The 60,948-nt window shown below is 42.1% G+C and overlaps 1 protein-coding gene and 1 non-coding gene across 2 annotated transcripts; both read right to left on the minus strand.

Annotated features, from left to right (window-relative positions):
* Nucleotides 1-8,355: 8,355 nt before the first annotated feature.
* On the minus strand, nucleotides 8,356-38,209 carry CLSPN (claspin). Its single transcript, XM_037499402.2, is given in 26 exon segments — nucleotides 8,356-11,514; nucleotides 12,055-12,216; nucleotides 12,464-12,546; nucleotides 13,363-13,468; nucleotides 13,790-13,917; nucleotides 14,170-14,291; nucleotides 14,396-14,560; nucleotides 16,117-16,217; nucleotides 16,429-16,504; nucleotides 17,693-17,804; nucleotides 18,351-18,577; nucleotides 19,149-19,303; nucleotides 19,632-19,696; nucleotides 19,699-19,830; nucleotides 20,411-20,475; nucleotides 20,579-20,754; nucleotides 21,653-21,888; nucleotides 25,438-25,629; nucleotides 31,201-31,784; nucleotides 31,974-32,082; nucleotides 32,806-32,878; nucleotides 33,201-33,278; nucleotides 33,947-34,105; nucleotides 34,680-35,125; nucleotides 35,592-35,700; nucleotides 38,083-38,209. Coding segments are annotated over 26 exon segments (3,996 nt in total). The 5' UTR covers nucleotides 38,107-38,209; the 3' UTR covers nucleotides 8,356-11,403.
* On the minus strand, nucleotides 29,935-30,081 carry LOC119237369 (small nucleolar RNA SNORA79). The gene has a single exon (XR_005123305.1). It is a non-coding gene; the product is annotated as a small nucleolar RNA SNORA79 (small nucleolar RNA).
* Nucleotides 38,210-60,948: the final 22,739 nt, after the last annotated feature.

Genomic DNA, 60,948 nt, shown 5'->3' on the forward strand with positions numbered 1-60,948 from the left:
GGAAACTGTCACCTTCAGCAAGAGCAAGACCCGTGTTCCCCACCCCCACATGGCGGTTTTCTCAATTGTAAAGTGAGGGGGAGGTACAGCAAATCTGCGGTTTTCAAGCTTTTTAAAAAAGATTTTTTTTAAAACAAAACCTTTGCAGTACACCCAGTTTGAGGTCTTCCCTCTCCTCCCCTGAACCTTCCACCCTAAAAAGTTCCTGAGGGGGCTCCCAAGATTTTAAAGTTCAGAGGGGCACAGTTCTAAACCCACTGTATCACTTGAATGTAGGAGATTCATTTCTCCACCCCCTCCCACTCCTGAAGGGAAAAAGGACAGAGGGGTGTTTAGGAGCCGCTGAGAGAATGAAAGGTAGTATAGACCCTTCAATGTGCCCAAGTGGTAAATGGCCTTTCCCAAGTCTCTTTCCACTAGACAAATCAAATTCAAAGTCTGGAGGCTGTTGAACACCCCAGAGCCCACACAGAGGTAGTGAGTTAGAGAAACTAATCTGTAGGAGGAATGAGAAGGGGTGCCTGCTCCACCCCCTTCCTAGCAGCTGCCTCTGTGGGCTCCATAATCCCCGTGCCCTCTCCCCCACCCCACCCTCTGGCCGCCCACCTCTCCTCCACCTACCCCATTCATCAGGAGGAGGGCACAGTATCAGCACAGCTTTGCAGACCTGACAGTTCCTTTCTGGGTGCCCCCCACATGTAACCACTTAACCCCAAGCACAAAGGGCCAGGCTGAATGGCTTGGAGCCAGTGGCTCGTGCAGACGGGAAGGCTTCAATAGGATTTGGGGAGCTGGGTGTATAAACTGCTCTGCTCCAGTGGCCTTCAATGGAAGAGAGGGAGTTGGGGCATGTGCCGAAGGGAGGAGCCCGGCAGCTGCCTCCCACCCCTGAACAATGACTTACTCATTTTCTCAGCACACACAGAGAAAACAGGCTGGGGCTCCACAAATTGTCCTTGGTCTCAGCTGATTTCCAGGGCAATCACTTGTGTTTTAGAGAATCCTGTCCCACTTGTAATTTTTTGTCTAAAGCTTCTTGTCCTTTCTCTTACCTAAGATAGAATATATTAAGGGAGGCCTATTGGAGCCCAAGGTTCAGGCAGTTCTTTGAATTAGATGTATCCAAACTGTGTCTCACTCTGAAACTGCTCCATCAGGTTTTCCTCATACCCATTTCACAGGCAGAGAAACTGGTGTGTGTGTGTGTGTGTGTGTGTGTGTGTGTGTGTTTGGGGCTTGGGTGTATGGGGTTACATAGCTTGGCCTGTCTCAGGACTGCTCCAGGGAAGGATTTCTAAGGAAGCAGGGATTTGGGGTGCTTAGCCTAGAAATAACTGATTCCCCATGGGACTCTAACAAAGGTGCCCTACTTGCTATGCCCACTTGTCTCCCCAGCCTCAGCCTCATCTTCTAGCCACATCTAGCTGGGATTCCTTGAAAAATATTTGGGAGAACTTTAGGATTAGGGGACAGAATGAAGACAGGTAAGCAAAGATGCTAAATCCAGTAGATTTTTTAAAATGTGAGGTGGGTAGGTGGTTTCAAGAAGCTAAATTGTGACAAGAATAAATTTGCTCTTTCCCTCTCGCCTCCATACCTCATGTCACCAGGGCCAGATCATTCACACACACACACACACACACACACACAAACAGACACACATACATGCACCATATAATAAATAAAACTGAAAATCAATAATGTTAACAGAATAGGGAGAACCAGATTGAAGTGACCATCCTCAGACTGGCCCCTGGGCCTCTTGGCCCCAAGCTTATAATTACCTTGTCACACACATAACAAATCTATTGTGGGTGGTTTAGTGTGGAGAAGTAGGAGATCCTGGGCAAGGAGGTTGCCCTGCTGAGGAGGTGGAGGGGCTTGCAATAAGAAGACTGATTAGCTTTCCTGGCTGTGGGTGGGTGGGAAGGAAGTGAGGGTTGAGACTGATAAAACTTAGGCCCAGATAGTTCAGAATGTTTTCTTCCCCTAGACAGTAGGATGGGCCAGCTAAGGGAGGGAATTCTGCCTAGTTCTGAATACTGCCTGTGGGAAGTAGGAGGGTCCAGGGGAAAAGGCCTCCAGCCCACACCCCTAAGCCTCAGGACAGGTTGCTATGATGCTGCTGCCCTCTGGTGGGCATGGAAAGATTGCATCAACACCTCCAATGCTGGAAACTGCTGTCCTTTCAGGTCCTCCTCCAGCATCCGCCACTAGGGCTAGCACACCCCAGTAAGCAGGTTCTGAGAGTTTAGCATGCAGTTTAGGAATAAGTGCCAGAGATCAACATTTGTGAAAGGATGAGGTGAGAAGCTTAACTATGATAAAGGTCTTTGCTAGCCTCAGCCAACCCTCAGGGCACTCTGAAGCTAGAAGTGCCCTTCAGACTGGTGAGGCCTTTGGATGACTGTAGTAGTACAGCATAGTTTGTACCAGAAACCTCTGTACCCTGTACCTCTGCTAACCCACTGGTTCTATGGAAGGAAGTGAGGGCCAAAGAGAGAGAGAAAGCTGTCAACTGCTTTTCCACTGTAGTCACTGGCTGTGCCGCAAAGGGCCATGACTTTGGATGCGGCTTTGTCTGCAGTGAGGCAATCCCTGAAGGGGTTGACCACCGAGGGCTGTCCTCCCAGCAGCTGGGCCAACAAGACTTCCATTGAAGGGGGATGAGGTCTCGCCCACACACCACATACTCTCTAAGCATATGTTAGATGAATGGCAGTTAGGTCATGCCTCAGGCTCCAGGCCCCAACCCCCCATCTCAGTTATTCAAGGTGTTACACACAGACCTTTGGAAATGGTCAAGGGAAACTTCACGCTCAGATCCATGGATTCAGTCACTCAACTTGCATTCATTGAGATTTATCATGTGCCAGGCCTGGAGGCAGACACTTTACAAGTTTTTTTTTTACTTAATCCTCATAACTGTGGAGCTGGTATTAACTCAGATTATTCAGACGAGATCATATTATTAAGTGCAGCCCAACAGCACTTTAAAAAATGACACTCACAATGGGGCAAGTGCTATTGCTGCTGTCAAAAGACTCTTCAGGGGCCTCCCTGGTGGCGCAGGGGATTGAGCACCGCACTATGAAGCAGTCTGCTGCCTCTGCAGCATGAGTTCGATTCCCAGCTGGCCAGGGAGCAGCCCGCAAGGCGCAGCAGACCTCTCCTGGCTCGCCCGCTGCTCCCCTCAGCAGTGTGCTTCGGTTGATCTGCCCATTTTGTTCCCCACTCTGTCTCTGGTGAATCCTCTCACCCCCTGCATCTCTGTATGCATAAATGGATGAATCTTAAAAAAAAAAAAAAAAAGACTCTTCAGGCTGCAGAGGATCTTGGTGGTAGTGGTGGTGTGTGTACAGGTGCTATGCAAAAAGCTTTCAGCCAGAACACTTCCTCTGTCACAACCAAGAGTCATGTCTCTGCAGCCTCCTGCTTCAATTCCTTCCTAATGTAGTTGCTGCCTAGAGGTGACAGAGTCACAGGCTTTAAAACTTCCTGGTTATCATCTTACACCAGTGAGAATGGCACATATTAAAAAAACTAGCAACAACAAATGTTGGCGAGGGTGTGGAGAAAAAGGAACTCTCCTGCACTGTTGGTGGGAGTGCAAACTGGTCCAACCACTATGGAGAGCTGTGTGGAGATTTCTGGACCTACTAAACATAGAGCTTCCATATGATCCAGCAATTCCACTCCTAGGTATTTACCCAAAGGACACAGAAACATCCATTCCAAAGAACACCTGCACCCCTATGTTTATTGCAGCACTGTTTACAATAGCTAAGCTTTGGAAACAGCCCAAATGCCCAAAAATAGATGACTGGATCAAGAAGATGTGGTACATATATACCATGGAATATTACTCAGCATTCAAAAAAGATAAACACATGCAATTTGCAGCAACATGGATGGCGCTGGAAGGGATCATGCTCAGCGAAATAAGCCAAAAAGAAAAAGAAAAATACCGGATGGTCTCACTCATAGCAGGAATCTAGAAAACTTAAATAAGGGACCAGGAAAATGAATAACTATAAGAAAGTGAAAATCAAAATTAACAAAAAACTATGAACCAGAGACACTTTTTGGGGAGCGGGAGTGGGAGGGGAGGGATTGGGGTCAGAATGGGGGGGCTGCAATTGTATGGGGAATATAAAAATAAAATTTATTATTTAAAAAAAAAAAAAACTTCCTGGTTATGTCTTCAGTGATAGCTCCTTCCATGGATATTTAAGGGATATGCAACTCTTTTTTTTTTTTTTAATCTTAAATTTTATTTTTATATTCCCCCATACAATTGCAAACGCCCCATTCTGACCCCAATCCTTCCCCTCCCGCCCCCCACCCCCCAAAAAGTGTCTCTGGTTCATAGTTTTTTGTTGATTTTGATTTTCACTTTCTTATATTCATTTTCCTGGTCCCTTATTTAAGTTTTCTAGATTCCTGCTATGAGTGAGACCATCCAGTATTTTTCTTTTTCTTTTTGGCTTATTTCGCTGAGCATGATCCCTTCCAGCGCCATCCATGTTGCTGCAAATTGCATGTGTTTATCTTTTTTGAATGCTGAGTAATATTCCATGGTGTATATGTACCACATCTTCTTGATCCAGTCATCTACTTTTGGGCATTTGGGTTGTTTCCAAAGCTTAGCTATTGTAAACAGTGCTGCTATAAACATAGGGGTGCAGGTGCTCTTTGGAATTGATGTTTCTGTGTCCTTTGGGTAAATACCTAGGAGTGGAATTGCTGGATCATATGGAAGCTCTATGTTTAGTAGGTCCAGAAATCTCCACACAGCTCTCCATAGTGGTTGGACCAGTTTGCACTCCCACCAACAGTGCAGAAGAGTTCCTTTTTCTCCACACCCTCGCCAACATTTGTTGTTGCTAGTTTTTTTAATATGTGCCATTCTCACTGGTGTGAGATGGTATCTCATGGTAGTTTTGATTTGCATTTCCCTGATTACAAGTGATGTTGAACATTTTTTCATATGTCTATTGGCCATTTGGGGATATGCAACTCTTAATCCTCAGAGTTCTTTGGCCATCTGAGCATCAGAAAGTTAAGAAACAATAAGTTCTTCCCTGGTGTCTAATTTCCCTGTCTGCTGCAGTCATGTTTAGGTAACATTGAAGGGACACAAGGTATTAGTTTTTGCTCCAAAAATCTCTCGGTAGCCAGTACCTCTGCAAATCTACTGGCTCTGTGGAAGGAGGTGAGGGCCTTAGAGACAGAGCTGTCAACTGCTGTTCTACTGCTGTCCTGACATGTCCTCATCCTTAGCCAATTACCCTTTCATCACACCCAGCCACCAGCACAAAATTCTAGTTTTCTCATTTAGATTCTGAGCATAAAGAACTTGAAGGGAAAAGCAGGGCCCAGGTGGGGAAGCTTGGATGTCATGGAGCAATTTGAGTCTGACTACAGAGACATAAAGTGCCCTCAATATTCCTCACCCCCTCTCAAAGACACACACACACACACACACACCCCTTTCCTCCTGGGCCCTCAGAACCTAATTTTTCACATTTGGAAAACCCAGATGATTTTTGCCTGGGTCCATCTGTTTTTCCAAATAACCTGTCTTTTTGATAAATAACGTAAGTTAAATTAGACAAGACAAACAAAGAGAGGGGTGGGCAGTCAGCTTTTTTTCTTCCCTCAGCCTCTGAGAAAAAGATGGGGGCTGAAAAACCTACACCATGACTCACTCCCAATTCTGCCCCAGCACTTTCCACCCCTAGAGTGGAACAGTGATTCTCCAGCCTGGAGCTGGGGCTGCCACTTCACCCCACTTCTAGCCCACCTGTCATTAAGAGTATCAGATTGTGGTTGCCTCTAAAATGAAGGGAAGAACCCAGGCGTCCAGTCCCAATCACCCTGAGGCTGTAGCTACTTCCAATCCCCTTTTCCTATTATGTATCCCACCACAGGGAAGAACTAGATCAATAACTGAAAATGAAAAACCTTTAAGGTGAGAGAAGAGAGGACAGAAAGAGTGGATGGGAAGGACGTGGATAGTAAAAACCCGTACAGCTACTAGGGACAGAGAGATCCGGCAGCTGGGTCTCAGAAGGTAAAGCCACAGGTGACACTAGTCATACACAAAGCCGTAGCTACTGCCTGGTTTATCACATGTCCAAGCACACAGGAGGCCCTCCAACCTGACCAGACACAAGTACCAGCACTGAGCTAGCCACCGCTGCTTCTGGGACAGTCTGTGGGCTGGTGGCCTCTCCTTCCCACTCAGACCATAAGGAGGCATCAGCCCTGGTCCTTCCTCAGCAGTAGTTAACCAGCAACAGCACAGCCTCAATCATTTCACATTAAGTTGTACCATAGATCTTAATCATAATCCTGTGAGTTAAACCCTGACATGGAGGGTTTGTAGGCCAGGAGGAGTTACACTTTAGCTTCAGTTTCTAGCTGAGGAAAAACATTCAGAGAATAACTTATCCAACATCATGCCACTTGCACTTCTCAGAGGAGCGGGTCTCATATAACCACGATCTCTCTCCTATCCCACACTGGAAAGCTTTGCAAGCAATTTAGCTCCATGCTTTTCACCATTAACTCTTCCAGGCCTCGGGCCTCCCTGGTGGCTCAAGGGGTTAAGTCTCAGCACTATGAAGCTATCTTGGCTGCTAGTGTTTGATCCCCAGCCAGGGAGCTGACCCACATGGCACAGCAGACCTCTCCTGTCTTGTCCACTGCTCCCCTCAGCAATGTATTTCAGTCAATCTGCCTGTTCTGCTCCCCACTCTCTCTGGTGAATCCTCTCACCACCCCCCCACCCCTGGCCTACACCCCAGCTCTTGTATGCGTAAATAAATCTTTAAAATAGTTAAAATAAAAAAATAACTTCCAGGCCACAAATCACTTGTTTAGCAAATATTTATCCATTAGTTCTTTGGGCAGGGAGCTACCCAAAGTATACATTTTAAAAAAATTATTTATTTATACATACAAGAACTAGGGTACAGGCCAGAGGTGTGGGGGGTGAGAGGAGTCACCAGAGACAGAGTGGGAAACAGAACAGGCAGACTGACTGAAATACACTGCTGAGGGGAGCAGCGGGTGAGACAGGAGAGGTCTGCTGCACCATATGGGTAGCTCCTTAGCCGGGGTTCAAACTCGTGCTGCAGTGGCTGTGGGTGGCTTCATAGGTTGTGTCTTAACCCCTTGTACCACCAGGGAGGCCCCAAAGTATACATTTTTAACAAAACAGACATGATCTCTGCTTTCACAACACTTAGTCTAACAGGGAAGGCAGACCTACACAAACACTAAGGTGGCAAACTGTGATAAGAGATCCAGAAGAAAAGAATAAGGAACTAGTAGAGATAATAATTAAAAAGGGGGTGGTAATGGAAGGCCTCTTCCAGAAAGTTAGCTCTAAGATGACATGTGGGGAATTATACATTAGCCTCATAAGGACGATGGTGGAGGGAAGGGAATTCCAGGAAAGGGGAAGAACATTTTGGAAGACTCTGGGGCTGAAGGTAAAGTGGATGAAGAGTGCGTTAGAGGTTGGAAGGTGGCACTGTGCCTACACCCCAGCTGGGGACCGTATAGAACAGCAGCCCCTGCAGCCTAGGTGTGTGGCAGTCTATACCATGTAGGATTGTCCTTTCACCTTGAGATATTCATGCCAGGACAAAATCATCTAATAGCACATTTTTCCGAATGTATGCCCACTGTTAAGTGATGCATGGCTGTATCATGGAGGGTTTGTAGGCCATGAAGAGTTTGAGTTTAATTCCAGGTGCAATGGAACATACTGAAATGTCTCAAGTGAAGGAGTTCATCCTGCAGTTTCTGTTCATACAAAGTGCACTCTGGTGCTGGGCACTGATTGTACAGAAAGGAAGTAAACAGAGTGGGTAATCAGGAGGCTGGCGGTACCCAATTTTGGAGTAGGGTATTATCTATAGAGCTGGAAGAATCTGAGTCAGGATGTGATTGGGTAGTGGAAAGAATAGAACTTAGATTGTTTGATTATGGGAGTCAGGAAGACAGTGTCAGGAAAGCCCTTCAGGTTTCCAGCCAGAGTGATGGGCATATGGAGGTATCTTTCACAGAAATGGGAAACACAAGAAGAGCAGGTTTTTTAGGGGAGGAAATTGACATTTTAAAAGATGTTAAGTTTGAGAAGTTTTGAGACAAGAGGCCTTTAGGAGTTTTGACAAAGCATGATGCAGCTGCGACACTGGCAATTTCTTATGCTTGCAGAGTAGCATTTGACATAATGTATTCACATACATCTTCCAACTTAAGCCTCACAGCAAATCTGAGACAGGAGTGAATTACTAGCCTCATTTTATAGATATAACGGAGGCTTTGAAAGGTGTGGTATTATTCATTCAACCTTTATTGGGCAACACACATTTCAGGCCATGTGCCAGACAGCAAATAGGATACAAAGGTAGAAGACAAACACTACCCAGGATCATATAATCAGAGAGCATCATGACAACATTACTCCCAGAAATACTCTCCCCAACCCCCAGATGTACAAATCTCAGGACAGGGCCACCAAGAGTTATTAGATACAACTCCTGGAGATACAAACAGAAAAGGCCCAGCCATTAGAAATTCTCAAAGTGGGGCCTCCCCGGTGGCACAGCGGGTTGAACGCAGCACTGTGAAGCTGTCCGCAGCCTCTGCAGCACAAGTTCGATTCCGGGCCGGCCAGGGAGATTCCCACATGGTGCAGCAGACCTCTCCTGTCGCGCCTGCTGCTCCCCGCAGCAGTGTTTTCCTTTTGTCTGCCTGTTCTGCTCCCTGCTCTGTCTCTGGTGAATTCTCTCGCCCTCCTGTGCCTCTGGTCTGCACCCCAGTTCTTGTATAAACAAATCTTTAAAAAAAAAGAAAGAAATTCTCAAAGTGGGGAGAAGTGTGTAGAGAGGCAGCTGAGGAGAGGGATGGCGCAGGGGGCCAAGCACTTTGTCTCCACGGTGCTTTTGTGAATGTAATGATGCTTTGTGGAGCAGACCCAGGCATGGCTTATGTAACTGTGGACTGAATAAGTGAGAACAGAGTCCTGTTTATTTTTTTATTTTTTAAAGATTTTTAATTTATTTATTTATACAACCACTGGGTGCAGTCAGAAGCGCGGGAGGGCGAGAGAATTTACCAGAGCCAGAGCGGGAAGCAGAACAGGCAGAAGGACCGAAATACACTGCTGAGAGGAGCAGTGGGCGCGGCAGGAGAGGTCTGCGCGCCATGTGGGACCCTCGCTGGCTGCCGGGGATCAAGCCAGTGCTGCAGAGGCTGCGGGCAGCTTCGCAGCCCCGCGCTCAACCGCTGTGCCACCAGGGGAGGCCCCAGAGTCCTGTTTAAATGAAGTAAATACCATGTGTCCCTATCCCAGTGTGCAGAACGAGGAGGCGGCAAGAGAACTGTCACTGAGCATACTCTGGCTCCAGACTCCCAGGTTCTCATGCCTCCATATGGAATTTCTAAATTAGGGGAGTTGAGTCTAGAAGCCAGGCCGTGAGGCTCCAGTTTCATGACTGTAGCTGAAGCTGATGGTTCACTGCACCGGCTATATAGATCAGTCACAACTCTACGCTTCAATCCTTTTACCAAGGTCCAGGCTTAGCCTGCTTTATGATATAGCTACACTGTCACAGCAAAAAGTGACCCAGAGCTTACAACTCAACTTCTCGTTCTGGGCTCTAGAATAGAACATTTGCTCCCCAGATTTCTCAGGCACTGATTTTATCCTCAGTGGCTCACTCCAATCTTCTTCTCTATCTCCTCCCTCTCCTCTCCTCCCTACCCCACAAATGGACATGGGAAAGCAAGAAGGGAAAAATACCTAACCCCACTTCCCAGTTCTCTTTTGCTCAGCAAGCGCTACCCAGCCTTGGGCACTATTTAGATGGTGCAAAGGGAAGGACAATAATTCACCTTGGACCAGGGCTGCCAACCAAAGGGCTATAACAGGTGGTACCTTGTATGTAAACTCTCTACACCTGCACTGAACCCAACTTGGTGAACCCGACCTGCACTGAACCTAACCTATACTCACCCACTTGGTGAGTTCATGTGATCACCTCAGAGTGCCTCTCATTTCAGGCCCAGGGTGCTTCCCTGGGAAGGAGACAGCCTGAAAACAACATGCTCAACACGAGACAGACGCTGACCTGAGACCCAGCATTCAATCTCAACGGTCAATCTGCCTTTACAGCATGAGGTTTATTGAAAAACTACACACATTAAAATATCTTTATATACATTTTCCCTGTTACAAAATTACAAATATACAAACATAAATTCTGTCAAAGTCAGCATCTTGTATATTAGAAACAACTATAGAAAAGATATACCCTAATTCCACTGAATGGTGTTCCCTATCTACCGATAAAAAACTGGCACAACTCACTCAATTTCTCAAGTCCAGTTCCTGACAATGAAACCACAGTATTCACATGGAATGTTTTTCCAAAGCAGTAGTGGTGCTCAGTTCTGAGAGAAAAAAAAAATCTGTCTAAAATTCCAAGAGCCTCATGGCAGTTCAGGGAAAATCCGGAGTGGTAGAAATTTGCTTCAACAATATTTTGGTTGTATTCCATGAGGGTCTTCTCTCAAAACAAGTAATAAAGTATGAAGTTACAGGGCAATGTACTCACCCAGTTGAATGCAATAAATAATACTTGTATTTCCTCTTCTAAAGGAAAAGTGTCCTTGAGCAACACTGAAATGAGAGTTCAATCCCAGGACAGAGGCCCCTGCTCATGGGCTTTCTCCTGTGGCACACACTGGGTGTAACCCTCACACTCCAGAAACTTAGGGCCAAAGTCTCTCTGACTTGGGTAATAGTTTGAGTTCTTATTATAAAGGAAGCAAAGGTTACTTTGAAATTTGAGACTGCCTTGGAAAGAGGCAGACAGGAAAATGGAAGGGGCAAGACTAATAGAACAGCCTAGATGCTGGTTCTAGGTGCCTGTCTAGGAAGCCCTTCATTGAGTCCGGTCACTGTGGTGCAGATCTTAGGCTGTGAAGGAGTCATCCTGGTAATGACAGTCACGGCTTTCTCTCATCTTCTATAATCCACTTTTTTCCTCCTCCAACCACCCCAATCACAAAGTGGTATCAATCCAGGAAGCTGCTAGGATCAAGTGTCTAATATTTAATGGAGGAAATGAACCTTCATCCAAGTATCCATGATGTTGTAAACACTGAAGAATTTAAGATTAGTGGCTAACCCAGGAAATAGTACTAGGAAAGGAAAGAGAGTCCAGAGCCATGCAGTGTAAATCCTTTTGATTCTGTCTGTAATCTCAGTGCACTGATTATGAAGGAAGGGGGATCATCCATGTGGGCATTAACTCCCACCTTCAATGCCAGAAACTTTTCAAAGCAATTTCAACACAGTTGCAGGCACCCTTGCTGGGGTTAGCTTTCCAAGAATTTGAAGATGCTTCGTTTCAATCCTGGAGTACTCTCATCTGTTTTGGGGCACTTAGGTGAAGGAGTTGCCATTAAAGATGGACCCCTTTTCCTCACCTAGAGAGCAGAGAGTCAGGGTGAGTTCAAGCCACTCATAAGAGAACTTATATAATACATTAGTTCTTCATCAACACATAGTTAAATCATGGACAATTAACAACGGAAACAAAGAAAAGAAATATGAACTTCTCAGGCAAGTTTCAGAGGTTACCTACTGGGTTAATAATTCCTCTGTATGTTACTAGGGAGTGCAAGAATTATACTGCGGCATAAGTTTTTTTTACACACACACACACACACACACACACACTCTCTCTCTCTCTCTCTTTCTCTATATATACACACACATATATAGAGATATACACACACACATATACTTTATATATATATATATATATATATATATATTTTTTTTTTGTGGGACCCTCGCCAGCGGCCAGGGAACGAACCGGCGCTGCAGAGGCTGCGGGCAGCCTTGCAGCCCAGCGCTCAATTACTGCGCTACCAGGGGAGGCCCCACATATATACTTTTTTTAAATTAAAAAATATTTTAATTCTAGTCTGGAGACCCACCAATTGAGCTCTCAAATTCCCTACCTGAGGCTTCGATGATTCCTTTGCTGTTTCAGTCTTGACAGGAGAAATTGTATGGAAGACAAAGTTTCTTGAATTTCGGGGAGCACTGGGGTTGAGGTCAGAGAGGGCAGCCAGTTTCTGAAGCACAGCTTTGGGCTGGTTTAGCAGAGAGCCCGTCTTCATCTAAGGAAAGAAGAGTCATCTGGTGTCAAATTCCAAGTGCCATGGAAAGAACGAGAAGTCAGTCTCCCCCTGCAGCATACTGCAGGAACATAATCCTACCCTACTCAAGAAGAAAATAATCAGCAGGCTCCCTTGACATCTTCCAACTCCTCCTCCCTCCCCTAATGACAGAGTATTCCCTTAGCGTGACCTGGGCCTTTATCACACGGAGGATCAAGGCATCAAGCTAATAAGGCCCCCAACCAACCTGGCTGGCACTTCCTGGTCCGATGACTTCAAAAGGATTTCTGAATAAAGACTCTGATTCTTGAACAACCACAGTACGATTGACTAAAAAGAAAAAACAGAGAAGCTTGTTCTGGGCAAAGCTGGGTAGAACTGCTTTTAAATCTAAACATACAAAGAAGACTTTAAACCAATTAACTAAACTAAAAAAGCCATAGGAATTCTGGTTGTTTTTTTTTTTATACAAGAACTGGGGTACAGGCCAGATGCACAGGAGGGTGAGAGGATTCACCAAAGACAGAGAGGGGAATAGGCAGACTAATGAAATACACTGCTGAGGGAGCAGCGGGCACGAAAGGAGAGGTCTGCAGCGCCATGTGGGACCCTCGCCGGCCGGCCAGGATTGAACCGGTGCTGCAGAGGCTGCAGATAGCTTCACAGCTAGGCGCTCAACCACCTGAGCCACCAGGGGAGGCCCTCTGGTTATTTTTAACAGTGACTTGAGATGATAGTAAGACAGATAACTAAGGTGAACTTATTGACTAATCATTAACAGTAATAATAAAAACAAGCATGGGAAGACTGTGGAATAGTGTTTAACAGTGTCAACTCTGCCGTTAGATATATCTGGGTTCAAATCCCAGCTTTAACACTTAGCTATGTAATCTTTGGAAACTAAATGAAGAAGCCAGAATTCATACTCTGAGCTTCTTTAGAACATACAGCAAAACCTGTTAAATAGTCTCACAAGTACAACCTTCACTGCCAAACAATCTAGGATCTGCAAACACTGCCTCTCCCCACATCTGAGGGACCTCTTTAAGATAATGTTAGACACAGGTACATGCAGTTCGAGTTGCCTACAAGGCTCCAGCAGTAACAGTTGAGGAAGCTAGTCCCTGAGAAGAATCAAGAGCTCACCATTTTTCTGTAGTGCTTTGGCTGTAACTTTCTTGGCCAGCATCATAAACTGACTGTCTTCCCCAATTTCTTCTTCTTCATCAGCTGCAATTTTCCCTTGCTGTGCCTGAAATTAAAAATTAGCCACATTAACAGGAGTCTTTTGAACCCCTAAATAATTAGCATGGCCTGAAGCTTGGGTACCTGGGACATCACTTGTTTCTCTTTTTGCAACCGTTAGTTGCTTTAGACAAAAAAGATTGATTTTGGACAAACATGAAGAGAATTGCTCATGATAACCTTCTCAAAGCACAAAAGAAAAGTCAGGGATTATAAGGAATAGCAACATGCTGCCCAATATTTTGGAACTATCACGACAAGCTAGGTGACTAGACCCTTCCCTCATAAACGAGGGTCAGAACAGGTGAATTTTTTGCAGATTTCCTACTTGGTCCCGTAGCCACTGCTCTCGTTCAATTCTCTCCTTCCTCCATCTGGCTTCTGTCTCATCAAGTTGTTCTTCAATCTGATCATCATCAGAGTCTCTGTGGAACAAGTCCATCTGGGAAGCATCATCTAAAGGAAAGAGTTAAGGCAATCAGCATACTGCAATCCCAACAGGATGTGCCTTGACAAGTGAACCCATATAATTTATCATACACTAACACAAACTTTCCCCATTCACTAATAGAAAATAATAGTCATACGACAGACCCTCCACAATAACCAGCTATAGTTTTAATTTCCACTTAGACTGATATAGTCTACCAGTTGCTTCTATATACAACTGGCATATATGCTTCTACAAGCAACAACCAACCATGGTACCTATGTTTTTCCATCGAAATTTCCTCATTCGCCCAGGGCCATCACTGTGCAGATCCCCATCAGCAAGGTATCTCTCTTGGTATAAACGTAGCTGTCGCTTATCATCATCCAACATCGTTTTCCTACAACAGGAAAATTAAGGTGTTCACAACCAGGACTCTGGCTGGTTATAGGGCCTGCCTGAAGACACACCAAATTACTCAAACAGGCTTGCTGGGATACTAACATGTGTATTTTCTTGATTTGATTCTGCAGTTCTTCATCAGAAGGAAGTACTTCATCAATGACATCCTCTTCATATTCATCAATTTCTTCCCCATCATATTCATCTTCACTTCCTATGTCACTCCCTGACACCTCGGCCTCATCTTCCAGATATTTCTTCAATCTCCTGGAAAATAATTTTGAAGATTAGAAAATGCCAACAATGAATACACAGAGAATATAGAAAAAATAAGAAAAGCAGAACACAGCAATTTCTAAGAACAACAATGAGTTTGAATTTTAAATACATTTTGATAATAGTCAAGTCTATCAGTACATATTGTGTGCCAACCCCTGTGCTTTATGGGCATCATCACGTGATCTCAGCAGGGGCACTATTATTCCCTTCAACATATACTTCAAGGAACTGAGACTTAGAAAGTAAACAACTAAGAGGCACGACAGGGTTTTCGTGTTAATGGTGATTAGTTATCAAAACAACCAGTCGTTTTTCCAACTTCAGTTCTCATTGAGAATAAATCTGTTGTCACCCCAGGTTAAGTCCTACTGCCTACGGACACAAGTGGCAGAAGTTTGTTGGCTGTCTGAGGCTTATTTTTATCAAAAATATGTTACTTTTTAAAAATCTGAGTTCTTTTAAATCCTGAGGTTTCTTTAAGGGCTACTAGCCACTAAGTTTCCTAATCTTCTCATTTACCCTGTTGGAGGAGTTCAACTTTTAGCTGTCAGTCTTCATAAGATTTCATTTGAACAAAGGATTCTACAGTTAAATAAGGTTTAAGGACCATTACCTTAGAAAAATCTATACATGGCCAAAGCTGCAGAGAGTTAATTTGACAGGTGACAAATTAGAACCCCAAACCAATCTTAACAAAATGGAATGATGGGCTAAAAACAACAATATAAATCTAATAGGGATCAATATAATGTCCTGTATGTGAATTCCAAAAGTCATCCATGCACAGTATTGCATTTAATGCCAATTTAAATATCCTTACAAAACTTTTAACATCATGGGAAAATCTCTGTGGGTATTTTAACTGGGAAAAAAAACAAGATGCAAAATTGGACATGCAAAAGAAACTACACAGATCTCAACTATGTAAAAATACATGCATAAAAAAAGTTACAAGGCAATTTTACCACCAACACTTTCACAAATATGCTGGATAGTGGACATGGAAGGAATTTTTGTTTGTATTTTTCTGTATTAAATATTCTGTAATAAATGATCAGATGGTGATCAGGACATAGCAAAACACAAGGGGTCATCATATGCCCAAAACCAGAATAAGGAAAACCTGGAAAAATAGTAATCATAGGAAAAAAGACCCAGGGAATTTTAGTTGTTTACTAGAGCCTCAGGATCTAGAGTGACTCAGCTCAATTTCTGAAGACTCTTCTAGTATGCATCCAGAGCAAGATGTGGCTATGCCACTACATATAGTAGTCACAGCACCTGAAGATGAGAACAGCCAGTACACAAGAAGTCTGAAAGCAATGTCATGTGGGAAACAGCTGAAGGAACTAGAGGTGTTTCCTCTAGAAATCACTGAGGACATGACCTTTAATCTTTAATATTCAAGGGATGACAAATGAAAAGATTTTATTTAATTATGTTCACTACAAAAAAAGCAAAAACAGAACCAGAAATTTTAAGTTTAAAAGGTGGCAAACTGGAACTCAACTATTAGCAATTAAAGAATTGGCTATAACACCTACATTTGCCTTTTCAACTTCTCGGATTGCTTCATGATTTCTTCCTCATCATCGTCAAGATCTCCCTGTGCCAGATCTTCATTATTAGAGTCACTGTGTTCATCCTGCAGAATCATAACATCACTCAAGTGAGCCAGAATAAAGTGCATCCTCAACAAAAGCAGGATGTATAAATGGCTGCCTAAACATCTCACTCTAGGAAATTGATTCTGATAAGATGCCAAACTCAGAATTCTCAGAACTCAGACTAGGAAAAGAAAATACAGCAGCAATACATGGAGTTCAGCATGATTACTCTGTTCCCTTCAAACTTACCTCATTACTATCAAACTCATTATCATTTGAGACAAGTCGAAAGTCTCCAAATTCCTCCTCTTCACAATCTTCTTCTCTAAAATGCAAATTAACAAATAATAAATTAGTGACTGTAAGCAAACTACAAGCAATTGGTCAACTTAAGAACTGAAGATATTTTATTAGCACCAACAATCTCATCAAGAAATAGGAAACAAAACACACACACACACACACACACACACACACACACAAAGAAATAGGAAACAAGGTATCTTTAAAATAATTTTTTGAACTGTGATAAAATATACATGACATCACACTTATCACCTTAACCATTTTTTAAGTATACAGTTCAATGGTGTTAGGTACATTCACAATGCTGCACAACCCATGCCCAGAACTCTTTTCATCTTGCAAAACTGAAACTTTGTATACATTAAACAACAGTTTCCCATTCTCCCCTCTCAGCCCTGGTAGTCACCCTTCAACTTTCTGTTTCTGTGAATATGACTACTCTAAGGCCCTCATGTAAGTCGAATCATACGGATTTTGTATTTTGTGATTGGCTTATTTCATTTAACATAATGTCCTTATAGTTCATCCTATATTGTAGTATGTATCAGAATTTCTTTCCTTTGTAAGACAGAATATCATTCCGTGTATATACAAATACAAACATATACATACACACACACCACATTTTGTTATCTATTTGGAATGCTTCCATCTTTTCACTATTATGAATGATACTTCTATGAACATGAGCATATGAATAATTTTAATTAAGTTCTTTTTTTCACTTCTTTTGGGTATATATCCAAAAGCGGAATTGCTAGATTGGATACTAATTCTATTTTTAAATTTTTGAGGAACTGTCATCCTGTTTTCCACAGCACTATCACCATTTCACATTTCCACCAGCTGTGCACAAGGGTTCCGATTTCTCCATATCCTCTCCAACACTTACTTTCTGGCTTTTTGACAGTAGCCACCCTAATGAGTGTGTCAGTATCTTACTATGGTTTTGATTTACATCCCTAATTATTAGTGATGCTGAGAATCTTTCTGTACTTATCCTTGTCATTTTTTATCCTGTTATCCAATAACTAAGTGAAAGCATTATAATTTCCTTACCATGCAAATATGAGACTCAAAACCACTGTAGGACTCTCAGACAGGATAGGAAGCCCCTAAGATGACCAGTTAAACCCAGAAAACCTGATCCCAGCATTTCCTCAGGAGACCAGGCCATCCCAAGTTTCCACCAATCACTGAGACTCACCTGTCTGTTGGAAAAGAGCCTGAGCAAAGAGCAAGTGCTTCTTCCATCGGATCACCCATGCTGCCCTCTGTCTCTTGATTATTTAACTCTGATGGTACTAGAGCGGAGGCATCTACATCACCAACAAATAAAAAGATTTGTCATCAAGGAATGACAGTTTTATTCTCTCCTTCCAGTCATCTATAGACACGCCAGCTCAATATAGCTCTAAGGTGAGCTTTCCATAAAGAGCTTACAATATTATGATCCATTCATTCAACAAATCCTCATTTAGTGCTTACTATATGCCAGGCACCTAAGATCAGTAGAGAACAAAACAGCCCATTCTAGAAGAGGTATGGGAAGGAGAAAGGGGCATGCAGGTAGAAATATTGTTAGCATTTATATGAAATTTATAATACACCAAACACTGTTCTAAACTTTGCACATCTATTAACCACAAATGACAAATCATATGGCAAAGTTAAAGTAATCTTAAGCTAACACTTTATCGCTTTAAATACCAAGAATTAAATAGTAAGTTCAAGCTACATGTTAGACTCCATCACAGCCCTGTTTCCTGTGAACTTATCACCACAGAGCAAGGGGCTTCTTTTCAAGGACAGTGACTTAAGATATTTGGCCAGGGTGAGCCTGATGCTCTCTGTTGAATATTTACCCTGAGAAATGAATTTTCCTGAACAAAGATCCAAAAGTTCTTCCATGTTCTCTTTCTTGTCGCTCTTGCTGGGCAGCGGTTTTTCAGCCTGAGAGGTGAACTTTCCAGTACACAAATCCAACAGTTCATCCATGTTAGCGTCCATGGCATTCTCATCCATACTGGCCAGTGGTAATCGGGGCTTTAAAACCTGGTACTGATTCCTATGGTTTCTAACATTTAGGAACCTACAAGCACAATGAAGAGTATAAGGAATTCTCTATGAAAAATACAAATGTGTGAGAAACTCTGATACCAAAGGTAGAAGCTGAATCCCAAACCAGAAGATGAAAAATTCAAACTTTAGCCTGTGATCATCTGAAGTGGGGTGAGGAAGTTTTATGAAAGAATAAATGCTATTCAAAAGTAAAGGGTAGAAGGATAACTTTTGGTTTCAGATGATGCCAGAGCAGGGCTTGCTGTATGCCCATGTAATATGCCACAGGCCTGCCAACTCTTAGTCCTACCCAACAATCAAAACATAGTAAAATGGATACAGGGAAATTTGATGCCTTACAAGAACTATGCATTTCAAATAAGGCAGAGAGTGAAGGATCGCAACACCAGCAAGTGCTATTTACGTTTTATTTTGTGGAGAGACTTTGTTCAAACTTGTAAAATGTAATACTAATGGTCTGTACACCTTCTCTTTCTCAGAAGAGAAAGCACATATGGAGTGACAGAAGCTCACTTTATTTTTAAACAAAATTAAGCAGTACCCAGCACCATTGCCACCCACAGAAACATAAAACTACCTACCCATCTGCATCCAACAGTTGGCTCTGAGTGTCATCTTCTAAACAGAACTGGAAGTCTCCTGCTCCTAGGAAAAGTGTCTTAGGCTCTGGGGAGGCGTTATACAGATCCTGGGAATCCTCTATGGGAAGTGAAGGCTCAGACAGCTTTCCTGAACTCTGGCACCAAAACAAAACCAAACAAAACAAAACATTTTACAAATGTCATTCACTGTCATGACAACAACAGAAGTTGCTATTTGCAGTATTTCATCTACTCTCAGGCAACTGCAGTTAAGGAGGACAATGCATAGCAAAGAGAAGCATAAGAAAAAAAATCTCCAAGAAAGTAAGAATACTGGATAAGGTTTGTTTTTAATACACAAAGGGGGTGGATTTTTTAAACTGAACATACATAATGTGGTAGGAGTTGGTGGCTTGGACACACTTTATTTAGCAATGTGGGAAGCAAAAGGGGGAGGCGATTAGAAAACTATTACCATATTACCTTAGAAGCTGAGCTGACCAAACTGGCTCGAAACAGCCCAGGGGAAGGAGATCTGAATCCCCCGCTGTAGGGAAAATACTGGTCCCACGGCCTGTTTGTCTGTTGCAAGGCTGATAAGATGGAATTGTGGAGCCAATCAGCTCAAAGCTGCTATTGTGGCTGCTCTCTTTTGTTAGCAATGAACATGAATCATCTTCATCTGAAAAAAGAGAAATAATTTTAAGAACGTGATTCTGGAAACAGGGTGGATTTATTTAGGAAAAAGTTGAGAATGAAATTATCAAGCAACATTCAAAGGCAAACCTCTCAAGTTAATGTTCTAAGACATCAAGTTAAAAGTAAATTATAGAGGGTTAGGGAAAAAAAAAAAGTAAATTATAGTAGTAACATAGCATTGTACAATCAGGGTTTATCCCTCTGAGTTAAGTGACACTAATCTTCCTTGAACTTTGCCTAAACCTGTGATCACCCTCCATTATCCAATCACTTATGCATCTTCTTTCAATCTACATAGAAATGTTTCATAATTCACTCAATCAACATATACTCAATAGGGAGATATTTTATTCCCATGGTGAACTATAGAGAAAACTGCATGTAAGCTTTAAAAAACTGGACCAAGGAAAATATTCTAATTCATAAATCCCTTCATTGCCATACATGTAAGACAGAGAAGAATCCACTGGGGCTCAAAACATGGAACCTACAGAAAGCTGCATAGGTATCAAAGCTGGAGAATCAAAGAAAAGTCAAGCTCTGCATTAAAAGTCACCACTTACCCAGTTTGCTAGGTCTTTTTCCTGAGTTTTCATCTGTTTCTGATTTTTCTTCACTAGGAAAATCACTGCCAAAAAAAAAAAAACATGGCAAATTGTGTATCTGTTTCTGTTCTTACTAAAGGGGCAAATCCAAGGGAATCTTATCTTTCCCTAAAGAAAATTATTTACCCCATTTTGGAAGAGTTGTCTTTAAATAGAAGTAAGGTAGAATCTGAGGAGAGAGGTTTGGGAACAGAAAGGCCAACTGACTTGCCAACTTCATTACTGCCATCATTGTTTTCTTTATCCATTTCTTTTTCATCTTTGGTCTCCATTTCTTCACCACTGAGGAGGAATTCTGTAATCTTTACCATCACATAGCCAAAAACAAAATAATAAAGGTCAAAAAATTTAAAAGTAAACAGACTATTAGCCTGGTCATAAGTCATGTCTTAGATCTGGAAAAGTAAACCTGAAGGAAGCTCAGTCTAACCACGATCATTCATGTAATTTTCCTGACACTTTTAGAGATGTTTTATACTTATTTTATTTTGCCTCTTACCCTCCCTAAATTGCTACAGGATTATGAAGGAAGACTGGATTATCATTTTATTGAGAGGTTTTATTGAGAGGTTAACTGATTAGCTTGAAATTGCAGAACTACTGACCTCAAACCAACCACAGACTACGATATGCTGAACAGTTCGGCCATTGCTTTCTTCTTCCTTTACCCAGGGCTAAATATTAATCAACTTTTTCAAGTGACTCCAGCATTCAATCATAGAAACTTCCTTTTCTAATGCCAGAAATCCCATCATCCATCTTCTGTAGAAAGCAGAAACCAATGCCATGGAACAAGGGCAAGAGGCCATTTTCCAAATACCCTCCTCAATGAAGAATAAAATTAACTCAGGGAGGCCTCAACCTGCCTGAGAATTTATTCCAGACCTCCATCTGGCCAAGGTTAAAATTGCTTAACCTAAATTAATGAAGACAAAGAGCTTATGCCTACAGTCATTTCAATATTAGTGTATTTGGATTACTATATGCAAACTAACAGGGGAAGCCATGGCTCTGAGAATTATAGGAATTTCATGGTGTACACAACTGAACGCACTGATTTAAATATCTATGAGCTAGCTGTATTCATCTCTGACCCTAAAATCATACACAATCAAACATATTTACTGTATTCTTATTCAAATCTGATTTTCTCTTTCCCCTACGCATCCTAAGAAACAAAATCATGTAATTGTGGGAAACCTGATGGCCTTCATCCTCATCCTCGTCCTCTCTCTCCTCTTCCTGCTCTAACTCTTCCTCCTCTTCCTCTTCTCCATCTTCTTCAGATTCATCTGTCATTTCTTCCTCCTCCTCTTCCTCTTCAAATCCATCTTCATTATCTAATTTAAATAATGCTTGGCGTTTCTGGCGCTCCTCAAGTCTCCGGAGCTTCATTGCTTCCTGTAGCTTAGCTTTTAGCACCTGAAGCTTTTCACCTAAACAGAAATAGGAAGAAAAGCTTTAGGCACAATGAGTGATTATATACTACAATAATGTAAGTGTGCACTTTAGGCAACTCCAGAAATGTTCAAGCCATACCCAAAAGGAAAACCAGAGAGAGACCTTAGCTCTCTAGGCTTTTCTTATTTTAACAAATGGGGGTTTTATGAATTACAGTGTAAAAGAGAACTTCTATAATTATGTTCTATACCTTGGAGTAAAATATTGTCAAAGATTATAAAATTATGATTAAAAAGGGCAAAACGGAGGGAACATTAGGACTTCACAAAAGTGTCTGGCTCATCAAAGGAAAAGGCAGTAGGTGACAAATGATACAGAAGGAAGCATGTCATGCACAGGCATCTGAGAGCAACATGCATGTGACTGATGCTTGAAATAACAATAGTGTGAAATTAGCCACTGAACCACAACTACCGAAAAGCAAAAAAGGAAAGAAATAGCATGCAAAAGAGAAGTGAAGAATCTAATATTTTAAATTAATTTTCATTAAAATGGAGGCATGGCTTAAAAAGTGTTCATACAGAAATGAGCAGTTCAAATCCTGATTTTTTTTTTTTAGATTTATTTATGCATACAAGAATTGGGGTACAGGCCAGAGGAGTGTGTGTGTGGGGGGGTGTGTGAAAGGATTCACCAGAGACAGAAAGGGGAACAGAACAGGCAGACTGACTGAAATACACTGCTGAGGGGAGCAGTGGGTGAGACAGGAGAGGTCTGCTGTACCATGTGGGACACCTCCCTGGCTGGGGATCATACTCATGCTGCAGTAGCTACGGATTACTTCATAGTGCTGAGCCTTAACCCCATGTACCACCAGGGAGGCCCCACATCCTGATTCTTATTAGAAAGAAATTTAGGGTCATTTAGGGGTTCCCCCCACCCTGATATTTAACTTCATCTTTCAAAATAATTATGAACAGGGGCCTCCCTGGTGGAGCAAGGGGTTAAGTCTCAGCACTATAAGACTTGCAGCCACTGAAGCAGGAGTTCAATCCCTGGTTAGAGAGCTAACCCACATGGCACAGCAGACCTCTCCTGTCTCACCCGCTGCTTCCCTCAGCATAAATAAATAAATAAATCTTGAAAAAAAATTAAAAACTTTCTAAAAAAATATTCAGGGTGTAAATATCTATGGAATTATTCTAAAGGACAATAGGCTGCTACATATCAAATCTTCACTCAATGATCCCACTGCAGACAATTTTGCATCCAGATACACTGACATAAATCTGATAGTAGCATATAACACTGCATAAAATAGCCAAAGACTAGAACAAACCAGATTTCCAACAACATGAGTTAAAACAAACCATGTTATACAGACATGCATCATTTAAAGACAGGGATACATTCTGAGAAATGCACTGTCATTAAGCCACGCATCAGAGCACAAGTACACATCTAATGGTGCAGGCTGCCACACACTGAGGCGACAGGGCACAGTCTGATGGGACCACCACTGCATATGCGGTTCGCCATTGACCAAAACATCATTTTTAATGCATGACTGTATTCATACCATGTAATATATGCAATGGTCTAAAAAAAAAAAAAAAAACCTCATAAGCAATACAACGTATATCTGAGCTCTGGAGTTAGGTGGTCTGGATTAGGCTGCTGATTCTACTACTTATTAGCAATGTAAACTTGAGTAAGTTTCTTAAATCCCATGTATAATGCTCTGCTTACACACAGAATAAGAAAACTGATTCGTACTGCAAATACATAGGACAGTGCTTGGGAGAGTAATTAATAACTGTCTATCTGTCTTTAACACACACACATGCATGCACACATTGTATACATATACACATTTCCCTAGGACACACAAGAAATTGTTAACCTTTAGGAATACTAATTTTTCATTTTATACCTTTCCTCAGTATTTTAATATTCTCCTATGTGAAACTGAGGGCCCTGGCACAGGTGAGGGCACATGCATGGCTGAGGACTAGGCAAAGCCAAGGGCAGGCCACACAACAGAGGGCCGGGTGCAGAGCAGAGGGTCAGACACACAGCTGATGACTGGGCACAAAGTAGAGGGCCGGGCATAGATCAAAGGGCCAGGCACAGAGGGTCAGGTGCACAGGTGAAGGCCAGGCACAGAGCAGAGGGCCGGGTGCAAAGTAGAGGGCCGGGCGCACAGGTAAGGGCCAGGCGCAGAGAGGACCAGGTGCCAAGTAGAGGCCAGGCGCAAAGAAGTGGGGCAAGTACAGAGTAGAGGGCCGGGCGCACAGGTGAGGGCCGGGTGCAGAGCAGAGGGCCAGGCACAGATCAGCGGGTCGGGCACAGGGGGCCAGGTGCACAGGTGAAGGCCAGCCACAGAGCAGAGGGCCAGGCGCAAAGAAGAGGGCCAGGTGCAAAGTAGAGGGCCGGGCGCAAAGAAGTGGGCCAGGTACACATTAGAGGGTCAGGCGCACAGGTGAGAACCAGGTGCAGAGCAGAAGGCTGGGTGCAGAGCAGAGGGCCGGGTGCACAGCTAAAGGCCACATGCTTGGCAAGGGCAACGTATTGAGGGCGGGGCACACAGCTGAGGAGCACATGCACAGCTGAGGGCCAGGTGCACACATCCCGAGGCTCAAATCACAGGCCATCACAGGGCTGTGAACATGAGTGGTCCCATGAGCAAAACCGTGGACAGTGGCTTGCAGCATGTGACACTGAAGGCACCATGATGAGCAGAAAGGCAGAACACTCCAGACTGGAGAGTGTGGTGGCATGAACTAGGGTTATGGCCGCCATCTGGGTGGAGGTGGGAAAAAAAGGGAAAAGAAAATTTTCTCCCCCTGTGTGATGTTACTTGCATTTTCAAAGGGAAGTGGGAACAATAGAACTATCCCTAACACATTGTTAAAAAAGCAGGTTATAGAGCAGAATATATTGCATTTATACACACACACACACACAGAGAAGGATTTTTTTTTTTAAAGTAGTGTTTCATACTTTTACTTATTTTTATTTATTTAAGCATAAAAGAACTGGGGTGTAGGCCGGGGGGGGGGGCGGTGAGAGGATTCACCAGAGACAGAGTAGGGAGCAGAACAGGTGGATCTACTGAAATATACTGCTAGGGGAACAGCTGGTGAGACAGGAGAGGTCTGCTGCGCCATGTGGGTCAGCTCCCTGGCTGGGAATTGAACTCAGACCTTAGCGGTGAGAGCCTGAGACTTAACCCCGCGGCCACCAGGGAGACCCCAAAAATGAAAGTTTGAAAGGACACACTATGGTTATAGAAGTTTGTTTCAGAGAATTGTAGAAGTTTTTTACTTATCCTTTCTATGAATTTTCTATAATGGATGTCTATTGTTTTTTTTATAAGACAAAGGCTATTTTAAAAGGGAAAAAAAGGTATTTTACCCACCTCACATCTCTAGGCAATGCTATGCGAGAATCAGGTTAGAGGCACTGTTACCCAGTCTCCAAAATCTCCAAGGAAAAAGATTCTGTAACTCTTCACTATAGGGTTTGCAGTAGCCAGAGTACAAAGTATAAAGCCAAAAAAACAAAGTGGTGGACGCATATACCTGGTTTTGTGTGGCTTGCTTCATCCAGCTTCTCAGCTGCCAAATTCACAGGTACCACATCTGCCTTCAGCTCCTCCTTCCCGTCAGCACCCACATCTTTCACTATGATGTTTACATTCAGCTTCTGACAAGCCCTGGATTTGGCTGCCGGTTTCGCATGCTTCCAGAAACGCTGCTTCAAGGCTTCCAGTTCTAAACCCAAACACCAACCGATATGTCAGTTTCTCATGCTCAAATTCTTTAAGATGCCAGTTAAAATCGAGAAGTAAAGTTTCCTAGCTCAAACTCGTAAGGAAAAAATATCTACACAGACATAGCAAACATTCATTTGCTATTAATACCTGTGCCAAATTCCTATCACCTAACCCAAAGTAATGGATTATTTCAACTGTTTTTTTGATACAGTTCAAAATTTTGAGGTAGAAATTTACAACTTCAGTTTCAAAATATGTACATTTCTTTTTTTAAAACCCATCAAATTGATAGAAAAATACCATGATTTTTAATTATTCAAGGGCTTAATTTTTCATGGGTTTCAGTCTCCTCTTTAAAAACTCCCTATTGGGGCCTCCCTGGTGGTGCAAGGGGTTAAGCAACACACTATGAAGCAATCTGCAGCCTCTGCAGCACCAGTTCGAATCCCAGGCCAGCCAGGGAGCAACCCATATTGCGAGGCAGACCTCCTATCTCGCCCGCTGCTCCCCTCAGCAGTGTATTTCAGTCAGTCTGCTTGTTCTGTTCCTCACTCTGTCTCTGGTGAATCCTCTCACTGCCCCCCACCGCCCCTGCATCTCTGGCCAGTACCCCAGCTCTTACATGCATAAATAAATAAATCTTAAAAAAAAAAAAAACACAGGTGGGTAGCATTTCTCCCACCCACCTGTAACTATGAAGGTCTCTTTTACAAACTTGTCCCTTTCAGGGGCAGCTCTTTCTGCCCACTTGTGTGTGTGCAAGCATTCTTTACTTTCCTTCCCCTTTTTGTAATAAACCTTCCCCTTTGAACATTAAATAAAAAATAAAAATTCCCTATTGTGAACATTTTACTCTTTACTTAGCAATTTTACTGAGTATGGACAAAATCAATTTTAAGAAAGAAGATATTCAATCCATGGGCTTCCCTGGTGGTGCCAGGGGATAAGCACAGTGCTGTGAAACTGTCCACAGCCTCTGCATCATGAGTTCGATCCCCGGCCAGCCAGGGAGCTACCCACATGGCACAGAAGACCGCTCCTGTCTCACTCGCTACTCCCCTCAGCAGTGTATTTTGGTCAGTCTGCCTGTTCTGCTCCCCACTCTGTCTCTGGTGACTCCTCTCACCCCCCACACCTCTGGCCTGTACCCCAGTTCTAGTATGCATAAATAAATAAATCTTTAAAAAAAAAAAAAAAAGAAGAAGATATTCAATCCAGTTAGTTATGTAACTCAGCAGAACTGGTGAAGCTGTTTTTTTGGTGAAACTGTTACACCAGTCTCAGTACAATCAGAAAGGAAATGGCACTTAGAGGTGGGCCTTGCACCACACACCCAACTTATGTACAAATATACACACTGGGAGCAGCAAGCTCAGCAGTAATGGTAATAGGGTCTCCTCCCCTTCCCACTGTAGTTGTTCAGAATTTCTTTCTCCTTTCAGCTTCTACTGGCACCATCGTTATTCAGTGTTTAACATGCCATGCCACAGTGCAATCTGTTGTAAGAGAGTTAAGAATTATAAAGAGAAAGGAAAGGAAAAAAGAGAAAAGCTCTTTGGTTTAAGGGATGCTGGATTTTTCTTTGTGTGCCTTCTCCTGCATGATAAAATGTCCAGGAAACAAGTTGGGTTCTTTTTCTAAAATGCACTTGAACCGTACTTTAGTAGTTCGTTGACAACACCTAGATGTGCCTTTTCTTTCCCTAGAGTCTTAGGAGAAAAAAAAAAGAGAACTGGAAAGAACCTCTTATCCTGAGTCCCTAACATTATTAGCAGAAAACTCCAACTTCAAAGGATAGTATTCTACATCACAAATAACAGGGACAGAAGCTGTAAGTCCGCATCCTATTTTATTTTTTATTTATTTATTTATTTATTTATTTTTTTAATAGAGGCATGTTTTATTTATTTATTTATTTGTTTGTTTGTTTGTTTATACATGCACTGGGTACAGTCAGAAGCGCGGGAGGGTGAGAGAATTCACCAGAGCCAGAGCGGGGAGCAGAACAGGCAGAAGGACCGAAGTACACTGCTGAGGGGAGCAGCGGGCGGCAGGAGAGGTCTGCGCGCCATGTGGGACCCTCCTCCAATGGCCGGGGAGCAGCCGGGGATTGAACCAGCGCTGCAGAGGCTGCGGGCAGCTTTGCAACCCAGCGCTCAACCGCTGTGCCACCGGGGAGGCCCCGCATCCTATTTTATAAAGGTTTAGTAAGCTTCAAAGCAAAGGATGGTGGCAGTGGAAAGAAAACAGAAATAGGCTAGTCATTATTGTTGCCAACAGAGTAAGAGAAATGAATGGGGAGACAGATTACTCAGGACCTAAAATAATAGTGAGGCCAAAGGTGCCTTTGTTTCTCTGCAGAAAGCCAGGCCCCTCAAAGCTCTTTTTCCCCCAACCCAAAGAAACACCCACTTTCCTTGCCCTTTACTACATGACTCAGGCATCATCCTCCTGTCCCTAAAATACCTGTTCATGTTCTTCTCTCCATTAGTCTTTTTTCTAGCACCCTCTTAATTCTCTCTAAATGAAAAGTCTCTGCTCTAGTTCAAGTCTTTGTGAACTTGGATCTAGAACTGTTTCCCTTGCTGTTACTCTTAGTCCAGAAAATAGAGGAATTAGGGTAGAGATTATTTCCTCAAGCATTGCAGAAAGTAGTTGAAATATATTCCTGACACCATAAAGTTTAGACTTACACGAATTTTCTCATGGAAACCTTATTCTACATAAGGATGCACAGCTGTTCCTACAGCTTTGCTCTTAAAGACTTCAAATGTGTCCACCATGCCAGCCACCAATATTCAACTTCCTAAAATGAATATCTGATAGGGTCATTTACCTTGCTAAAAACCTTTCAATGGTCCTCTACTAACAAGCTAAAGTTTAAGCTCCTACTATGATCTAAAAGCTCCAAATGATCTCTAATCCCCTTGCAATATTATTTTTTAAAAAAACTGGGGTGTGGGCCAGAGTTGTGGGGGGGTGATAGAATTCACCAGAGACAGAGTGAGATGCAGAACAGGCAGATCGACTAAAATACACTGCTGAGGGGAATAGCGGGAGAGACAGGAGAGGTCTGCTGCATCACACATGGGTTAGCTCCTTGGCTGGGGATCGAACTCAGGCCATAGTGGTGATAGTGCTGAGACTTAACCCCCGGGCCACCAAGGAGGCCCTCCCCTTGCAATCTTCACTGCAGTCGGCCAGAACATTTTTTCTCTAGTCTCTGTATCTTTTGCAGGTTTGTCCAGTCCAAGAAAACCCTCACCTGCCTCTGCCTTGGTATCTCCCACTTAGCTTTCAGGGCTCAGCTAAGGTATCAGCTCTTTTCAGAAGCTTCCCTGGCTCCCCATGAAGTACTCAAGTGAGGTGTCCTTCCTCTACACATTGGTACTTACCATCCAGCAGCAAAATGGTCTGTTTGCCTGTCACTACTACTGGATTTTAATTTCTTAGGAACAGGGACTATGTCTTACTTGCTAAATAAAAGTTTAATGTACCATCACATGAATGTCGCTCCTAACTTCACATGTATTGTGGAATAGGTTGGTTTGGAAACTCACCTTTCATATCAAGAATTACTTCTAAGAGAAAACATAATCTGAATTAAAAATAAGTGCCTATTACTATGTGGTAGTTCCCTGTATAAGGATAATGTTGAAAAAAATCACCCAATTTCTTGCATTACTCAACCTCTCTAAGCCTTAGTCTCTTCATTCACAAAACAATTCCTGTGGCTATGAGAATTAAGAGAGCCAACTAACAAAGAACCCATATGGTCTAATACAGTAGGTACCAGGGAAATAAAGTTTCTTCCCTTCCTGTCTTTCAGTCTAGGACTGTTTATATAACTTCTAGTCCCATATAACAAAATTTAGCAAAGTCTAGTAAATACTCCAAGTTTCTTAGTGTGGAACCACTCAGAGAATTTGTAGTCCTATATAAGAAAACCTTTCCTCTCAGTTTTGGGTAATAGCTCATTCTCATGCTCTTACTAAGGGAGCCAAGCTAATGCTATTCTACCCCACCTCCTACTCTCATCATACTGACTTACACAGCTTTCCGACACTCACCCTGCAGAGCTCTTTTTATCCCTTCCAAGAATGTCCTCTGTATATCCACAAAATCCATCCATTCAATTAACCCAGACTCACTGAGCATATTTCACACACCAGATACTCTGTCTTAGATATCAATGCCAACAATAAGCTGTCTTAATGTAAATAAGCTCTCTAATAACAGAAGTAGCAGCCACTATTTGAGTGTTTATGTTATCTACTTGTTCTTTTTTTTTTTTTTTTTTTTAAATTGTTTGACTCCGCAAAAATCAGAAGGCACTAACGGACAGCCAAACCATCCCCTGGTGCCCTGAGTGAAGACAAGTCAGCTTACATATATGATGGACTAAAATCCCACTACCTAAGGCTCCAAGTAGTGAGAGGAACAGCCATCAAATATGTTATCTACTTGTATTGTTTCAACTAATCTTCACTACAGTCCTGTAAACCAGAGTTTAACTTCACTTCTTAAAAAAGACGGCTTGTAGCGGTCACATACCACACTCAAGTTTAAACAGTAAGTAGCGTAGTCCAGATTCAAAGCCCAGTCTTGCTACAGAGCCTACACTATCACGCCACACTGCCTGGATGCAGAGGAGGCAACAATCAATTCTACCTACAAGTCAGGAAGTTTACAAAATGTGGTAATACTTGAGTTCTGTTTTAAAGAATAATTCATTTGTTCATTTAATAAATACGGTTGCCTGCAATGAGTCATCCACTCTGGAAACACTGGGGATAGAGTAGGGAACAAGAAGATCCCTATTCAAAGAACAAAGGGGAAGGCAGTGAACAAATAACTATATCCACCTACTCTGCAAGCCTTTTCTTTAATCACCTATCAGAAGAAACTTATCCTTCCTCTGAACTCCCAAAGCATTTTATTCGAAATGTTACTTCTAAATGTTACTTTCAGCAAAGACTACTTTTCCCTTTCTTCACATTATTTTTTTCCCAATTGTCTGCAATACATGTTTATCGCAGGAGATGTCACTTACCACATTCTTCTTTGCATACTTCCTATCTCCCCTACTAGCATGTAAAAGATTAAGTGTAGGATAAGTGTCAGATTTCTCTGGGTATGCCCTACAGCATCTTGCATATAGTAGATAGTTTAATATTTGTTCAGAGGAAAAAAATTCAATTTTTCAGAAAATTTACTGAACCAAAATGTTTAACTGTGTGAAACTGAATGCCTTTATTATAAATATCTTAATAAGGTTTAACACAAAACCACAGGAAAACTTAGAATTTCAGTTGGAGAGGCAGAAGTAAGTTCCTAAGTATGTAACACAACAGCAATGTACCTCTTCCATATATGTTAACTATCAACAGGTTTCCGTTTTAAACAAGTAGATCATTCTGATACCCTCCAAATCTAGCTACATGGGATTTTCTACCTGTATTTGTTTCATTACGTGTGGTTATCTAGTGTTCCCTGTCCTCCAGAAGCAAATGACCAAATATTGTTAGAATAAATCACTCTGGAGACTCCCCACAATTCAAAGGATTACCTCTGTTGGCTTCAGGTTCTTCAAGAGTCACAAAGGAATCTTCATCAGCACCCAGTCGAGGTTTAATGAAAACATCTACTCCCAGTTGCTTAAGTCTATCCAGAGTGAACCTCCTCACTTTCTCAGGTGGCACAACTGTTGCTGCTTTAGTTTGTTGTCTGGGTTCTTCTATCTTCTCATCTGCTTCTTCTGTTTTTCTCAGATCATTTTCTTCCTCGAGGGCATGAGGTTGAGGTGCCTCAAGACCCGCAGCCTGACAGTCCTCACTGTCCTTGTTCCCAAGGAAGTTGGATTCCTGTGGTCCCACTGAGTTGTCCCCAGGCAAAGGTCTATCATCACTCTGCTTCTGTTTCTCCTGATTTTCTTCTATTTCTTTACCTCCCATCAAGTCCTTACTGCAAGACTCATCTGATCCAGTCGTGAGCTGGGGCTCCTTTGAAACTGCACAGAGTGTATTGATTTCCATTTCGCATCCAGTGCCTACTGTCTGCTCAGAACCTTTGCTATGGTGGTCATTATTCACCCCCATCAGATTTGCAGTGTCTATGATTTCTTTGTGAAGGCTTGACTGATATTTTGATGACCTAGAGTAGGAAAAAAATGAGCTGGAGTTGAAAATGATCCTAAATGTGAAATATTCTCATCCCTTAACACATAATGAATCAGTCAAATCAGCTTTAAGGGAGTGAGAAATCTTAACATTTTTACACCTGATGTTGCTACAAAACTAAATGTTTACAGAAATCATAATCACAGGGGAAAAAGGTTCTTACTTTAGTAGTGTCATGGCATTTCCCTGGCAAGTTGGCCGGGGTTTTCGCTTGAAGAAATAGTGAATGGTTTTATTCTCAGGCATATGATATGGAAGATTAAGGGCAGACTCTATAAAATGGAATAAAGCAAGTAAATACATAAGCAGTATATTCTGAAATGTCACTTCATATTCAGTTAGCGAAAAAGTACCGCCAAAGTCATCACCAGAGACAGAAAACAAACCTGCCTTTAACAAAGGCAGGATCTAAGTACAAAAGAATTCCCTGAAGACTAGTGGCTTTTAAACTTAGATGTGATATCAAACTGATTAAAGAAGTTTTTTTTTTTTTTAGAAAAGCAGATTCTGGGCCTCCCTGGTGATGCAAGGGGTCAAGACTCAGGACTATCAAGCTACCAGCAGCGACTGCAGCATGAGTTTTATCCCTGGCCAGGGAGCTACCCACATGGCGCAGCAGATCTCTCCTGTCTCGCCTGCTGCTCCCCTCAGCAGTGTATTTCAGTGGATCCACCTGTTTTGTTCCCCACTCTATCTCTGGTAAATCCTCTCAACCTTGTACCTCTGGCCTGTACCCCAGTTCTTGTATGCATCAATTAAAAAAAAAAACTTAAAAAAACAAAAAACAAAAAAAGCCTCCCTCCTTACCACCATTACAGTTTTAGAATATTTTCTGTTAAATTAATGCTTCAAGGACATTAGAACAATAGTCACTCATCAAGATAAATACTGAACTTGAAATAATCCAATTCATATTAGGAGTGTTAAAAAAACAATTCCTCAACATACATGTTGAACTTACAAATATTGTGATTTATTGAACTCGTTTGTATTACCTCGAATAAGGCGTTGAGTCTCACTATGCAGTTTTTTCAGTGCTTCCTTACTTAATTTGGCTGCCTTTCTTTCCTTAAAGAAAATAAAAAGTGAGGCCACATTAAAGCAATATAAAGGAAGACAGATATTAATTTCTCTAGTGTTTGGTCTCTGCAAGAAAAGATGAAGAGGGAATAGTAGTACTAACAAGCTCAAAACAATATAAGCTCAAGGTATTTACACGTATTTACAAGTCTCATAGAATTAATTCAATTCATATTTGTATCCATACTACGTACAAAGCACTATCCTGGGTAGCAGGAAAACGTGATAGATATGATAAAATATTTATCTCTGAGAAAGTCACAAATTCTTGAGGAAAGAGATCAACACAACTATGTAGGCCCCACCTCACCTTCCTCACAGTGCCTTTTGAGAGCTCGTTTTCTTCTTCTAAGGAATAGATCCCATTTTCCAAAGACAGTTCCTTTTTCTAAAAGAGAAGATTAGCAACTTGACTAATATGCACAAACATTAAAGTGAAACAAGAGGATGTTGCTTACTCAAATATTACTTTGATACTCCAATATCATGCTGCATTAATAGTTAATTATTATCAAAGAAAATTTAAAAACACAACATCCTATAATGCATAGAAAACAAGTTGGATGTCTCCAAATGGAGTTGGGTCCCTCATTTTCCCTACCTTGGTATTATTTCTTTCCCTGAGGAGGAATACCACCTGCCAGGGTGCTGAAGGTCATCTTAGGAAGAACAAAGATGCTTCTAAAAACTCAGGACAACAATGCCTTGACTGGTGCCTCTCTTTGATACCGTTCCAGAAATAGTACAGGTTCATTTATTAGGGACCACAGGGTTCTAAAATTTATGTCTCTGCCCCATTCTTCACCTGCTTCTTACACAAAATAAAGTATCTTAACTTTTTTTAATGTTCTTGTAAGGGCAATCAAAATACTAGTTTCCAGAGAAGTCAGCATGTCTATCACTTGTACTGCAAGATTCCAAAACAGCTGAAAAACTTAAATCAATTTACACGTTTTTCTATAGATAAGAAAAATTAACGTTCTAATGGTAAATCAAAAAAACAAGGCATAGATTAGAAGCAGTTGGTTAGCCTTTATCGCAACATCCTTTACTTGCCTTGTGCTTTTTCACTTTATTTTTCACAGCTGCCCTTATTGATTCTAATGATTCTTCATCTTCTACTGAAGAGTTATTTTCTTCTTCCAACCCAGTTTCAAAAAGGTCATTATCCATAAGACAGCCACTGTCATTAAATGGTTGTTTCACATTATCTTCCTATATAATGCATAAGAAAAAGCAAAATCCAATAGTTTAAAAATTAAACATTTCATAACATCATATAGAACTTGGATCATGTTTCATTAATGGACAAGTATATGAATTCTGGAATACTCTCATTGGTTCCTAACCCATAGTTATCTATTGAAATCCAGACTATGATTTTATGCAACTATCCAAAACTAACTTAATGGTAAATATTTTTTTTTGAAAAGCCCAATTAAATATTTATTAAGCAAAGGGTTTGTAAGACTTAAAGATGGTTTTCCTAGTTAGCAAAAGACTTCTAACTGATGACTGCATGAGAAATCCTCCTTAGAAAGTGAATTTTCGTCATATCAGGAGCAGCAGAGAACTATTCAATGTGCTCACGAGAAAATAAAAAACCCATTTACTTAGAAGTGTATACAAAATGGAGAATGAAAACAACTTTTAAATCACACACACCATTACTTGCTTTGCAAAACTATCAATTCAAAGCTCTACAGAATGCAGAAACAATCTTAAGAACTAAAAGCAACTTTTCTAAAATGTTAATCTAGCTTAGAAGCTGCAATTTTTTAAAATATACCTCATTTTTCATTTCCTTCTTTTTTAGTTGCCTAATTTTTTCCATCTTTCTCTCCTCTTTCTCAAGTCTTCTCTTTGATTTTACTTTAGCTTTTCCTCCAGTTCCGCCTTTATCACGTATGGGGTTTTTTGAGGTCTTTCTGTCAACTGTAAAGTGCACTGTGTTTTCAGATTGGAGACCCAGTTCTAAGCAAGGTGTCACCTGGCTTTCAAGACTTTCTGTACACAAAGATTCTTCGAGGTCACTCTCATCACTGTCCACCAGAGTTTTGCAAATCCTTCTGACTTTTCCTTTTTTGCCGGCATATAAGTTCTCTTTATTCTCCTCGACACTGTCATAGGTAGTTTTCTCTGGAGACACATTCGTGTCCTCTTTTTCAGAATCACTGTCTTGTAGCACCTTCCTGCTTTTCAATTTCTTACTCACAAATATGTCTTCATCTGAATCTGGAGAAAACAAGTTTTTGTTTTAAAGAGGTCAAGTGTCATTTGGCTTTTCTCTTAGCTTCACTACTCCTGAAAAATATATTCAGTTATCCAAGGGATTTATCACCTTGTGAAATTATGTAACACCACTAAGAACTGATTGTAGCAAAGCAAATCTAAAAATACATTTTGAAAAACATTTTTCCCTGAAAAAATGTCTCTTACTGAGAACTGTAATTACATGTATTTACAATGTGCAAAGTTGTTCTAATCCTTCTGGCAGGTGCTAAAAATCCTTTCATTATAGAATGAATGCATTCAATCAGGCAATGTGGTAGCTTCTAGATATTTCTATACACTCAATAATATAATGGAAATGGTTTTCAAAAGGGTACAAACAAACAATAAGGTTGGCCATTTGATCCAATTCACTTGCAGGTCAAGTTCCCACATTCCATTCCTAAAAATAAATGTGGATATTACAAACCTCTTTCACTCAAGAGCCCAGTTGTTTCACAGCTGCCCTGTCCACTGTCTGAAGGGCTATCTGCTTCTTCTTGTGAAATAATTTTTGGATAATTGACTTCTAGGTGAACCTAGAAAATGAGAATATACCTTACATTAATCAGCAGGTCATAAAAAAGTTCTAAGTACATAATGACATACAAACTGATCATCAGGCTGAAATAAGGAAAAGACCAAAACAATGGCCCAATGAAAGAATGACATTAAGGATTACTGGAAAATCAAAAACAAAAATTCATTGTTCACCTTTGAAGGATGCAATAGCACCAACTCCTTATTTTGAGTAAAGGTAAAGAAATGAAAAGAAGCAAGCCTTTATTGTGCTGCTTCCATGTAAACTATTTTTCAGTGTATCCAAATGGCATGTTAAATCCATGATGTAATCCAAATGTGGGAAACTCAAGAGGCCAAACTATGGTTTCTTTAACAATAAATTGCAAGGAAAAAGAGGGAGGGGGCCCCATAAAAAGAGTTAAGATACACACACATACCAACAATTGCAATATGCAGACTTTGTTTGGGTCTCGATTTAAACGGAAAGTGCACATATATATGTGTGAGTGTGTGTGTGTGTCAAAGAAATCTGAAAACAGTGACTTTTAGTTATTTCATATTAAGCAATAATTCTAAATTTTTTAGGTATGGTAATTATATTATAATTATCTTTGGAAAGCCCTATCTTTTAGAGATGCTTAATGAAGTACTTGTGGATGAAATAATGTCTGGAATTTGCTTGCAAATAAACCAGTGAGGGAGGGTGTGGGTGGGGATATAAATAAAATGAGATTAGCATGATTTGATAATTGTTGGAGTTAAGTTCATTATATCAGTCTTCCCACAACTGAGTATGTTTGAAAATTTCCAAATAAAAACACTTTAAAATTCACAGGTAAAACTACCTGAGGGCGTTAGCTGACTTGACCAGTTAGTGACCAAGCTGACCCTAGACACCTGGTCTCCTACCTCCTTGGTGTTCTAGGTCCCTGAAACAAGTTATTAATAAGGGGAAAGTATTAACATCTGTAATAATAATAAGGCACAAGGTCTGACCCTAATGGTTTCTCCAACAATTATTCAATTTATTTAAATTCTTGAATAACCAAAGATAACATGTACTGAGAAACCAATGAAGATCATCATGCGCAGATGAGTCTCCCAACAACCCAACTCAATAAGACTGTTCATCATGTTTTGTGGATGAGGAAACTGAATAGGGAGCCAAACAGCTGTATACATCATGATGCTCTTAATCCCTATTTTAGGCAATTTGCAGCAGAGTACCAGCAATGGTCAAAATCCAGGTACAGGTTCTCAAAATAACACCTTATTGTACTATTTTAAAAAAATCAATAAAATGGGCACATTATGGCTCCTGGGGTCAACCACCTGCTATTATTGGCATCATAACCAGGATTAATGTAAAGTGAAGCTAAATCATGGAAGGACAGTGTCAGATCTTGTCTCTATTAGTTTGGTATTTCCTTCAATATCAAATCATGGGACTTTCTTCTGCATTAATCTTTGGGGTTTTCTTTTCTTTTCTTTTTTTTAAAGATTTATTTATGCATACAAGAACTGGGGTACAGGCCAGAGATACGGGGGGGGGTGACGAGGATTCATCAGAGACAGAGTGGGGAACAGAACAGGCAGACTGACTGAAATACACTGCTGAGGGGTGCAGCGGGTGAGACAGGGGAGGTCTGCCACGCCAAGTGGGTTGCTCCCTGGCCGGGGATCGAAGTGGTGCTGCAGAGGCTGCGGATTGCTTCATAGTGCTGTGCTTAACCCCTTGCTCCACCAGGGAGGCCCGGGTTTTTTTTTGTTTTTGTTTTTTCCTTAATAATGCTATGATTTTCTTGATCGCTGAGTTTTCGTGCACCCCCTTAAATTGTGCTCAAAAGGTGAGACCCAGCCGCAGAAAAGAATCCAGATGTTTTCTTGCCAATTCCCCAGCCGCCAGGCGGGAGGGAGGCCCAGAGGCTGTCACTTCCGCCCCCCGGGTCCCTCAAGAATACCCAAAGGCCTCTTCTAGACCCAGTTTTGAACTCCTAGGACCCCGCCATCTAGAGAACGGGCCCCGCAAGCCAGCGGCCGCATTTGACCTGGGCCTTCCTAACATTTTGGGGCGCTGTGAAAAAGAGGAGCTCCCGCGGCAGGAAACGCGCCAAAAGGAAGGGCGGGCGAGGTCGCTGAGTAGGGCCCGGACGCCCCGCCGCGGGGGTGACGGAGGCGCGGGCAGCCCGCGCTGGGACCGGACCGCAGGGTCGCCAGCCCCGGGCCAGCGGGAGCGCCCCCCTGACCCCCACCACGGACGGAGAGGCCGAGCCGCGCGGGGCACGCCGGGAGCTGTAGTCCTCAGCGCCACCGCCCTCGGCCCGGCAGACCCCTGCTCCTTCCAGCCCTCGGTGCCGGGCCTCCGCAGCCCGGGTTCCGGGTTCCGAGCATCAACTCACCTCAGAAACTACCTCGCCCGTCATGGCTCCGGCCTTCCCAGCGCGCGGCTCAGAATGCAGCCGGGCTCCGGCCCCCAGTCCAGGCACAGCTGCTCCCGCCGTCTCCACCCCGGCTGCGCGTTCGAGCTTTCGCGCCCAGACAGGGAGTAGGCCCCACCCTTAACGGTTTACACCAATCCGAAGAGGGCTTCCTGCGTGAGGCCACGCCCCCACCCCATTCGTCCAATCACGAAAGGCCTCCCGCTAAATATAATCTGGCTCGGGTTGGCGGGTCCTGGCTCCCTGGTCAGCTGAGCCTGGGGGAGCTTGGAGGTGCCCCAGCAGTGGGATGGGAGGGCCCACGGGCCTCGAAGGACGGTACCTCACCAGTGGTAGTCTTTGATTTTTGACCTTTGTTATCGCTTGACAAAACTCCCATCAAGCGCAATTTGAGGAGTATGCCCTCCAGGCGGGAAGTGGGCCGGAGAAGACGCCCTGGGTACCCCTCTGCCTCCAGCTCTTCCTCCCTCCCGTGATGATTTTCTCCATCCCTGGAACAGTTCAACACCACCTGCCCCTTCTTGTACATGGCACACCACCGAACATAGAGAAAAGATTTGTAAACTGCCCAAGATAGCAAAGAATACTTTGGGGTAACCTTTTTAATATCATTTAAGATTAATTCAAGGATGCAGAAAATGCCCACCCATCCTACTCACAGTGGACCTTCAACCTTTGGACAAGGTAGAAAAAGGAAAGCTCTAGAGTAGGACTAATCCCAGACCGTTCTGATCCCAGCTTTGTCACTGCACTGGTTCTCTTTTTCTCTTTCCAGGTCCATTCTGCTTTTTCTTATCCTCCTCTATCCAGGCAAGGCTGACCTCTCCCAACTACATTACCCAAGCTCCTTTTTGCCCTCTGATTTCTCTTTAGGTCAAAGTACTGAAAGGCACTTTACAAGACAACTTTAAGGAGGAGAGCAGGAAAGAAAGGTCACAATATTTACCATCCTCCATTTTACTCCCCACAATCCTATGCACTGGTAAGAGCACAACTAACCCCCATTTTCCCAGCACTTTTCCAGTTTTAGCGACGAAAGTCCCATATCCTGGAAATCTCCTCAGTTCCAGGCTAACCAAAGTGGTTAATCATCCTATCCACTGGCCTCCTCTTCCAAGTTCCCAGCTTTGGCATGGTTCAGATATAAGTTCTCTCTCAAGGCCTCCCTGGTGGCGCAAGGGGTTAAGATGCATCCGATGAAGCTATCTGCAGCCACTGCAGCACGAGTTTGATCCCCAGCCAGGGAGCTATCCACATGGCACAGCAGACCTCTCCTTACTCACAGGCTGCTCCTCTCAGCAGTGTATTTCAGTCAGTCTGCCTGTTCTGCTCCCCACTCTGTCTCAGGTGAATCCTCTCACCCTCCAACACCTCTGGCCTGTACCCCAGCTCTTTTATGCATAAATAAATAAATCTTTTTTTAATAGATTTATTTATTTATACAAGCACTGAGTACAGTCAGAAGCGCGGGAGGGTGAGAGAATTCACCAGAGCCAGAGCAGAGAACAGAACAGGCAGAGTGAGGAAGTACACTGCTGAGGGGAGCAGCGGGTGGCAGGAGAGGTCTGCGCGCCATGTGGGACCCTCGCCAGGGCCGGGGATCGAACCTGCGCTGCAGAGGCTGTGGGCAGCTTCGCAACCCAGCGCTCAACCGCTGAGCCACCGGGGAGGCCCTATAAAAAAGTTCTCTTGGGGCCTCCCCGGTGGCGCAGCGGGTTGAGCGCAGTTGTCCCGCAGCCTCTGCCTTGTGAGTTCAATTCCCGGCTGGCCAGGGAGAGACCCACACGGCGCAGCAGACCTTTCCTGTCTCGCCCGCTGCTACCCTCAGCAGGGCATTCAGTCCATCTGCCTGTTCTGATCCCTGCTCTGTCTCTCGTGAATCCTCTCACCCTCCCAGCTCTTGTATAAATAAATAAATAAATAAATTAGAAATGTGCAAAATTGCTAAAAAAAAAAGTTCTCTCTCATCTTCACTTCCTCATCTCTTTACCTCTTCTCAACCCACTCTGTCCCCAGCAGCAAGACCCCATCATCCATCATCTTCCTTTCACATTAGTCTGTCCACTTTTTCATTCACTTTACTATCAATTTTCACATCAATGTTTCCCAAGTGTGCATTTTATAGCACTCTTTCCTTGAACTTGAAGGGCTAATACTTATGGGGGCTTACCCTGTGACAGAAATAGTTGCAAGAATTTTGCCAACATTATCTTATTTAATCTTCAGAGTAATCAGGTAGTGTAAATAAGTCATATTACTATTGAAGTTTTAGTTGACAAGGAAATTTAATCTTAATAGGCTAGTAACTGGTAGAGCCAATATTCACACCTTGCTCAATCTGACTCCAGAGCTCAAATGCCTCCGAGAGATCCTGCTGAGTACCCTCTACATGCTCCCTCCATCCCCTGTTCTTGTTTTCCAGATAACATTTCTCTCTGCCTGAAATATCATTTATCTATTTGATACTGTTACTCCAAAAGGACAAGCGCTTTATTATCTTTAATAACATGTCCTCACTATCTAGAATAGTCATACTCTAACCTAAGCAAGCGTCAGAATGATCTGAAGGGCTGGTAAAAGCACAGATTGTTGAATCCCACTGCCAGAGTTTCTGACTCATTCTGTCAGATGTGAAGCCCAAGAATTTGCAATTCTAAACAAGTTCCCAGGTGATGCTAATGCTGCTGGTACAGAGACCACACCTTGAGAACTAAGGACTTAGAACATAGCTGACTCATGGTAGGGAAATCAATCAGTATTTGTTGAACTAATTAATTCAGCAACTTGACAACTATGTTATTCTTCTTGAACCACCTTGGGGGTGGATAAAAGAAATATTAGCATTTTCAGAACTGATTAGCTTGTTCCGCTCAGGTTTTTTTTTTTAAGATTTATTTATTTATGCATACAAGAGCTGGGGTACAGGCCAGAGGCGCTGGGGTTGGGGTGGGCAGTGAGAGGATTCACCAGAGACAGAGTGGCGAATGGAACAGGCAAATTGACCAAAGTACACTGCTGAGGGGAGCAGCGGGTGAGGCAGGAGAGGTCTGCTGCGCCTTGTGGGCTGCTCCCTGGCTGGGAATCAAACTCATTGGCAGTGGATAGCTTCGTAGGCTGCATCTTAACACTTGAGCCACTAGGAAGGCCCCTGTTCCTCTCTTTGAAGGGCACCTCTTCAGTTACCACAGAAGCTAAAAGGGCTCTGCTTAGGACAATGGGTGGAAGGAGAGATCCAAGAAGGAGAAATCATTTATTCTACATATTCACTAGGGTCAAGGTAAACTGAGTCTGTATTTGGAAACAGTGACCTATAGTCTCAATTTTGATGAATGGCACCATATCCCATCACTCACCAACTCTGAAGCCTGGGAATTACCCTTGATTCTTCTGACCCTAGTCCTTCACGTTTAAACATCCAACACCTTGTTTATGAAGTTGATGGAGAGTATTAAGGGAAAGATTTGTAAAGTGAACTTTACAAAAGGATGAACCGGAACCTGTTCCATAGATGGCTCTGTGAATTTAGGAATGTCATTTAGCTTCTCAGAGGCTTGTTTTTCTTGTTTGTAGCCAGAAGGCTTCAGATCAAATCGTGATTCTCAAATTGGTTTAATTGGCAGAGCACCTGGAGGGATGGCACGCTGCAGGCCTAGCTAGACTCACACAGTAAATCTGGTCATTTAAATTAGGAAACATTTTCACCAGTAGGACCTATCATTATACCACAGAAAATCAATATAAAAAAATCAATTCTGAGGTTACTTGTTCATGAAAAAAATAAGCCATGGGATTTAACATGCTCTATTCCAAAGTTCTATTTATATTTCTTGCTGGCAGATAGACAAAAGTATATTACAAGGGCTTACAAAAGTTTGGAGGGAGAAAATTAACTAAATAAAATATTTCACTTAAGCTTTTCTGCAATTGAGAAAGCCTATCTTGTTAAATTTTTAGTACCATTCCTCTAGAGTGAGAACTACTTGCTTTTCCGGAGTCCTAGGTAGCTAAATCTTCATTTCTGGGGGAGCACTGCCACCATGTGGCACAGTTGGATCATGTCACTCCATCTGCTGCCTGAAGCCACTAATTTTTTTTTCAATTATTTAGCGTTGTTTAAAATTTCCTTTAGTGTGGTGAAATAATTGCATCTCCCAGAGTCTACTTCCAAAAATAGCTTCATACTTTAAATTCAGAAGGTTATAAAGCTTCTTTTGGAGAGCACAGCTTTGACAGGGAAGTTTTTCTTGCTTAATGTATTATTCCCTAACCTTTGAAAATGACACGGGACTTGATACATAGTGGGTGTTTAAAGATTTTTTTTTTGTAATTTTGTGGGGTTTTTTAAGATTTATTTATTTATACAAGAACTGGGGTACAGTCAGAGGCACGGGAGGGTGAGAGAATTCACCAGAGACAGAGCTGGGAGCAGAATAGGCAGACAGACAGAAGACACTGCTGAGGGGAGCAGCAGGCGAGGCAGAAGTCTGCCACGCCATGTGGGTTGCTCCCTGGCCAGCTGGGAATCGAACCCACGCTGCAGGGGCTGCGGACAGCTTCACAGTGCGGCGCTCAATCAGCTGCACCGCTCAACCTGCTGCACCACCAGGGAGGCCCCTATAGTGGGTGTTTAATAAATAATTATTGAATTGATGATTAAAATACTGTGGCCCAAATATCAAAAATGAAAATCACCAGGGTCTTTCCCAAGGCATGACAGCACACACTCCATCAACTGTTTGAATGCAGCAGGTCCTGGACCAGAACTTTTGGCAACCTAAAGTACCTAGCAAACATTTATCCACTCATTCAACAAAACTAGCACATTTTTAGCCTATGCTAAATATGGAGAATATAAAGATAATGAAATACAGTACCGATCTCAAAGAGTTTCCCATTGCTGGTTGGAGCCTGGCACACAAACTAACATTTCCTGGGGTACGCTGTTCGAGGTGATTCATGAACAGAGTTTCCAAGACAGATTGAAGTTCTCCAGGCTGGCACAGGGAGGAGAAGGCACTCCAGGCATGTGTAGGAACTTGGTAAAGCATGTTGAGTTGGGCAACTGAAAGTAGGTCAGTTTGAATGGACACGGGTTGGGGGAGGGAGAGGGAGGGAATGGAAGAGGGAATGGCTAGAACAAAGGCTGAAAGTTAAACAGGGAACAAAATATCTGGAATAATAATATGCTTGGAGTTTAGTTTTTAGACAGTGTGAACTGAGCAGCTGCTGGGTGGGGGTGGAGTGTTAAGAAGGAGAGTAACATGGTCAGATATATGTTTAAGAAAGACTATTCTGGCAGAGTATGAAGGATGGGTCTGACTGGAGGCAGGAAGACTGGTTGTCTATGGGGGAGATTATAGGGACATGAAGTGAATTTGGTCAGGGTAGTAACAATGGAGAGGAGATGGATTGGGGAAAAAGAGGCAAAACTTTGGGTGATTAGCCTTGAAGAGAGAGGGACAGTGGCACCAAAGTGACTCTAGTGGCTCTCAGGTTTCTGGATTGGTGAATGGCCTCTTATGATGCCATTTACCAAAATTGAGACTATAAATCATTAATCCCAAATTCAAACACACTTTAGCTCAGCACAAGTTGATATGCAGAATAACCGGTATCCCTTTCCTCACTCACCCCTGTTTGGGCCATTGTCCAAATTGGAGCTCTGTTCACTTTTCTGGTGACTGAAGTGTCGCAGGTACAGGCCCATCTCTTCATTCAGTTTCCAAACTGCAGTTTCCAGAACCTTAAGTCAGCATCTTTCTACCTTGCATATATATTTCTGTCTGCAATTACCTTTTTATCTGGCTGCCTACCCAGGAAAAATGTATAAGAGCAATTCCTCTGCCCTACTTTATTCAGTTTCTTTCTTCAAAATTTTTGCTTCAGTAATTAAAAATCCTAGTGTCCCCTGTTCCCAACCTCCCCTAAAGCTCTATCGTTAGTGACTTGGTGGTACAAATAGTGTTTTTTTAGACATTAGCATCCTCAGCACTTGGTCAATTATACTCAATCACATAGACCCCAATCAGTGTAAGGAGACTGACCCTTGCATGTATATTTTGCGGAAATGAGATTCTATCACAGAAGGACAAGTTTGATAAAGGGCTAAAGGGTGACAGGTATGATTGGGGGCTAAAGTGGAAAGCTGCTATTTTATTTTATTTTAAAGATTTATTTAAAGATTTATACATACAAGAACTGGGGTACAGGCCAGAGGTTCTGGGGGGAGGGGGTGAGAGGATCCATCAGAGACAGAGTAGGGAGCAGAACAGGCAGATTGACTGAAATACACTGCTGAGGGGAGCAGCGGGCGAGACAGGAGAGGTCTGCTGTGCCATGTGGGTAGCTTCCTGGCCAGGGATTGAAATCATGCTGCAGTGGCTGCCAATAGCTTCCCAGTGCTGCCTCTTAACCCCTTGCGCCATCAGGGAGTCCCCGGAAAGCTGCAATTTTAGAAAGATAAATCCTTCGAATAATATTGATAAATATGAGTGTTCTAGAAAAATGGTTTCGATGTTTGATGACCCTCTACCACCTATCAGTAAGTTTGTCCCAGATCCTCTAACTGCATTAAAATCCATTTATAGAATCATGGAGGAAAGCTTAGAAGTCAATTTTTCCTATCTCCTCACAAAAAACAAACCAAACCCTAGGTGTTAGGTGGTATGCAATTTATTCATATTAAAAATTATAATATATTAATAATAGAAAAGTGTTTGCTATGTTACATATTACTACAATACATATTTAAAATTTTCAGGCTAAAAAGTTTGATATCTGGGGCCTCCCTAGTGGTGCAGCGGTTGAGCGCTGGGTTGCGAAGCTGCCCGCGGCCTCTGCAGCACCGGTTCAATCCCCGGCTGCTCCCCGGCCACTGGAGGAGGGTCTCACATGGTGCACAGACCTCTCCTGCCACCCGCTGCTCCCCTCAGCAGTGTACTTCGGTCCTTCTGCCTGCTCTGCTCCCTGCTCTGGCTCTGGTGAATTCTCTCACCCTCCTGCGCTTCTGACTGTACCCAGTGCTTGTATAAATAAATAAATAAATAAATAAATAAATAAATAAATAAATAAAATCTTTAAAAAAAAAAGTTTGATATCTGTGTGTGTTAGTTACTTTTAGTGAAAATCTTGGAGGCCATTAGTTAACACTTTAAGTACCCTAATAAGAAATATACACTCTAGAAGTGGTTAGTTAGTACCTGAGAAATTCTGATCAGTATTCCACATTCCAGTAGTAGTTATTGCAAGTACTTCTACTATCTTTATCTGTAATCAGCACGAGGAGGCTATTAACTGGGGATAAATGCTAGATGTGTCTTTTCATAGGTGAAATAAGTGGTGTCAGGATCTAGGATCTGGCTAGGATCTTGCACAGGCAACTGCATCCTTGTGTAGCCAAGACACAAGAATTTAGTGAAGCCAGCAACTAGGTTATTCAGAGTAGCTGTGGGCTAGGATCTATTTAGCCCCTTCTTTCCCGTTCATGGAGGATCCTGACACTTGGTTCTGACTAGCAGGTTAGATGAATCCTTCTGCTAGAAAACTGTCTTATTTACGCAAAGGAAAGCTTTCAGGCAAGGTGCTCGGAAGTGTCTGAAAGATCAAGAACTGGGACTTCAAGTGGTATAACTGGTTTTGCCTGCTTGTTAATAAATATTTGAGCACATGATAGATTTCAGTCTGAGACTTACTTTCACTGTAACCCACCACTTGGTAGTAGGGTTTGGGGAAAGAACATGTGGCCCTTCTCTCAGTACTGGAATTTACAGTTATCTGCTCCTCACCCTTGCAACAACAACTACTCAATAATAAAAAAAAAAATTAATGATACAATATTGATAAATAAGCAAAATGACTTGGGTCAGTTTGCAATAAATAAATAGCCTAAAGTCACATGACAACTTGATACTTGGGGTGAGGGGATGGGTGGGGAGCAAAGGAGAGAGGAGTTCAATGGCCTATGGTGAAGGATTATTGCTGATTTGGTGGTCAGCATGGTGTGGTAACATGCATCTAAAGAGGTGTGAACCTCTACCCCTAAATCATATGCAGTGTTGTAAGCCAATATTACCTCAATTATAAAAAGTTACAAAATAAATAAAAACATTAAATATAATATGTGCAAACAAAAACACAAATTGATTCTTGCCATCATCATCTGTCAAACAATTATAGCCCACATCAGTAGAGAAGCCAATGTAAACCATGAATTGTTTTAGGAAGTTCAGCCAAGTGCAGTGTGGAGGATGGGTTAGGAAGAAAAACACCGGAGACAGAAACACCAGTGAGATTGTTGCTATAACCCAGGTAAGGCAAGAGTCAGAGGAACAGCATGGTGCAATGGGACTGGGTGCAGGTATCAGGGACATCCTTGTTCAGACGCTGGTTCTGCCACTTCTCAGCCTTGTAACGTAGGAAGTCACTTGTCTTTGCTCAGATTCAATTTTCCTCCAATGAAATAGTGATTAAATGAGATGGTAAAAGTTAAGAACCCAAACTCACCAATTGGCATGCAGCTGGCACTAAAGAAATGCTGATGCCTTTCACCAATATTAAACCATAATAGCGTGGGTGCATAAGAGGAGTCAATCTAGGGCTTTACCTCTTACCTGTCACCAAATATTAGAAACTTTTGAGCTGCAATTTGCTAGAATTCTCTTTTTTTTTTTTTTTATAGAGGCATATTTTTATTTATTTATTTATTTTATTTGTTTGTTTGTTTGTTTTGTTTATACATGCACTGGGTACAGTCAGAAGCGCGGGAGGGTGAGAGAATTCACCAGAGCCAGAGTGGGGAGCAGAGCAGGCAGAAGGACAGAAGTACACTGCTGAGGGGAGCAGCGGGCGGCAGGAGAGGTCTGCGCACCATGTGGGACCCTCCTCCGGTGGCCGGGGAGCAGCCGGGGATTGAACCGGCGCCGCAGAGGCCGCGGGCAGCTTTGCAACCCAGTGCTCAACCGCTGCGCCACCCGGGAGGCCCTGCTAGAATTCTCTTGCTCATCCTGCCTGACAAGATCACTTCAAATAACAAAGCTGGGACTCCCTGGTGGTGCAAGGGGTTAAGCACAGCCCTGTGAAGCTATCCACAGCCTCTGCAGCACGAGTTCAATCCCCATCCCAGTTTGACCCCCAGCTGGCCAGGGAGCAACCCACATGACGCAGCAGACTTCTCCTGTCTCGCCCGCTGCTCCCCTCAGCAGAGTACTTCAGTGGATCTGCCCGTTCCACTCTCCACTCTCTGGTGAATCCTTCCCCAGCGCCCACACCCCTGGTTTACACCCCAGTTCTTGTATGCATACTTCTTTTGTATTTATTAATGCTTTAGTTTTCTTCCTCTGAACTTCATTAGATTTCCAAATACTATGACATCAGATTCAACTAACATATAAGAATGATCTGGGCCTCCCCGGTGGCACAGCGGTTGAGCACTGGGTTGCGAAGCTGCCCGCGGCCTCTGTGGTGCTGGTTCGATCCCCAGCTGCTCCCCGGCCACCGGAGGAGGGTCCCACATGGCACGCAGACCTCTCCTGCCACCCGCTGCTCACCTCAGCAGTGTACTTCGGTCCTTCTGCCTGCTCTGCTCCCCGCTCTGGCTCTGGTGAATTCTCTCACCCTCCCGAGCTTCTGACTGTACCCAGTGCTTGTATAAACAAACAAACAAATAAACAAATAAACAAATAAATAAATAAAAATACATGCCTCTTTTAAAAAAATAAATAAATTTTAAAAATTTAAAAAAATATATAAGAATGATCTACTATGCCCAGACACTAGACTAGACCCTTCATACTTTATTTAATCAATGCAACAAACCTACATTTTATAGATGAAAATGAAGACCCAGAGAAGGAGAGAGGGTTGTTATTCAGGATCCCATAGCTAATCAATGCTTAGTTAATATTTGCTTAGTTAATATTTGAATCTAGTTTTTCTTACTCCAAGTTCAATGCTCTTTCCACTGCTCCAGGATGTTTCCTTTCTGTATTTACAAATACATGAAAACCTGTTATCTTATTAAAAGATATAAGAATTTGATCAATTAACCCCTTATTGAATGTATGATTTATAAATATTGTCACCCATCCAATAAGTTTTTTTTTTTATCATTTTGATGATGGCTTTCTTTTTTGTACATAAGCTTTGTAGTTTGATATAGTCCCATTTGTTTATTTTTGCTTGCTATTGGATCAAATCTTCAAAATTATTTCTAGGAACAATGCCTACTGCCTATGTTTTCTTCTATGTATTTTATGGCTTCAGGTTTTACATGTAAGTTTTTAATTCACTTTGGGTTAATTTTTGTGCATGGTATAAGATAGTGGTCTAGTTTCATTCTTTTGCATGTGGCTGCCCAGTTTTCCCAAACCATTTATTAAAGATACTTTCCTTTCTCATAGTATTTTCTTGGCTCCTTTGTCACATGGGTTTTTCTCTAGATAAAGAATCCCACTTTTATTTATTTTTTTCACATTTTATTTAAATTTTATTTTTTATATTCCCCATACAATTACAACCCCCTTATTTTGACCACAAGCCCTCCTTTCCCTGCCCACACCCCCATAGAGTGTCTCTGGTTCATAGTTTTTTGTTGATTTTGATATTTTCTTTCTTATAGTTATTCTTTTTCCTGGTCCCTTATTTAAGTTTTATAGATTCCTGCTATGGTGAGACCATCCAGTATTTTTCTTTTTCTTTCTGGCTTATTTCGCTGAGCATGATCCCTTCCAGCGCCATCCATGTTGCTGCAAATTGCATGTGTTTATCTTTTTTGAATGCTGAGTAATATTCCATGGTGTATATGTACCACATCTTCTTGATCCAGTCTTCTATTTTGGGGCATTTGGGTTGTTTCCAAACCTTCGCTATTGTAAACAGTGCTGCAATAAACATAGGGTGCAGGTGCTCTTTGGAATTGATGTTTCTGTGTCCTTTGGGTAAATACCTAGGAGTGGAATTGCTGGATCATATGGAAGCTCTATGTTTAGTAGGTCAAGAAATCTCCACACAGCTCTCCATAGTGGTTGGACCAGTTTGCACTCCCACCAACAGTGCAGGAGAGTTCCTTTTTCTCCACACCCTTGCCAACATTTGTTGTTGCTAGTTTTTTTAATATGTGCCATTCTCACCGGTGTAAGATGGTATCTCATTGTAGTTTTGATTTGCATTTCCCTGATTACAAGTGATGGTGAACATTTTTTCATATGCCTGTTGGACATTTGCATTTCCTCTTCAGAGAAGTTTCTTTTTAGCTCTTATGCCCATTTTTTGACTGGATTATTTTCTTTGTTTTTGTTGAGTCTCATCAGCTCTTTGTAGATTTTTGTGATCAGTCCTTTATCATTAGTGCTGTGTGCAAAAACGTTCTCCCCATCAGTAGAGTTTCTCTTTGTTTTTGTTATTGTCTCTTCTGCTGTGCAGAAGCTCTTTAATTTGATGTAGTCCCAGCTGTTTATCTTTACCTTCACTATCACTGCTTTGGGTGATGTGTCTGTAAAGATGTCTTTGAGGTGCATATCATGTAGAGTTTCACCTATATTTCCTTCTATGTATTTTATGGTTTCAGGTCTTATGTCTAGTTCTTTAATCCATTTTTTTTAAAGATTTTTTTTTTTTATTTATACAAGCACCGGGTACAGTCAGAAGCGCGGGAGGGTGAGGGAATTCACCAGAGCCAGAGCAGGGAGCAGAGCAGGCAGAAGGACCGAAGTACACTGCTAAGGGGAGCAGCAGGCGGCAGGAGAGGTCCGAGCGCCATGTGGGACCCTCCTCCGGTGGCCGGGGAGCAGCTGGGGATTGAACCGGCGCTGCAGAGGCCGCGGGCAGCTTCACAACCCAGTGCTCAACCGCTGCGCCACCGGGGAGGCCGTTCTTTAATCCATTTTGAGTTGGTTTTTGTGCATGGCGTTAGGTAGTAGTCGAGCTTCATTCTTTTGCATGTAGCGACCCAGTTTTCCCAGCACCATTTATTGAACAAACTTTCTTTGCTCCAATGCATATTCTTTGCTCCTTTGTCAAAGATTAGTTGACCATAAATCTGTGGGTTTATTTCTGGATTTTCTATTAGAAGAATCCCACTTTTAAATAGAAGTCTAAAATCAATGAGAGCACCACCAAGATGTGGTTCAGTTATTAGATGTAATACATAAATAGTATAAAAGGTTTTGATTGGTTTCAGAGATTCAGTATTCTAAATTTCTTATCTCATAAGTTAATAAAAACAAAATATGATCTTGTTATAAGAAGGGAAGCAGCATAGCCTAGTGTTCAAGAATATGGCTCTGGAGTTAGAATTCCTGAATTCAATTCCTTTCAACTCAACTCCTATGTTCTTTCCTATCTTTAGTGCTAAATAGGAGACAATGGTAGTACCTACCTCATGGGGTTATTGAGGATTATATAGCTAATATTTCATTACTTATTTTGTAAGTCCATCTGTAGCAGTCAGAATAGTACTGGCTCATAGCAAGCATTATGAAAATGTTTTCAATTTTTAGCACCTACTTTGGTAGATTCAGAAACACCAAAATGTGTGGACAATGATATAAATTTAATTTTTTTGCTCTAAAACACCCCCGCCCACTCCTTACACTCAGCCCAAAGTTTGCAAATATTTTCCCCATATAATTTGGAGATTTCGTTTCATAACTGCCAGCACTTTTAGGACTTAATACAGTTGTGCTTATTCCTACTGTGTGGGTATTATGGACAAATAAGGAATAATTAACTTGAGTTAACTCCTTGGCAAGTAGAAAATCCTTCTCTAGTTAGGTAGCTGGAAACTAGATGGATGGGCCAGGCAGAAATACTTCTGGCCCAGTTAGAGCTTCTAGGAGAAAAAAATCTCAAGAGATACTCTTGAAGACCAGAGATTCCAAGAACGCTAAGGAATGTGACTTCTACAGGGAAGCATTCACAGCTTCCCTGAAATTCTAGTCACTAAAACCAAGAAAATGACTACATTTCATGGTCTCAAAATAGTATAGTTAAGGAAAAAAAGCAGTTTGAACATGGATGTTTATGTCTTCTTAGAGTCCTACAAAAAATGAGAGCAAACGAACACAACCAGAATAAACCCACAAGGATAAAGAGAGTGGGAGAGGAGACATCAGAGGATGAGAAGATGGAAAACCAAGTGGAAAAATTAGCAGAGCTGAGAAAGCTGCACATGAAATGTCTGCAGAGGTGGTGCTAATGAGAAGCAAGCCATTTCCTGCCACAGATTCCAGCTAAGCTACAGGATCTAGAAACCCAGGAGGAAAGATCCAGGGAGAAGAACGGGTTGAAGACAAGACAATTGGTTGAAAGTCTCTCTAAATATCCATTAGCCTCCAGGTTCCCTTGACCTGTCAGATAAAAAACTTTCTGGCCCCATTCTGGAGGTTTAGTCTGTGGAACAATTGAACCGAAGAGGGGTCTTTTGAGAAAAAGAAAGATTCATTGGAAGTCTATATGCTAAATGAGGAGACCACATACTTCTCTGTCTGCCCCCACCCAGCCCCCTCAGTTTCCTTATTGTTAGCTCAGCTGGTCTGTAGACATAAAAATGGGGTCCTCTTCTTTAGAGAAACTGAACAACCCCAGAGAAATTACCTAAAGTATTGTAGCTTCTATGACTAAGTACTAAGAAAGCCACCAATGACTAAGTCCACACATGGATACAAAATTCAAATCAATCTTTTCTTTTTTTTTAAAGATTTATTTATTTATTTATACAAGCACTGGGTACAGTCAGAAGCGCGGGAGGGTGAGAGAATTCACCAGAGCCAGAGCGGGGAGCAGAACAGGCAGACTGATGAAATACACTGCTGAGGGGAACAGCGGGAGGCAGGAGATGTCTGCGTGCCATGTAGGACCCTCGCTAGCGGCCGGGGATTGAACCAGCGCTGCAGAGGCTGCAGGCAGCTTTGCAGCCCAGCACTCAACCGTTGCGCCACCAAGGGAGGCTCAAATCAACCTTTTAATAATTGACTTTTTTAAAAAAGATGTATTTATCTAAGCATAAAAGAACTGGGGTGTAGGCCAGAGGTGTGGGGGGTGGGAGGATTCACCAGAGACAGAGTGGGGAGCAGAACAGGCAGACTGACTGAAATACACTGCGAAGGGGTGAGACAGGAGAGGTCTGCTGCACCATGTGGGTTGCTCCCTGGCCAGCCATGGGTGGAATTTGTGCTGCCGTGGCTGGTGATAGCTTGATAGCACTGTCTTCAACCACTGAGCCACCAGGGAGGCCCCAAAAACTGACATTTTAAATATGAATGGACAATAAAGCACCTCCAGACATCTGAGGAAAGCCCCCAAAGTAAATGAGAGAGACAAAAAGTGGAGGGGGATAATAGAGCCTCCCTTAGTTTCTGGAATTTGATGCACTCTCTTTTTCCTTCTACCTCGCTGGTAATTCCATCTCAATTTCTTTTGCTGGATCTTCCTCATTTCCTTGACTTTTCAATGTTACAGTGTCCAGAACCCTATCTATGCCAGAATATTTTCTCTCCCCCGTCTACGCTGGCTCCTCACTCCTTTAGTGCGCTCGGTGTCTCATGGCTTTAACCGGTATCCCCAGGACTTTGACTCCCAAGAGTCTATCTCTAGTGCAATCTCCACCTTGACTCTACACTGTCTATCTCTGTGCTTACTCATTCTCTCCACCTAATAGACACATCAAAACTAATGTGCTCAAGGGACCTCCCTGGTGGCGCAAGGGGTTTTAAGCACAGCACTGTGAAGCTATCCGCAGCCTCTGCAGTTCGAGACCTGGCCCGCCAGGGAGCAACCCACATGGCACAGCAGGCCTCGCCTGTCTCCCCTGCTGCTCCCCTCTGTCTCTGATGAATCTTCTCACGCCCCCCCGCACCTCTGGCCTGTACCCCAGTTCTTGTATGCATAAATAAATAAATCTTAAAAAAAAAAACTTATGTGCTCAAAACCCTTAGACTCTGACAACAGAATGGTGCTTACCAGAGGGAAAGGAGAAAGGAGAAGATAGAGAGGGCCAATGATTGGTGGTGGATGATGACTGGGTACTTGGTGGTAGGTGCAATGAGATCTATGCAGTTGCTCAAGTGAGAAAATGTACTCCTGGGTCATAAACTAGTGTTATCGCAAATCAAAAGAAAAAAAAAAACTTACTGTGTTCAAAATGTTCCAGTGATCTTCCCTTCAAGAATCTGTACCTGTCAAAGTCTTCCCCATCATAATCAATTAGTAAATAAACATAAATAAATGTCTTTCCAGTCGCTCAAGAGTTAGTTTAGGTTTCTCCAAAAGCATCCTTACTGAGATAAGGATTCAAGCACAAATAATTTATTTTAGAGAAATGTGGCCACTAGAAGGAGAGCAGGGGGAGTGAGTAATGCGGAGAACAAAAAGACAGTGAATAGGATGTGTGGTTGAGCCAGCTACCACTGATTAACTAGTGCTGCGGCTCAAGGGAAGCTCTGGGGGAGTGTCAGAACTGCCCATCCAAGGGAGAGAGTAGCTGGGGTATTTATATACTAACGCCTGAGAATGTCTGGTTCAGGGCTTCTTAGCAGGGTAAATTCCCCAGCACTTCCAGTCTGAGAATTGTTAAAGTGACTTTCCTTTTACATTGGAAAAGGCAAAGGCACAGAGAGGCAGGCACCTGGGATGCTAACGGCATTGATATCTGGACATTATCCTTAATGTCTCTCCTTTCCTCATGCCTTGTAGTCATTCCATCAGCAAATTCTGTCTGCAAAACAGAATCCACAGCCAGCACCTTCACTCTGCCCACCTGGATCTCTGGACTAGCTCTGTTGCCTTGTCCTCCTGTTGCCACCTTTCCTGCCTGGGTACCTTTCCTACCTGAGTTTTATTTCCTAGTTAGTTAGTTTTGTTCCTAGTTACCATAACAAAATACCAAAAAAGAAGTAACTTAAATTAACACAGTTATTGTCTCATTGCTCTGAAGGCTTGGAATCTGAAATCCAGATGTCTGTAGGCCCTGTTCCCTCTGACAACTGTAAAGGAAGACACCCTTGCCTCTCCCTAGTTTCTGGTGGTCTGTGGATGATTTTAATTAATATAAAAAAATTACTGGGCCTCCCTGGTGGCACAAGGGGTTAAGTCTCAGCACTATGAAACTATCTGCAGCCTTTGCAGCATGAGTTCAATCTCCAGCCAGGGAGCTGACCCACATGGCACAGCAGACCTCTCCTGTATTGCCCGCTGCTCCCCTCAGCAGTGTATTTCAGTCAATCTGCCGGCTCTGCTCCTCACTCTGTCTCTGGTGAATCCTCTCAGGCTGCCCCCCTCTTCCCCTGCACATCTGGCTTACATCCCAGCTCTTGTATGCATAAATAAATAAATCTTTTAAAAAAATACTTACTTGCATCCTTTTTCAGGTGGCTCCTTAAGGATATGCTCCATGGAAACAGGAAAGAAGTGTGGGGAGGGCCTCTCTGGTGGCGCAAGGGGTTAAGACGCAACCTATAAAGCTATCTGCATCTACTGCAGCATGAGTTCAATCCCCAGCCAGGGAGCTACCCACATGGTACAGCAGACCTCTCCTGACTTGCCTGCTGCTCCCCTCAGCAGTGTATTTCAGTCAGTCTGCCTGTTCTGTTCCCCACTCTGTCTCTGGTGAATCCTCTCACCCCCACATCTCTGGCCTGTACCCCAGTTCTTGTATGCATAAATAAATAAATCTTTTTTTTAAAAAAAGTGTGGGGATTAATAAACAAAGGTCCAGTGCAGGAGAGGGCAAACAAGAGCCCCCGAATAGCCACTGTGTGGCAGATGTAGATAGCAAGTCCAGACTGGGGCAGACCTGCAAGGAAGAGAGACCTGTAAGGAAGGTGTCTCCCAGAAAAAAATTAAATTCATCAGCATCTGATGTGTTTGACCAAGGAGTAGTATTAAGGGGTATTTTTAATACTGTGAATGCACAACGTGGCACTGAGTTGTTCACTTCAAAATGGCTAATTTTATTTTATGTAAATTTCATTTCAATAAATTATTTTTAATAGAGGCATGTTCATTTTATAATGCACTGGGTCAGAACAGTTGAAGAGATGCCAAATACCATCCTCATTGGGTCAAACAGTTGAAAGAAATGAAAAATAATCCCATTCATGGAGGTCAGGATGGCCAAGGGGCCTAAAAGCAATATTCACACAGAATATACTATGAAATACAAGGTAATTGTTAACTCCAAGAAGAACAAAGTAAAACAAGAAAAGCTGTATAATTACAGTTAAAAAATAAGACAAAACTTTAATAAAAAATAAAGTGATATGCTGGTAATGGGATATGGAAAAAGGGAAGTGGACAGATGACAGTGTTAAATTCACACCTATAACTGTTACTAGATGGTGTTAGAGATTAATCAAACACTATTAGCCAAAGAAATATGCTAAAGAATTGAATTTGGTTGCTTTGCAAAACAAGATCTGGGGGGGAGGGTGGAAATAGAGATATGGAACATTTAAACAATGCATGTACTACTTTGATAAAATTGCTTTTCCTTTTTTTTTTTTAAGATTTATTTATTTATGCACACAAGAGTTTGGGTGCAGGCCAGAGGAGAGGGGGAGGTGAGAGAATCCACCAGAGACAGAGTGGGGAGCAGAACAAGCAGATCTACTGAAATACACTGCTGAGGGGAGCAGCGGGTAAGACAGGAGAAGTCTGCTGCGCCATGTGGGTTAACTCCCTGGCCAGGAAGGGAACTCATGCTGCAGTGACTTCAGATTGCTTCACAGTGCTGAGACTTAACGACTTGCGCCACAGGGAGGCCCCTAAAATTTCTTTTCTTATTTGGGATGACAGATTACAAGAATGTTCTCTAAACTTTCTGTAATTAATTTTTACATTTTTTAGTCTTTGGTTTTATGCAAATATTGAATGAGTCTATTACCATTAAAACTTCCTATAATAGGTATACATAGAATATAATGTTCAGTCCCCTTAGGTACATCCCACTTCTTTCATTAGCGGTAACCACAATTAACATGTTGTATATATAGTCTCTGACCTTTTTCGATGCATTTATAGTTGTTATCATACAAATACAAACCACCTATTTGTACCAATGAGCTCATGTTTCACATATTATTCTACAGCTGGATTTTTTTCACCTTAACACCATATTTTAGAGATCCTTCCATGCCAGGATGTATCTACATATAGATGTACCTCATACATTTTAATTATTACGTATTATTCCATAATATGAATATAGCAATTTTTAAACCATTCCCTTCAATAGATGTTAAAGTCATTTCTATTTTTTCCTATTGCAATCAGTGCTGTAATGAACAAACATCCTGTAGATGTGTTTTGTATGTACAAAAATTCAAGTTTCTCTAGAACAGAGATCCAGAATGGAAGAAAGGGTTTGAAGGAAAGCACAGTTAAATTTTTTTATAGGGGCCTCCCTAGTGGTGCAGGGGTTAAAGTCTCAGAGCTATCAAATTATCACCATCCACTATGGTTTGAGTTCGATCCTGGCCAGGGAGTTAACACACATGGAGCAGCAGACCTCTCATGTCTTGCCCGCTTCTCCCCTCAGCAGTGTATTACAGTAGATCCACCTGTTCTGCTCCCCACTCTATCTCTGGTGACTCCTCTCACCCTGGCACCTCTGGCCTACACCCCAGTTCTTGTAGGCATAAATAAATAAAATAAATATTTTAAAAATTTTATAATGACAGAATACCTTCCAAAAGTTGTCCCAATTTTATATTTAATCAATTTATTAACTGATTCATTCTAATAATTTTTCAGTTGGTTCATTTAGATTCTCGGTAACATCTTTCATTTTCAAATAATTTTCATATTGTCTGTTTTTCCCCAATATTTATACCAATCTTTTTTTTCTTGTCTCTCATAATAGTAAACTATTCCAATACTGTGTTGATTGATAGAGATCCTAATTGACATACTTTTCTTTTTCTTTAGTGATATTTGCATTTTGCCATTTTTATTGTAACAGGTAATTTGGCAGACTGACCTTCAATTTATAAAAGTATGCATTTATTACCTAAAGAAATTGTTTACTGAGCTATGTTTCCTCAGCAGACAGCAAGACATGGGAGAAATGTTCTACAGTTGGCCTCCCTTGGTCCCATAGAAATATCCTGGCCAGGTGACCAAGATTTTTTTTTTAACATTTATTTATTTATGCATACAAGAACTGGGGGTACAGGCCAGAAGTGCAGGGGGTGAGAGGATTCACCAGAGACAGAGTAGGGAACAGAACAGGCGGATCTACTGAAATACACTGCTGAGGGGAGCAGCGGGCGAGTCATGAGAGGTCTGCTGCGCCATGTGGGTTATCTACCAAGCCGGGGTTTGAATTCATGCTGCAGAGGCTGCAGATAGCTTCTTAAGTGCTGCGTCTTAACCCTTTGTGCCATCAGGGAGGCCTAGATGTTAATTATTTATATAAAGTGAGTTTAATGGAGACTAAGGAGTGGCCCAGACACTTTCTCTGTTATCTTCCTTGCATGGGGAGCACATCTTGTGCATATTATAGTTATATGTTCAACTTAACCGGATGCATCTGTATTTCATATAAAGGATTTTATTTAATAGAATACATCTGTACGGAACATTTACATGCTTATTTGGCTCTGGATGATTGCCCATAGCATGGGGAACCTCCACAATGAACAGTATGCTTGCCTGTGGTTTCTGGCACATAATTTTTATCACATTATGGGAAGACAATAACTACCACCACCACAGCAAATTATTATGTGTCTATTTTGTATTAGTGTTGAAAGTGCTTTATATATATTAGCTCCTTTAGTTGTATTTATTAACTCATTTAGAAAGTTTCCTTCTATTCCCAGTTTACTAATAGTTCTGTGTGTGTGTGTGCGTGTGTGTGTATCTGTGTGTGTTAACAGGAATGAAAGTAGGATTTCACTGATTGCTTTTTCAGCATCTATTGGGATAATGGTATGTTTTTTTCCCTCCTGTATTCTGTTACTATAGGGAATGATATGAAAACATCTCCTTGTGTTGAATAGAACCTCATGGAGCCCTGCAATCCATCAACATCATCACTTTTCACTAATTATCCCACTCTCCTCATGTTCTCATTTATTTTCTTTCCCAGTCTAGATTCCATGGCACATTGTTGTCATCACCATGTTGTAAATATTCTTAATTCTCTTGTCACATTCTCTTCATTAGACTCACTGACAAAACCCCAGTTTCTCCTAAACTCAACTAACTGAGCAGTTCATGTCCACACCTAAGCAACTGGACATGCCTGGAGAAAATCACACAACTGCTCTATTTCAACCAAAACTTCTGACTACGAATCTTAAATGGACACAATAATACCCAGCAATCCTGCTGTATTACTCCACTAGTTTTGTTTTCCCACTGTCCACTATGACCTTTTCTTCTTTCAAAACTGCATCAGATAACCTCAATTTATAATTCTTTGAGAAAACAGAAGCATTGAGATGGTATGTTCTTCCTCCCACCTAATTTGCCAATATTTACCTATCTGCATCAGAATTCATATCTCTACTTTTTCTCTGGGTCTGCACTATAGCCCACATTCTTCTACCTTCCTCTCTCTGCTACATCACTATTTTCTCCTTCTCTACTGGGTCATTTTCACCAGCAAACACACTTACCTTAATACTTCTCATCTTAAAACACACAAGCAAAACCCTCTGTTGATACCATATCTCTTCAGCCACCATTCTACTTACTTCTACTCATTGCAAAACTTTATTTTTTTAAGATTTATTTATTTATTTATATAAGCACTGGGTACAGTCAGAAGTGTGGGAGGGTGAGAGAATTCACCAGAGCCAGAGCGAGGAACAGAACAGGCAGACTGACGAAATACACTGCTGAGGGGAGCAGCAGGCATGGCAGGAGAGATCTGCTCACCATGTGCGACCCTCGCCGGTGACTGGGGACCGAGCCCCGCAGCCTAGCGCTCAACCACTGCTCCACCAGGGGAGGCCCTCATTGCAAAACTTACAGAAAAGTTGTCTATATTTGCTTTCTCTGCTTCTAAACCTTCCATCATCTCAGCCTGGTCCAATCTGTCTTTTAACATTTTCACACCACTGGAACTGCTCTGGTCAAAGCTACATTGACCTCTATTTGCCAAATTAATTTCTATTTCTTCATCTTATTTGATCTCAAGGAAGCTTTCGACATGGTTAACCACTTCCTTCTCGAAAACCTTGTTTTCTGAGCTTTGGTAATATACCACTCACCTGGTTTTTTTCCATCTCACTGGCTGATCTTTCTCAGTCTCCTGTGGTGGCTTCTCCCTGTCAAGCCGACTCCAAAAGTTGGAGTGACTGAGAACTCCATTTGATGCCATCTTGCCTTCTTATTCCTTTGTTGATCTCTTCTAGTCCTAGTGGGTTTGGACACCTATGGTCACAAAGATGCTTTCCTTGACCACGCTTTAGCTTCCTCTGAATCCCGTTTCAACTAGGCTTCATACTTGGGCCCTCTCCTTAGCCTATGTGGTCAGTTTCATCAAGAATTCTAGGTCAATATAGTGAGGCTTCCCACTCTTGATATCTGATCAAGTTTATCTCCCACACGTGTTGTCTAAGCCTTTAGCTTGCCTATAGCAAGAATCCTCTCCCTGCTGATGTCTCCTCTTAGTAAATGTCCCTGAATTGACCTGCTCATTGACTCTAAATCCATAACTATCTTTGAGTCTGCAGAGTTGAGCTCAGTCTCTTTCCCCTACTGCAATAGTCTTGAATAAACTCTGTTTTGCCATCTTTAACAATTATCTGGTGAATAATTACTCTTTAATTAGACTCCCAAGTTTATATCTTCAGCCTAGAAAAAGCCTCTGAACTCTAGATTTATGTATACTATTGTGTCTTTGACAGTCCTTTTAGTTAACCAATAGGCATTTCAAATCAAACAAGTCCCAAAGAGAACTTTTTATATTTCCCCTTTACTTCAGTAGGATATCTTCTTATACCACACATGTTGTTTAGAAGAAGAGTCAGGCACTGGAGCTAGAAGGAATTATGCTCAGTGAAATAAGTCAGGAGGAAAAAGAAAAATATCAGGTGGTTTCACTTATAGGAGGAATATCAGGGAACCAAATAAGACATCAGGGGAAAAATAATAATAACAATATAAAACACAACAAAACAAAACAAAAACAAACAGATAATTATAAACCAGAGACATCCTTCAGGGAAGGAGGCAGGAGAGGCATCAGAGGGAGGGAGGGAGGAGCACAGGGAACTGTGGTGATGGTGCACCGGTGAATTGATAAAGGAAATTCTATGGGGACTACACCTGAGGTGGGCGGGGCGGAAACAAACATTGTTTAAAAATGAACAATGATGTAAAATATATATAAATTTAAAAAAAAAGAGTCAGGCACTGAAAAGTCTAAATATCCTTTCAGTTTTCAGGTTTCTTCCTCTCCCTCAAGATTCTTTTTTTTGGTAAAGATTTATTTATTTATTTATTTATTTATTTATTTATTTATTTATTTATACAAACACTGGGTACAGTCAGAAGCGTGGGAGGGTGAGAGAATTCACCAGAGCCAGAACGGGGAGCAGAGTAGGCAGAAGGACCGAAGTACACTGCTGTCCCTCAAGATTCTTAACCAAATCCACCGTGGTGGTTCTAAAGCATATCCATAACTTTTTTTGTTATTTCTTTCCATCAAGAGGTCAGCTCTATGTCCTTTGATCTGGATGGGCTTTGGTCAATAGAATATAGGTAGGTCTGATACTATGTAACTCATGAGACTAGGTGATAAAAGGCCACGAAACTGCACTTTGCTCACTGGAACACTTTCTGGAAGCTCTGGGCACCTCTATATGAAGTCTGATTACCCTG

The sequence above is a fragment of the Talpa occidentalis genome, unplaced genomic scaffold (assembly GCF_014898055.3).
Source record: "Talpa occidentalis isolate TD23 unplaced genomic scaffold, MPIMG_talOcc4v2.1 talOcc4.9, whole genome shotgun sequence".
Lineage (NCBI taxonomy): Eukaryota > Metazoa > Chordata > Mammalia > Eulipotyphla > Talpidae > Talpa > Talpa occidentalis.